Source organism: Drosophila sulfurigaster, chromosome 3 (genome assembly GCF_023558435.1).
Source record: "Drosophila sulfurigaster albostrigata strain 15112-1811.04 chromosome 3, ASM2355843v2, whole genome shotgun sequence".
Taxonomy (NCBI): Eukaryota; Metazoa; Arthropoda; class Insecta; order Diptera; family Drosophilidae; genus Drosophila; species Drosophila sulfurigaster.
This window is the reverse complement of record NC_084883.1, coordinates 34,192,375-34,262,848: the sequence shown is the minus strand read 5'-3', so window position 1 is coordinate 34,262,848 and position 70,474 is coordinate 34,192,375. Positions and strand designations below refer to the sequence as shown.

At 36.5% G+C, this 70,474-nt stretch overlaps 8 protein-coding genes and 1 long non-coding RNA gene across 15 annotated transcripts; 8 read left to right on the top strand and 1 right to left on the bottom strand.

Moving 5' to 3' along the window:
* Positions 1-3,151: 3,151 nt before the first annotated feature.
* LOC133842646 (somatostatin receptor type 5) lies at positions 3,152-22,428 on the top strand. Its single transcript, XM_062275839.1, has 2 exons — positions 3,152-3,748; positions 19,388-22,428. The coding sequence occupies exon 2, from the start codon at positions 19,671-19,673 to the stop codon at positions 21,372-21,374; it is 1,704 nt and encodes a 567-aa protein (XP_062131823.1). The 5' UTR covers positions 3,152-3,748; positions 19,388-19,670; the 3' UTR covers positions 21,375-22,428.
* On the bottom strand, positions 7,000-11,749 carry LOC133842647 (uncharacterized). Of its 3 annotated transcripts, none has more exons than XR_009894417.1 (3): positions 11,400-11,749; positions 7,925-8,767; positions 7,000-7,561 (listed from the first exon to the last, which is right to left on the bottom strand). It is a non-coding gene; the product is annotated as an uncharacterized LOC133842647 (long non-coding RNA). The 3 variants fall into 3 exon arrangements; XR_009894418.1 differs by lacking the exons at positions 7,000-7,561; positions 7,925-8,767 and adding exons at positions 9,870-10,253; positions 10,341-10,904; XR_009894416.1 differs by lacking the exons at positions 7,000-7,561; positions 7,925-8,767 and adding an exon at positions 9,870-10,904.
* A 3,567-nt stretch (positions 22,429-25,995) lies between the features above and the next one.
* LOC133845171 (fibrinogen-like protein A) lies at positions 25,996-27,724 on the top strand. Its single transcript, XM_062279539.1, has 3 exons — positions 25,996-26,179; positions 26,235-27,082; positions 27,495-27,724. Exons 1-3 carry the CDS (start codon positions 26,090-26,092, stop codon positions 27,622-27,624), a joined length of 1,068 nt encoding a protein of 355 aa, XP_062135523.1. The 5' UTR covers positions 25,996-26,089; the 3' UTR covers positions 27,625-27,724.
* An 11,558-nt stretch (positions 27,725-39,282) lies between these two features.
* LOC133842753 (fibrinogen-like protein 1) lies at positions 39,283-46,867 on the top strand. 3 transcript variants are annotated; one of them, XM_062275968.1, is made up of 3 exons: positions 39,283-39,448; positions 45,310-46,132; positions 46,193-46,867. In XM_062275968.1, the coding sequence occupies exons 2-3, from the start codon at positions 45,858-45,860 to the stop codon at positions 46,320-46,322; spliced, it is 405 nt and encodes a 134-aa protein (XP_062131952.1). In that variant the 5' UTR covers positions 39,283-39,448; positions 45,310-45,857; the 3' UTR covers positions 46,323-46,867. The 3 variants fall into 3 exon arrangements, with proteins under 3 accessions (XP_062131952.1, XP_062131951.1, XP_062131950.1); XM_062275967.1 differs by lacking the exon at positions 45,310-46,132 and adding an exon at positions 39,517-40,346 and having other exon boundaries at positions 39,302-39,448; positions 46,193-46,337; XM_062275966.1 differs by lacking the exons at positions 45,310-46,132; positions 46,193-46,867 and adding exons at positions 39,517-40,346; positions 40,405-40,683 and having other exon boundaries at positions 39,304-39,448.
* LOC133844377 (microfibril-associated glycoprotein 4-like) lies at positions 41,665-43,630 on the top strand. The gene is made up of 3 exons (XM_062278329.1): positions 41,665-41,679; positions 42,417-43,330; positions 43,390-43,630. Exons 1-3 carry the CDS (start codon positions 41,665-41,667, stop codon positions 43,511-43,513), a joined length of 1,053 nt encoding a protein of 350 aa, XP_062134313.1. The 3' UTR covers positions 43,514-43,630.
* A 6,400-nt stretch (positions 46,868-53,267) lies between the features above and the next one.
* LOC133842437 (gamma-glutamylcyclotransferase-like) lies at positions 53,268-54,087 on the top strand. Its single transcript, XM_062275518.1, has 2 exons — positions 53,268-53,652; positions 53,712-54,087. The coding sequence occupies exons 1-2, from the start codon at positions 53,333-53,335 to the stop codon at positions 54,022-54,024; spliced, it is 633 nt and encodes a 210-aa protein (XP_062131502.1). The 5' UTR covers positions 53,268-53,332; the 3' UTR covers positions 54,025-54,087.
* Positions 54,088-54,291: 204 nt separating this feature from the next.
* On the top strand, positions 54,292-55,049 carry LOC133842436 (gamma-glutamylcyclotransferase-like). The gene is made up of 2 exons (XM_062275517.1): positions 54,292-54,617; positions 54,677-55,049. Exons 1-2 carry the CDS (start codon positions 54,292-54,294, stop codon positions 54,987-54,989), a joined length of 639 nt encoding a protein of 212 aa, XP_062131501.1. The 3' UTR covers positions 54,990-55,049.
* A 59-nt stretch (positions 55,050-55,108) lies between these two features.
* Positions 55,109-56,027, top strand: LOC133842434 (gamma-glutamylcyclotransferase-like). The gene is made up of 2 exons (XM_062275516.1): positions 55,109-55,540; positions 55,593-56,027. The coding sequence occupies exons 1-2, from the start codon at positions 55,206-55,208 to the stop codon at positions 55,903-55,905; spliced, it is 648 nt and encodes a 215-aa protein (XP_062131500.1). The 5' UTR covers positions 55,109-55,205; the 3' UTR covers positions 55,906-56,027.
* Positions 56,028-56,223: 196 nt separating this feature from the next.
* On the top strand, positions 56,224-57,599 carry LOC133842433 (gamma-glutamylcyclotransferase-like). 3 transcript variants are annotated; one of them, XM_062275514.1, is made up of 4 exons: positions 56,224-56,353; positions 56,540-56,654; positions 56,712-56,845; positions 56,911-57,599. In XM_062275514.1, exons 2-4 carry the CDS (start codon positions 56,553-56,555, stop codon positions 57,281-57,283), a joined length of 609 nt encoding a protein of 202 aa, XP_062131498.1. In that variant the 5' UTR covers positions 56,224-56,353; positions 56,540-56,552; the 3' UTR covers positions 57,284-57,599. The 3 variants fall into 3 exon arrangements, with proteins under 3 accessions (XP_062131498.1, XP_062131499.1, XP_062131497.1); XM_062275515.1 differs by having other exon boundaries at positions 56,227-56,347; XM_062275513.1 differs by having other exon boundaries at positions 56,239-56,395.
* The last annotated feature ends 12,875 nt before the right edge of the window (positions 57,600-70,474 follow it).

The following is a 70,474-nucleotide window of genomic DNA, read 5'->3' as shown; positions in this document are numbered from 1 at the left end:
GTTAGTGGTCACTCGTTACTAGTCGCTTGTCAATAGTCACTCGATACTCGTTGCTTGTTACTCGTCACTTGTTTATGCTCTGGCGAACACAAACTATCTCAGCGCTCGCACGTGTTGGCATCATTTGCTGCTTATGCACCACTTGACAGCTCCTCCCCAGCTTTCTCCCCATAAATATGCAAATATATTACGTGATTTCTTTTAGAGATTTGCTCATAATGCAAACAACTAGTCGAATGCTCGAAGCGTTTGAATTGAGCTAACAAAAACTATACAAATGGGTTAAGCAGAGACTGAATACGCTCCACATTTCCACCCCTGTTGATTTATGATATTGCAACTTAATGTCACAGTATTAACCCCATGGGTCATGTGAGTGCTTTTTCCCTCCAGCGAGAAAAGAGATTCTCCGTCTCAATTGTGGGCCAAAATAAACAATTATGTTGCTGCATAAGGCATTTACTTAACCTGTTTTAATGTTTATGCCTCGCAATTAAATGTTAATTAGCACGTTGTTGCATTTTATGTTCGAATCATAATTAAAATTCATTTAATGAGGCCGCAAATTTGCATAGTTAATGGCAACGTCAATGCCACGCCCTCTGGCCACGACGCTGCTGATAAATGCTGAATCAAAGCCCAGCGCACAAAAAAAAAAAAACCTGAAAAAAGTGGGAAAAATCAACGACGGAAGTCATTTAAAACACATTTCATCGCCTGATTTTGCACAAAGTTGCTGTGTATTTTAAGTGTAGCGGGGAATGAAGTTGAAGGCGGGATTTTAGGGGTAAGGGGCAAGAGAAAGGCCAGTGGCATATGCGGCATGCAATTTGCATTAAGCGTACATGAAACAAAATGGCGTGTAATTTAAAATGAATTAATGAACCAAGCAATTTATAAAAGGAACAAAAAAAAAAAACGTATAACCTAAAGACGCCGTGTGCCGATGGCCGATTCGCGATAAGCGAACAGAAGTGAAGGCGGGTGGGAAATTGTAAATTTGACACGTAAATGAAAATGAAAATGACCAGCAAATGACAGGAAGGAAGGAAATTGCACTTAAGTCGCGATTTCATCGATTGAGGACAGCTGCTAATGAGCTCAAGAGTTAGACGACGAAGTTAACTCAACACAGAGTCACATATATACATCGACTATATGTGTTACTCGTATGTAGACTGACCTCGCTTTAAGAGCCAGTATTTTCTTTTTATTAGAAGCTAACTCCATTTTTATTGGCCTTAGGTCAGCATTTATGGCAGCACTCTGAAGTCGCCACGGTGCGTATGAGCAATCTGAAGCGGTGGCTTTAAAATTTGATGGCTGCACCATAAAATTTGCTGGCACTGTGATTCTGAACAGCCATTTCAGATGCTCTACTAAACTATTAATTTACGCATGGCAGCAAGTGAAGTGACAAAAAGAGAGTGGAAAAGGAACCGGGAAATGTTTGCTGAGGCTGCGGGTGCGGCTGCGGCTGGCTGCAACTTTTTAACGCATCAACTTAATGTGCTTCAGCTAATTTGGTTTTTATTAAGAGTCTTCGCCTCGTCACTCTCAACACATGCCACACGCACTTTGCCTCCTCTTAGAGGAAGACGAGCAGGCCTCAAGTGTCGTGTCTGAGCACTGACAGCAGCAGCAAGCAAGCAAGCAACAGCGGCGTACAGTTTATTATGCTGTAAATATTGTAAATAAAAAAAAAACACGAGACAAGAGAGAGCAGAGCACGACTTACAACATACTCTGTAGCCAGCCAAAGGCAGTGTTTCGAATTTAATTAAAAATATGTTTGATTCAATTAAGCATGGCAATTCCTGCTGAGATTACAGCTGCATTTCCTTCTTAACCCACAGATTAAACAGAGCATTAACAATTCGCCTTGCACTCCGCAGGATATGCAGTATGGCTGCCGCTGCTGCTGTTGTGGCATATCCTTACTGTCTGCCAGCCTGCTGCCTGCTGCCTGCTGTTTTTTAATGCAGTTTCCTTTTCCTGGCACCGTTCGCAATACGCTTAAAAATGTTAACAGCGCTTAAATAAAAAAGACAGCATGTTGATGGCGATGGGCGAAGCCAATGTGGCTTTAAAAATTAACAGCATTAATAAACAGTGAAATATTTGTGCGGCCGCAGAGGCAAAACCTTTATTTATATTTGCCACACTTTATTTATAGAAGAGCACAGAGAAAAAACAAAGCGAAGGAAAGAATGAGAAACACACACAAATTAAATAATTTAATGAAGACTAATTAGATTTCTCTACTGCGCCATCAAATTACGAGAGCCACTCATCATTGCATTTGCCAATAATAATATTAAGCATACGCCACCAAATTGGCTTATGGCTAATTATTTATTTACATAGACAGCACACACACACATACAGAGAGAGATATAGACACACCCACACACCTGTGGGCAATGGATAAAGGCAAAGAGCATTGCGTTTTGACGTCACAAATGTATTTAAGAATCCATTGACACATTCATAAATCGATGGCTGATTTATTATCAATAATTGCTTTTGATTGCTTTTCTTTTTCTATTCGCAGAAGATGCACCCATAAACAAAAAAGCAAACAAAGCACGCGAAACAACGCAAAGAACGTGAACAAGAGCGCATAATTTGTTTATAAACAAATGCGCAGCCGACATAAAAGCAAAAACTGCGGCCAACATCAGACAGACACACACCGTATCCACACAAAGCAATTGCTAATTGCTAATGGCTCGATTTGGCATTTAAAAAACAATTACAATAATATTAAATAATAAATATAGTACGCACGTTCAAACATACCATAGACAAAAGCACTTTCAACATGCATAACACTAACAGACGCCGGCCACCCACATGCCCAGCAACAAGAGCAACAACAACAACTGCTAACAGCCACTGTTAAGAGCGTGTTAACAGCGCTGGAAGCCGACTCCGAAAGGAGCAACGCGTTGCTGCTTCGGTTTCGTAACAGAGAGCCGACAGACAACGCAACCGTCTCGCTCTCGCGTGCCGAACAGCTGTTTGGCGTGGGCCTGGCAGAGCATCATCATTAACATTATCATCATTAACAGAGAAACAGCAACAGCAACAGCAGCAGCAGCAGCAGCGCGTGCACACGCAGATGATGTTAATATGCCAGCGGCTTCTTTAGCGGCTTCAGTTGTTGCCTGTCAACAAAGCGAGGCGCACGTGTGCACGAAAGCCAACGCTTGGCAAAAAACTTGCGTTACTCCAACACACCAAGAAAACAGAGTGAAGAACAGACGCGTAAAGTTCTTATTTGAATACCGAAAACAGAAACGCCAACGAATAACAATCAGTGGAAAAATTATGATTTTTGATGTGTGCGCGCATTCATAACAAATAAATAAATAATAGAAGATCAAATGATGTGGAAATTGTGGGGAAAATTTACTAAGGCAAGTGAAATTCCCCGAAACTGTCGAGTGACAACAAGATAAATGCTAATGCTCACAATTCACTTGAATAAAAAGAGGAAAAAAAACAGGCACATCATCGTCATCATTATTTGATTTAAGAAACAATATTTTAAATTCGAAGCAACAACTGTGTGTGTTTTTTGCTGCCCGGGGCTCATGACAAAAGTAAAACATAAAAATCTGAAATATTTATAAACGACAACAAAACGAATATCTTGTTAGATTCCCAGCAACGACAAACAAAGAACAAACAACAGTCAGACAGACGGCAGGATTGGAGTGTGGAAAGTGAAGGAAAGTTCGAGGTAAATATTTATTATATCCACAATACAATAAATCAGCTTTAACATGAACTCACAACTGCAGAGAGTGCGTAAAAAACACACACACTAAACTTATAACAAAAAAATAAATATAAAAAAAGTGTCAAATTTATGCGAAGCGGTAAAACGAAACTGCCGGAAATTTATATGGCTTATAAGGCGGAGAAACGGGGGAACAAAACTTACAGGACACAAAAACCTTAAGCACTCTCTGTTCTTCTTCAAGGATCTTTGTTTGCCTTTGTAATTCTATGCCAATTGTGTGCGTCTGCAAATAAACTCGATTTATTCATACTTTTTGCGAATTCGTTTTTAATTGCACAGTAAACAGGATATAGAACCCTTTTAAGCTAATTTGGTTGTTATGACAAGAAGATGAAGAAAACAGTTCTATTTATAGCGTCTGACAGTTTATGAATAGATTTTGATATTTATGAAACAAATAAGAAAATGAGTTTTCTATCAGTCTCCGTAGCAAAAATGTTACTAAATATTGGGAAAAGGGGAAATTTAAATACAATTTAAATTTAAAAACAAAAATCAAATTAAGGTTGAGTTTCTTTATTTTCTATTTAAAACCTGAAATTGGTTAAACCAATGAAAATTAACAAAATGAAATTAACTAAAATAAAAATCAAGAATCAAGAATGAATATAATGTTGTTCAAAGTGTATTATTTTTATTTACTGCAGCTTTGATTTTTATAACATTTTTGTATTCATTTAGCTTAAAGTCGGTTAATTGAATCATCATCATTTTTATCTATAAAGCGATTCATTTAAAAATCTTTGAAAACACATTATAATTTCGTTAATGTTGTACTAAAAAATTATCTTTATAGTTCCCATTTTCATGAGCTTTAAATTCGATTGGAAATAAAATGGGTCTCTTAATTGCGCCTAAAAACTATGTATTTTTCGGAGCAATAAATTGGACGATAAAGCATATCATTTAAATATCTTTCATAGCATACTAGTATTATTTAAATGTTACACTAAAAACTACTTTTATTGTTCCCAGATTAATGAGGTTTAAAGACTATTATTCAGATAAATAATTGCGCTGTAAAACCAATCATATAAATATTTCTGATAGCATGTGAATATTACTTTAATGTTACACGACCTTTATAGTTTCCAATTCCATGAGCTTTAAATTCAAATAAAAACATTAAGTATGCCACTAAATTATGATATTCGATTATTATATGTGAAGTGTGTAGTAAAGTGAAGCAAAAATATAAAAAACGCTTACGAAATAAGCTAAAGCACAAGGCAGCCAGCTCAAGGCCACACACAGTTTTCATTGTGAGGAAGCTCAAAGGTTGCGTTGTTCGCTGTGTGCCAAGACGTTGATTCAATGCATTTGTGTGTTCTCTGCCAGGAAACTCATATCCCCTATGACGTGAAAATTTTGACAGTTTACATATGGGGAAATTTGTCAAAAGTGCTGAAGCAAGGGATGAGAAAGCATTCTAAAAAAAACAAAAAACAAATGCCCCTTCCGTTTCCGTTGCCAGCTGTCAAATAAAAAGTGCTGCATACTTTTCGGGGCAGCCAAAGCAAAGTATTAAAGAGAGCGAAGCCACAAAAGGGCATTGAAACATGAAATAGCAGTTAAATTAATAAACAGATCTAGAGTATGAGGAACAGAGAGTAAAGGGAAGAACTCAACACGATGAGTTAAATAGTAAAATAGTAAATTAGAGAAATGGAGAAGTTGTTGCCTGGGGTTTGCCAGACACACAACCCTGCCGCAAACTCAATGCAGATAATTAAATGTAATTACATAATGTGTTTGTATTTGTATTTGTGGCTGTAGCTGTGGCCCATTGTCTGCCCCTCAATGGGTGTCTGTATGTGTGTGTGTGTGAACTTGGCTTTGGTTGTGTGCGCAATGGCGTGCTTATCACCCACAACAGCAAATTTCCAACATCAACTACATACAACGAAATTCATATTTCACAAAATGTGCGCAGCGAAATACTCTACAACAATAATTACAAGTGTTCACAGACTCATTGAGAATAAAATATAAAAAAAAAGCTGTTAACTACAATCATCGTAACTCTATATTCTGTGTCAGTTGATAGTTTATGCGTTTTGCATAATTATCAAATCGGTGCAAACTGAATGATTACTCTTTCCACTGTTTGACAAAGTAATTAAATTACAACAGCGCACAATCACACATTCTGTATCACAGTATGTGTGTGTGTGTGTGTGTGGATGAGGACATAATGTGGCCTAATGTCTGATAAAAGCTATAATGATGACGTGCCGTCGATGGCCCCCAAAAACCCCGATAGGCGGCATTCGCCTGGTAGCGGCAAAGTCAATAAAATGTAATTAAATCGACATTGTTATCAGCAACACACACACACACACATACACACAGTCACCCACTTATGTGTACACATGTTTAGTTTTAGCCAAAAACTATTATTGCATTATTTTCAATATAAAGTTTCTAGCATTTTTGGCAAAAAGACATTCCGTCAATCGCCTCATAATATGTTAGTTATTGATCTCCATCAACATATAGAATTTTGCAATATATTTCACAACAGCATAAAAAAGTTTACCATGCGAAAAGGCAAATAATGAGCTCAAAGCTGCGTATAACAAGAAACTTTTTAATAAAACTTGACAGGACGGCAACAAAATAAAAAACAAGCAAGCATCTCTCTTCTTCTTCTTCATCGTCAATACATATAAAGGTAATTCATGGCAAGAACGGAAAATCGACGAAACTAAAAAACTAATTTATGCGCACAATGCTCGCTATCCACCCACTTGAAGGCAGCACTGTAGCAACGTTCGATGAGGCTGGCTGGCCAACTTGGCGTGAAGCCCGGCTCGGGCCTGCCAACTAGTTTCGAGGATGGCGGTAAAGTTTGCAATTCAAACGAGAGCAGCTCATTTCCATTTACCTTCTTCTTCGCTTTTTGTTTTGCTCTTTTTGTTCGAATCTTTAGCCACACTTCAGCAACTGCTGCTCTTTTCTTTTTTTTGCTTTTGTTTTGTTGTGTGTATTTGATTAACAATTTTCCATTGCGGCCCTCGAAAGTTGGCTATTGACATTACCAAACGACTGACGAAGAAAATGGAAACCCTTCAATTTTCAGTCGAACCCAGCGGATTTTAATTGAAATTTCAAACCCAAAAAAAGGTGGTTAAAAAGGATTGGCTAAGTGCTTTGGCTAAGCACGTAAATTAAAACGCTTTTTCTTAAAGGTAATTTTATAATTTAGGTCAAATATCAATATCTTCTCAACTTAACTTGAATTACCATTATTTAAAGACAGAATCGAGAGCAATTGCAATTCAGCAAATTGCACAATTCGGTGTACAAATAAACCTTTTGCCCACAGTCATCCTCAGTTCATCAAGAGTCAGTCAGGCATCGACAGTCCAAACGTATCTTGCAGTTCACTCTTGTCTGGCCATGTGGAGTGCAGTTTTGTGGAAGTTTCATTACAAAATTGCCATCTGCATGAAAAGCAATACACTCGCATGTCCCCTCTAAATGGAAAAAATCAAATTTCTGGCTTTAACTTGACTATCTGAGAGTTACTCTCAGCTTCATTGGGTGAATATTGTAGCAGTTTTTGGGTAACCTGTTTTTGCCTAAAAAGGCCAACATTGAAAGCCATTCACTTAGCGGCAACCATCGATATTTCAATTATGTTTAGAGGCGAGCATTTTACGGTGGGTTTGTTTTTAGAACGTCACTCAATGCGTCTGTTGTGGCAAAAGCTGCCATGTCATGGACGTGATGCCTGTCATGCGGTTCCTAGGGAAATGAGCCTTAATTGTGGCCAAACAACGACTGCATAAAATTTAGTGCTAAAGTGAGCTTTAAGTTTGGGAAAGTACCTTGGATTTTGACTTAATTTAAATATACTATATGGACTAGTAAGAAATTAAAATAGTATTGTAATACTTATGTAGTATATACTAAGCGAAAATATAAAAATATGTCGTTCAAAATATACCATAGAATACAAAATATGCCTACGGGTATTGTAGTATTACAGTATGTACTAAACGAAAACATAATAATACTTAAGGCATTATGTTGTATATTTATGTGCGACTTCATTCAAAATATACCATTAAATATAAAAAATGCCGGGTATAAAAAAAAGAAACTCACTTTGATCTTAATTTTAGAATTCTTTCAAATATCAGGCATACAAAATCATTAGAAATTATAATTGAATGTGTTTAATTAGTCATCCAAAATTCAATAAAAATTTTTTTTTCATTTTCCGATTTTTAATTTCGCTAATTTTGACTGATTTTCTATGTCATCTCAGTCTGAGAACTTGTGCTAATATTTTTCTTTAATTGCTCGCAATTTTTTTGTTTAGAAAAGTCGTTGAACTTGTGAAAATATTTATCGATGTGTCGTACACATTTGCTTGAATCAACAAAAAAATTTGTTGAGCGATAAACAAAAGAAATTCGATTTGATGAAACATTTCGTATATCTTCAAACACAATCCGCTGATCCTTTATTGGCAAAGAAGTTAAAGTCTGGGACTTGTGAAACTGTTCATCGATGTGAATGGCGAGTGATTTACATTGACACTTTGCTTTGGGACAAAGTTGCGTCCAGTCAACTGCCTTCCCCAGCTCCCAAGCCCAAACTCCACGCCGCCCATCAAAAGTCCAGGCCGTATACGAGGCAAATGCAACAAGTGTTTGGCTCGTAGAAAATTTATCGATGGCAAAACTTGCCTTCAAAGTGAATTACGACAAGTTTGTCGTTGAGCTCGCCTCTTGGCACACGACGTTGTTGCAAGGTTTTACTTTTTATTGCCACAGCGTGGCAAGAACAAATAACCGTATGGCGAGTCATCGGCCCAGGCCGGACAAGGCAACATGCCCTGGGTTGTAACAAGTACAGGGAGAGGAGAGGATATTCGAGTAAGATAAATGTCTGGGGAAGTTGGCAAGCAGAAAGGAAGATGGGAATTCTTGGCGAAGCATGAACCTGAAAAACAAAAATGCTAAATGAAAGCAGCAAAAAGCGTAGTCTGAGTAAATTTAATTGCTCAGTCGTCTGACTAATTGAAAAGTTGCAAGTTTCAGCGCGACGCGAAAATAGAATAAACTTCGTCGCCAAAAGAAATTCAAGACGAAAGTTATTTGTCAACGAGTTGAGCGTGGGACAAGAGCATAAATAAAACGACCATGTATAACTAAGGAAATTATATTAAGTATATCGTACCGCAAGAAAAAACTAATAAGTAGCAACGATAAAGTCATCAAGAGCGGCGACAGGAAACACATAAAAACTGGCATATTGATTTCTAAGCCGGACTTAAGATGTTCTTTGCACGGCGGATGGTTTCATTGCCGATGTTTATGAGAGAGACAAGCCTATCAATTTTATTGGCATTCATAGTTCATGTTTCACTTATGCTTCATGTGGCAATCGGAGCTCGTAAATTGGCCAAGTTAGTTGAGCCGCAGTTAGGCACGTTTCGCAATGTTCGAAAAAGTTACAATGTTTCCATGTCACAATTTCAATGATCTGCATATCTGACAGCCGACTGACTACATTTTCCATTTCTAGTTCAAAATACTTTTTCAGCGCCATTTTTGCGTGGCTTTTACGATACTTTTGGCCTTCAGCTCGTGTAGTGATGCGATTTATGTGGACAACGTCCATTTATCGCGCCATCATCTGCTGCCATATACAATATATTCTGTTTTTTTTTTATGTGCAAGATGAAGTTACTGCCCCTCTGGCCAGTTGGCACTTGCCAAAGATGTCCTTTCAGCCATAACAATAAATATAAGTCAGATATACGAACATATATATTTTACTGCCCAGCGACGTAGAGTCGTATTTTGAGCAGTAAGTCGATGCGAAGGCCATCAACTTTATCACTCTTCAAGCATTTGCATTCGCGCACACATTTCATTTCATTTGAGTCCCATTTGCCCACGCAAAAAAGGGTGCAATAACTTTTTAAACGTGAGTTACGGCCACAGTACGAGGTATTTGAGATTTGATGTCGTGAAAGTACAGCTGACTTTATTTTATATAATTTCTTTGAAACACCATTTTATAGTAAACTAATGTAGTCATTAGAACTTGCATAATATATTTTGAGAAGTTATAGAATATCTTATTTGATAGAGTAATATTGTATGTTATCTAGAAATGAAATTTGTCACACAGGGTATTTTGCAGTCGTGTTCTCTCAAGCTTGTGACCCACTCTTTACACCTACGCTTTTTGCCATCATTTTTCCCAGCTTTGCATTCTGTTTTCCGATGAATTTGTGATTTGTCAATTAATAACCGTCGTAAGCTGAGCATTTTCCGGTATTCCAGCAATTATATTTTCGATTCGATGCCAACATTCGCCCAAAAATGTGTTCGGCATTGTATAATTTATGTATTTTCAGTCCATCATCCATAATTGATCCACGCTAAAATATGCGACCATGCGGACAATTGAGATGCCACTGCGAAGGGAGAGAAGAGTGCAGAGACATGGACTGTCTTCATGGTCAGGTCATGATTTATAAATAATTAAATATTTATTTTCGCACGTTGTAATGACGTTGGCAGCCTGGATGTCAGCGTTTGGCATTTGCCCAGCTCATATGCTCATTAATATTAATAAGACGCCATCGGAAAGAACCAACGAACGAACAAGCGACAGAACAACACATGGCCCGGTGGTTGTCTCCAGCTCTAGCTGTTGAATCTCAACAGGTGTTTGTGTTTATGTTGTGCCCAGCCACATGCCACATGCCACACGTGTCGACTGTGTGTGTCCTTGTGTGTGGTAATCAAGTCAAGTGCCACACACACAGAGTGCTTGAGCTTTGAAAGTTTCCTTTTACTTTATGTCTGGAGTTCTTAGCGATTGTTGTCGCTTTCGTTTAGCCTAGAATCCAATTTCCATTATCCAATTTTGATGCTGTCAGGCGCGCATAAATACGACGTCCCGATCCCTCATGCTTTGTTATGCAAATCTCGGCAGCAAAAAAAAAAAGATACAGTATCAATCTCCTACTTAGCCAAGCCAAAGTCCATTTACTTCCCCCGCTTCTTTTTCTTGTAGGGGACATCTTTTATGGCCCCAAGAGCGAGTGCCGTCGTTTTATGGCCTAAAACATTATAACTCATATACTTCTTGGAATTTTTAGCTGCTTTTCGAGAGCTGGTCCCCAAAGCAAAAAAGAACAAAAAGAATATCTTCACACACACAAAAAAAAAACACAAAGAAAATTTATCTCAACGCCCCTTTAAACTGTTTTAAATGCCCCATCAGCTATGCTCGCTAAAAATTATTTTGCACAAATTTGAAACACAAGATGAACCAGAACAAAGTGGCATAATTGCCCAGCCCAAGGACTCATGCATGAGTCCAACAAATGAGATGTATTATTCTTATGTAAAATGTGCACAAGCAACAACAAACAATCACTAAGATGGCCTGGCAAATGCTACAGGCCGCCCTCGAGACTTTTGCATTTTTCACTGGGCCACACACACTATACTATATACCATACATTTATCCATATCCATATCAAGTTCTGCGCTTACATTCACAAAAAAGCGCTTTGTTTACTTTAAATATTCCATACAACAAACATACATACACTTACTACCAAAAGTACGTGTATACTCGTACGTATATTTATTTCGCTCCCTTTGGCGCTTCTTGTGAATGTCTCACTCCGCAATTTTCTGTTATCACAGGTGAACGACGACCGCGAAGGTGACGGTAAAACATTTTCAGCGACAAAAAAAAAACTTTACAAAATAAAAATACAAAATAAAAACAAGAATAAAAACGAATTCACTTGTGTATAATTTGGAGCGACAAAAAATGAGCGCGATTTTAAAGTTCGACTACATCAAATACACTAACTACAAGGCAAGTGAAGTTGCCAATTTCATTTTATGAAAATATTTTTCTTAATTTGTCTTAGCATAATGTTCAAATAGATTTTTTTTCTCTTTGAAAACGCCTAACATTGACACTTTCTGTTGAACAAGTAACATTATACAACAGAGTATTTTTTATTATCAATAATTTGGTCACACTTAAGAGTGTTTTAATTAAGAATCTATCTTTTACGTTTTATTTTTGTTTTCCGACTGTGTACTTGAATAATTACAATATAATACGAGGGTTTACTAATTTATCAAAGGGCTTAATTTAAATAATTGTAGTTTCAGCTTTTTACCGATAATTGTTGTTCATATTGTAAACCATCACAACTATATTTAAAGAATTTAATAACTTATCTAGTTATACATAATTCAAAAAGATTTATAAAGAGACTTTGACAAAACTGGTAAAGGGCAAGAAAGCCTAAGGTTTAAGAGTAAATCTACTGTTCATAGCAATATTAAATATAAATGGTGTCATATCACTTTAAAAATCCCACCAACAATTTGGCAGAGAATTAAGAAAACCATTTCACACGATAACAGAGAACAAAATTTGTTGCACACCGTTTAAAAGTTGGCTTTTTGGTCTGAATTTTTATTTTTCTGCTTTCTGGCGCGTGTCTCTCGATGGTTGCAGAGGTGAGCGCACTTTTTTATCTATATAATTTGATTTATGACACTCGCAGCCACAGACAACGGCCACAGTGCAAAGGCAACAACAGTATCGAATCGCTATATATATTGTGGAGGCGTCAACGAGGGGCGTATACGCGGGTCGACTGCTCAGAGCTCAGAGTTCACTTTAAGTTATCTCTCTATGAATATCCATTAAAGATGATGAGCCACGCGCGCTTTCAACAGCGCTTAATGTTAGCGTCAACGACGTGTCACGCCCAGAACACACACACACACACACAGTCATAGACATAGACAGAGTCACGCCTCCCATCCAGCATTTAAACAATAAATTAATTTGGGCCACAGAGCCGCAACTGGAATCAGTGTCTAGACAAAGGCCTTGGCGAGGCCAACTAGAGAGCGAAAACGAGAGACGAGCTTTTGCCACAGGAGCACGCGCGTGTTGAGTTTAAAGAGCCAGCCAAGAGAATACTCTAACGCTCTCGAAACTCGTCTCAAGGTTCCCATCACAGGAGCAGGATTCATCCGCAAGGCGCAGCACTCGAGGCATATTTACTTTTGGGTTTCTGTGTGCTTTTTTTTTGTATTTTTTTGTTGAGGGGATTTTAATATTCATTTTCATTTGCATGTTGTTTTTTGGTCTCTGTAACGCAACGCTGCGCAGAATGTTTTATGTTGCATAAACAAAGGGAAATTATTCAAATGCCACAATATGTTGCACAGAGTGTGAACATGCGGAACACGCTTCAAAACGACCATGTCATAATTATGCTGAGATTAACTCATTGAATAATGCGACCTTATGCCGACGTATTCCTTGCACAATTTACCAGTTAAATTGCAAAAGTTAAACATTACAACAGCAGATTAGCAAGTAAATCAATATAATTATTGTTCAAATCAGTCCCAAGGGAGCGAGAGAGAAGAGTGGGAAATGGAAATATATGATGTATGCTGATAGCAGGCAAATCCCATTTGGCATTACGACAGTCTAAACGCCCATTGGGGACTCAGCGCTTCTGCTGTTGAACTGGAAGTGACTTTTGTCAGTTTACCAATTAAATTAGTTGACATAAGCCGCTTAGGGCATTGCTCTGCCCAACACACAAACAAACAAACTAACTAAAATCAAAAGCAAAGGCAAAACTCAAAACTAAAACTAAATTTTAATTAAACAGAGTGTGTGTGCAAAAACTTATTATGAAACCAAATCACGATGAATCACAGCAGACAATCAGTCGACTACTAGATGCACATGTTTGATATGAATAAAGTATTAAATCAATGCAAGCTTTAAACTCAAATTCCTGCACACTTAATTGGCATTCTGGAAGTTTTTGTCTTTATTTATTTATTTGTTTGATTTTGAGATTATGCGACGTAGTTTCGATCAATATTGAGCTTAGATTAAATACAATTTTATAGAGTCTCAAGATTCTTAAGCTATTGTATGGTCCATCTTATTGTTTAATACTTTAATTGTTATTCGGCTTTGATTAAATATTATTTTCTAAAGCAATGAGTGAAATTCTTGTCTTTTATTTATACTTTACACAAAAGTATCTATCAATATTGATATTCTATTCACAATTCCAACAATATAGTCATGTTATTCAAAACTTTATTCACTCCCCATAAGGTTAATCTAGAGCAGCATATGCAGTTAATGATACTTATTAAAATTATGAATGAATTATAAAGCTCCTGTATTCAAATTCAACTCGAATTGAAAGCTTGCCTCAAAAGTAGCCAAATATTAATGTAGGAGAGTAGCAAGATTTGTAAGCAGGAGACCAAGCAAGAGGTGTGCAGGACTTCAATTGCAAGTCAAACAGCTAACGACTTATTAAGGTGTGTGCTTACCCACACACACACACACGTTCACATGGACACACACGGAGTCTCACGCATACATGCACACATTACAATTAGAGGTCTGACAACACACATGCTGGTCAATATGTAGTCATTACCTTCTCTCAGCCTCTCTAATAACCATGTGGCCTTGTTGTTTCTCTCTCTCTCACTCACTCTCTCTCTGTCTCTCTTGCATCTTCTGTGTTGTCCCTTTCATTTGACTTGGCTTAGACGTCAGTGAAGCGTTTTATGGCCTTTGTGGCATGGCCCCGTCAATGGCAACATGTGTAGCAATTGATTGCTAACCCTGTTTACTGGCCACCACTCCGTACTCTGATAACTGGCAACTGGCAACTGACAACTGGCTGTGTCATGGTCAGGCCTTTTAGGTTTGTGCTTCGCTATCACCCCGGTCTTGATTATCTGTCCGGCTAATCAAGCTAGGTAGATAGCCAACCCAACAGTGGCTGACAGTGCTTTGTGTGCGGCAGTTATGATGCGGCTTTAACCATCCAGTAATTGCACAGCTAGTGATTAGAACGGGACTAATTGAGGGCAGCTTCCCGTGCCATTATTTCACTTTCCATTTCTCATTGCTCTTGTCCCAAAATGCCATTAATCGCAGCTGTCGACCCAGTTATGCCAAAAAGGCCACATTCTCTATAAAGCACAATATATAATTTCTGGCAACTCATGTTGTTTATCTAACCGGGGATTACAACAATTAATTCATTAGAGCTTAACTCACTCAGCGTGGAATACTCTGCACCTCCTCCTCTTTTCTCTTGCCTCTATGGGGGCAGAATTTTGTGCCTTGACCTACAAACTCTTGTGACCCTGGCGCGTGGCAAATAAGTCAATGTCCTGAAAACTATTACTTGTCTACAGAGTTTACAATCTTAATAAAGTTGAAAGATTTTGGTTTTGGTTTCAATCATTTTATTTTGAAGTACAAACAAGCTTAATTTTAATTTCAATTTATTATAATTTTAAGACAAGTTTCGTTGATCATATTATTCTTACAATTATTATTTAATTAACAAAACAATTTTCTAAACTAAACTAAATGAATTAATTATTTTGATTTTCAACGGTTGCAAAATTATGTTTTAGCGTGTGACGCAGCAGATCGTAATGTCTGGTAAATTTCAAAGGGCAATATGCACACTGAAGTTGAAGTTCTCCTGAGTGAACACGTAGATGATTCTGAAAGCTTTTGTCATATATAAAATACTTTAAGCAATATGGACATTTAAGTCGTTGTTCATTAATATTGTGGTTACTTATGTGCTTAGTCAGTTCACGTTTGCTATTGAAGGCATCTTTACAAATTTTACATTTATGCGATGTCGATGCCTCTGCGTTTAACTTTCTGAGACTTGGCATAATGAGATCATTGCTGACTCGTTCAAGTGCAGTTTGTGGATTCTTTTTCTTCTTCTTGGCTTCAGGTGCAATTTCACTGTCATTCGCTCTTTTCAGGCTTGATTTGCTTTGAGATTTGCTGTCTTTCGTTTGTGCTGCAGTTTCGGTCTCTTTCACCTTTGTCGTGCTCAAATTTGGTTCGCTTTCTTTGGTGCTTTCGTTTACTTTGGGTTCGCTATCATTCATTACGGTTTTATCTTTGGTTTGTGATTTAATCTGATTCGTATTTATATTTGCTGTGCCTTGGGATGCGATCTCCTTCGTTCCAATATTCGGTTCGCTCTCCTTCGCACTCATATTTGCAATGCTTTGGGGTGAGATCTTCGCACTTACATTTGGTTTACTTTCTTTGGGGGTTCCGTTTGCTTCGGTTTTTGATCCTCTCTCATATACTGCACTCATATTTGCAATGCTTTGGGGTGAGATCTTCGCACCTACATTTGGTTTGCTTTCTTTGGGGGTTCCGTTTGCTTCGGTTTTTGATTCTCTCTCATTTACTGTTGCTTTTTGTTTGCTTTGTGATTTACGCTTTTTCGTATTTATATTTGATTTGCTATTGGGTACGATCTTCTTCGCAGTGACCTTTGGTGCGTTCTTCTCTACGCCTATATCTGACGTGCTTTGGAGCTCGATCAACTTCGCACCAATATTTGGTTCGTTTTTCTCCGCACTTATATTGGTTGCGCTTTGGGGCAAGATCTTCTTCGCGCTGATATTTGGTTCGCTATCCCTCGGGCTCTCATTTGTTTGAATTTTAGGGGTGATCTTTTCTGCACCAAAATTTGGTTCGCACTCCTTCCCACTTGTATTTGTTGTGCTTTCGGGAGCTAACTTTTTGGCACACATATTTGGTTCGCTCTCCTTCCCACTTATATTTGTTGTGATTTGTGGTGCGATGTTCTTCTCACTGACATTTAGTTCGCTCTCCTTTGCGCTTATACCTTTTTTGGTTTGGGGTGAGATCTTCTTCACACTGATATTTGGTTCGCTCTCCTTCGTACTCAAATTTGCTTGACTTTTGGGTGCAACCTTCTTCGAACAGACATTTGGTTCCATCTCCATCGAGCCTGTATTTGATGTGCTGTGTGGTGCGATCTTTTTCGTACAGACTTTTGATTCCCTCTTCTTAGCGCTTACATTTTTTTTACTTGGGAGTGAGATTTTCTTCGCACTTACATTTGGTTCGATCTCTTTCGTACTCACATTTGTTTGGCTTTTGGGTGCGATCTTTTCCGCACCAATATTTGGTTCGTTTTCCTCTGCACTCATATTTGTTGCGCTTTGGGGCAAGATTTTCGCATTTGCTTTGCTATCCTTTGTACTCATATTTGTTTGGATTTTAGGTGCGATCTTTTCCACACCAACATTTGGTTCGATATCATTTGCACTTATATGTGTTGTGCTTTTGGGTGCGTTCTTCTTCAGATTGAGATTTGGTTCGTTCTCCTTCGAAGTTATATTTGCTTGGCCTTTGGGTGCAACCTTCTTCGAACTGACATTTGGTTCCATCTCCTTCGTGATTGTATTTGATGTGCTGTGGGGTACGACCTTTTTCGTACAGACATTTGATTCGCTCTTCTTTCCATTTACATTTGCTTTACTTGGGGGTGAGATTTTCTTCGCACTTGCATTTGGTTCGCTCTCCTTCGAAATTTTGGGTGCGATCTTCTTCACACCAACATTTGGTTGGCTTTTTTCCGCACTTATATTTGTTGTGATATGTGGTGCGATGTTATTGTGACTCACATTTGGTTCGCTCTCCTTCATACGCATATTTATTTGGTTTTTGGGTGTGATCATCCTCACATTAATATTTGATTCGCTCTCCTTCGCACTTATATTTGTTGTTGTTTGGGGTACGAAATTCTTTCCAGTGACATTTATTTCGCTATCCTTCATACTCATATTTAGTTGGCTTTTGAGTATGATCTTCTTCGCATGATTTGGTTGGTTCTCATTCGCACTTGTATTAGTTGTTTTTTGGGGTGCTATTTTCATAGCACAGACTGTGGGTTCACTCACAATCGCACTTATATTTGATGTGCATTGGGTTGCGATGTTCTTCGCACTAACGCTTGGTTCGCACTCTTTCGATTTTACGTTAGTTTTGCTTTTTTCTGCACTCTCTTGTACGCTCTGATCTTCGCACAAAAGATCTCTTCTCTCTTGCTTTACAATACTTGTGATTAGATCCCAATCTTCTGTGGCAAGGCTATTAATAATGTCGTCAATATCTTTTCCCTTTTTCTCCACATTCTTCTCGAAGTTTCTTTTAAATCGATGGGCAGCTCGGACATCTGAAATGCAATTTATGCACATATTTTGCAACCAGTTTTTATTTTCTGCCTTAAAGTTGAAGCACTGTCTAATTATATTTTGCAGAGACGGTTGCTCTTTGAAAACATTTACTAAGTCGGCCGAATAGCTCTTGCAAATACTACAAACTTCATCCATTGCGCTCGTTGTGTAATCACGTCAAAGACTGAATTTAGAATGTTGTGCAACCACCTATTTATACTTCAATTCTTGATCCTCTCCGAGAAGAGAGTGCGATTTTGCTCATGCAGGTAATAAATTTGGGTTGTCTTTAGTGACCATCTGTTTTCTAAAAGGTTCGCAGGTACTCCTTTGCGGTACTTTATATTGGGATAACCAGGTCAGCTCCGAATTAAGTCATTATATCTGTCCTTTAGTTTATTGCCTGCTTTCCAATCCCACGTTTACCTTGGTCATAATTTTTGTAAAATTTGGAAAAAAATCGAATTGGTCAAAAAGGTTTTTTAAAAAATTTCAAGATAATATTCTTTAAAAATATTGTTAAATTAAAGTAAGTCCTAATAAGAGATTATACTAAAATTATATATTATTATATTTCACTCTCATAAACTGCTTCAATGATCATTTTAATTTAAGAGCTTTAATTATTTTATATTTACATTGCTGTCGCTCGTAGAATAATGTGTAAACATGATTGCCAACTTTTGTTTCCCTTGCAACAAAAAGCTTAGACATTTTTCAATTTGTAGTTTCAACAATGAAAATCCTATTTATTTACTGCCGGAAAACAAGCAGCAATTTATTCGCTTCAAACTAAATATAATATCAACTCATATATACTACAAGTTGATTGCATTGTTTTCTAGCAAGTCTGCTTATTGGGTGCGTTTACAGTGGCATTGATGGCAAAGATGGAAACTATCAAGAGTTGCAGTAAATAATGCTCTTTTGTGCTTAAGTTAAGAAATAATGCAGAAAAAGTGATAGAAAACTGTACTCGAAAGTATTTGGTGGAAATATTTATGTTGTATTGAAATGAAGTAAAAATTCTAAAAGGTGCCTTAAATATTTCTACAGCGTAAAAGAATATTTTCCGTAGCTTTAAATACTCGTTATTAAATTCAAAACCAAGCTGAATCGATTGCTGAAATAATGTTTTGAAAGCTGCATAATAAATTGAAAATCACAATTTTCAACAACTATTCTAGCATAAAAGTAAATATGAGCTTATAATAAACGATGCCCAGAGGCAATTTTAAAAGCTAGAATGAGCTCGCTGGCCATATAAATCTCAGTGGAAAATCCACTGAATATTGAATAACAATTTTCGGCTAAGGCTCAGAGAGAGAGAGAGAGAGAGAGAGAGAGAGGGCGAGGCTAAACTAACGCAGTTGTGTAATAGAATAAGTACTAAGCATTATGCGGTTACATGGTAATAATCATAATAATAATGTCCTTTTTTCCTATTTCGTCTGCTTTTATATAATTTTAGAGGCTGGAATTATGTGATGGCGGCAGGCAGCTGTGTCATCATCAACGGGCCCACGCATCAAGTATGGAAAGCATATCAAAATATTTGAATTTGAACAGAAGGCAGCTGAACTGATGGGCGTTGCCCGGGATTGAAAATTAGTCAAGCGAGCGAGCATAGCGACAGCAATAGCAACAACAACAACTGGGAGAGAGAGAGAGAGTAAAGCAGAGGGAAGCAACAGCGAGAAGAACAACGAACAGGAGCAGCAGTAGTAGGAGCAACAACAAGCCGCACAACAAACATGAAAGGCTACTCGAAACCAAATGGTGCCGCTAACCGCAACTGCCACATGGACCATGTCCATGGCGGCTGTGGCATCCTGTTATTTGTGCTGACAGCCCTGACACTAACGAGCTTAATAACGCCCACAGAGCAGTTGACAGCGACGCCAGCAGCGACGCCAACAAATGCGACAGCAACAGAAATTGCAATGCAGCCGAGCAGCAAATCCAACAGCAGCAGCAGCAGCTCAATATTGGAGCACTCCGAGTACTATAAGCACATGAATGCGAATCTCTCGACTGCCGACAGCAACAACAACAACAACTACAACAATGGAGTTGGCTTCGTATTTCCGCCCGAGTTTAATGGCACGCTACCCGTGGGCTTTGGCGGTGAGCTGCCCAATGGCAGCGGACCCTACAATGGGTCGCGTGGGGATTGCGCCGATGATTGGAACTTTGGTGTACTGCTGGTCACCATGATACTCTATGCGCTCGTCTGCATTGTCGGACTGTTTGGCAACACGCTCGTCATCTATGTGGTGTTGCGCTTCTCCAAGATGCAGACGGTCACAAATATCTATATACTCAATCTGGCGATTGCCGATGAATGCTTTCTGATTGGCATTCCCTTTGTGATCTACACCATGCATGCGGGCAACTGGGCATTTGGCACTTATATGTGCAAGGCTTACTTAGTGAGCACTTCGGTGACACAGTTCACTTCATCGATCTTTCTGCTGATCATGTCTGCTGATCGTTATATTGCCGTCTGTCATCCAATTTCATCGCCACGCTATCGCACACCGTTTGTCTCAAAGCTGGTCTCTGCGGTGGCTTGGATGACGTCGGTGCTGCTGATGCTGCCCGTGATACTCTTTGCCAACTCCGTGGAGACGAAGCCCGGTCACATGTCGTGCAACATTGAGTGGCCGGAGTTGTTCAACATGCAGTCCGATTCGGCATTCATATTGTATTCCTTGATACTCGGCTTTGCCACGCCGCTGATCTTCATCCTGACGTTCTACTGTCTGGTTATACGTAAGCTGCACACAGTGGGACCGAAGCACAAGAGCAAGGAGAAGAAGCGTTCGCATCGCAAGGTTACGAAGTTAGTGCTCACTGTGATCACGGTGTACATATTGTGCTGGCTGCCACATTGGGTGCTGCAGGTGGCGTTGATTAACTCGACGCACAGTTGCGCCTCCAAGCTGCAGGTTGTTGTGTTTCTCGCCTGCGGCTGTTTGGCGTACTCCAATTCGGCCATGAATCCGATACTCTATGCCTTTCTCAGCGACAACTTCAAGAAGAGCTTCATGAAGGCGTGCACTTGTGCCGCTCGCAACGATGTCAATGCCCAGCTGCAGCTGGAGAACAGTTTCTTCCCGAAGTTCGGCAAGGGACGGCAATCGGAGCGACTAATTGGACCCAACAATGCTAATGGCAACAATGGCAATGGCAAGAACAACAAGAAGAAGACACTGGCTGGTGGTCGAAATAACAATGCCCCAATGACCACAACCACAACGACAACAACAACGGCTGGCACCGATGTCATTACCTCGATACAGCCAACAACACTTGCCACTTGCCCCTGCCCCACTCAAGTGGCGACACCGAATGCCGCAACCGCCGCCGCTGCCCTCATTGTCGTCAATGCCGAGGCAACAGCAGCAACAGCAGCCAACAACTGTAAGCCTCCTGTGCTGCACACGGATTTATAAGACCTGGCTGCTGCTCCTGGGGTGCCGCTCGAGACGGTTGTGTTTATAGCGAGGAGATGAGAGATGCGAGTGGAGGTCCAACTGGACTTTGAAACTGAGCTGATGAGGCCATCGGAATGCTTGTTATAAGTATGGCATTTGATATTTATTGATATGTATATGAGTGTGTGTTGTGTCTGTGTGTCGGTGTCTGCATCTGTTTCTCCTTTCCCTCCCCCACTCTTCATGTGTATAACGAATAGGTGAATGAAGCCAAAGATATAATCTTAGAGTATTGCGAAAGGAAGTTTGGCCAAAGATTTAAACCAAAGAAAGACTTTGACAGCACACTCAATTTCCCGAAAAGAAACAAAACAAAATAAACACAAGTCAATGAGAATTCAAAAATTCCAGCAGAAATATAAATATAATTCCACTGGAAGCAAAACAGAATAACCAAAAACAAAGAATATTGTAATTAAATGCATCACATTAACGAATTAAATTCCAATGTGATTATTGTATTAGAAAGGAAGGGAATTCACAACCAAATAACACACAAACATTTATACATAAAAATAGAAAAACAAAAACTCAACTATTCATTAACTTTGTTTATAATGTGTAAGCATTTAAATAGTATTGCATATTGCTAACGATAATATTCGAATAAAATTAATTACTAATTTAAATAAAGAAACAAACAAAGAACCACATTAAAATATCCAATACAAAACCAATGTTCGAAGCCAGTTTAAATGTCCCTCTACAACTTAAGAGTACTTACAACAATAAAACCAAACAAGAAATATGAAAACTAAGATACACTACAAACGATTTAATGTTGCCATTTGAATATTTATGTACGTGTGCTATTTGTATTTTTGAACGTAAACTAAGCTTATTAATATTCTCGTAGTTGTAAACATTTCAGAACATCTTAATAATAGTCCGAAAAAAAAAACAAGTTACAGGAATGCAGTAAAATATTTTCAAATATTTAAGTGTCATTTCGAGTGGCAGCAAAAGTTGTTTGCCTCTTAAAACTTAAAACTCTAATATAAGTGAAATCTAAGTTCGTATGAAAAATAAATAAAATACAAAACGTAAATTTTTCGTTTTATTCTAGATAAACAAATCAAAGCACATGAATTAGAAGTACAGAAATGTATTTATTATTACTTTACAGCAAATGGACCATTATGCTCTTAATCTTTATCTCTTCTCAATCTCCATCTTAATCGTGCTCACTCTGTTTGACTTGCAAATGTATCTTAAGACGTGCGTGACAGATACAGATACGGATACAGATACAGTTAGAGATAGAGATATAAAGAGTGAGCTTGCATTGAAAAGTGTGAAAATAAGCACAAATATAAAACCCAAAGTGTGACAGAGAGAAAAACAAAACAATAAACAACAAAGAGCAATGGCAAATGGCAAGAACAAAAACAACAGCAACAACAATGACAGCAAGAAGGAAAAATTGTCAACATGAAGAGCAATTTTCATGCTTGATGTAATGTCCATTTGGAAATTCACAAGATGCTAACAACCTACAACCCAAAGACAATTCCAAACACTTTGCACAGCAACAAAAAATAAGGCGAAGAAAAAGGGGGAAACACACACAAATACATACTCTAGCAAGTGGAAAACAAGTTACAAAAAAAAGCAAAGAGAGAAAGAGAGAAGAATATAATGAAAACTAAACAAAAACTCAACTCTGCTGGCAAATGACCGCTGGACACTGGACAGTGGACAGTGGACTTGGGACATTGGACAGTGGAGCGTGCAATATGAAATCTTGTCAGAGTCTTTCACAGTTGAATTGCAAAGAAATGTGGTCAAGAATTTTGGCAATTCGCATAAAGAATGCTGAATGCACTCACAAATTTTAGAAGAACAGTTAAAGAAATAAAGTTTAAGCAGATTTTATTTTAATAAGAATTGATTTTGATTCAAATATGAAAAGCTTTTATTAATATTTATTTTTCACTTTAAATGCAGATAGAAAGAGCTCATAAATTCTTGAATATTAACATACTAATGAACTTTTAACCTACACGTATAGCGTATAAAGAGTTTTGCCAGCATCAAAAGGAATCCAAATAGACTTCAATTTGTATCTAATGGAGTGAGGATGGACTGTGACTTTGCCATTGGCTGCTTGGCTCGTTGGTTGGCTGGGTTAGCACATCGTAAATCCTAGTGCTTGCCAAGTGTTGCAAAGTGTGGCAAAAAACAAAAGCAAAAGCAAATCAACAATTGCTATGGCAGTTTGTTATTCTCGCGCGAGTTTCTTTTTTCTTTTTTCTTTTTTTTTTTGTTTTGTTGCTGTTTTTGTGTTCTTTCTTTCGTTCACTTTGCCCCCAATGTGCGATGTGTGTAGATTGCCAGGGCCAAATGTTTTTCATATTGCCATCAACAAGCAGAAGCTGCAATGCAATGCAGCAGGAAGAGGGACTAAGAGGGGGGATAGAGGAAGAACTTGGGTGTTGTTGGCTATTTGTTAGCACATGCTCTGGCTCAGTCTGAAGGTCAGGCATACTCGCATATTGATTATTTGGAATTTCATTAGCAGGCAGCAAAGGAATTATGATGCTCCCGCCTGCATTCTGATGATGCACTTGTCCATATGCTTTGCTCTCTCTCCCGCTTCATCATCTTCCCCAATATAGACACCAACAGCCATCTGCTGCTTGCAAGGATGTCAAAAGTGGCCAGGGCGGCGAGTAGTAGCAGCTTTTCAGCGCTCTCTGGATTTTAATGGGCTTGTCTGGCTGCTTTGCTCCTCGCAAGGTTCATTGCAAATGCAACTATATATACACAGAACAGCTATAGCTATAGCTATAGTTGGCTGATGCAGATGCAAATCCCCCTGCCGTGCACAACCTGAAGCTATTGCTGAAGTTTAAGGTCAAGCACAAGCACAGAAACCACTTAAAAGTCGCTACGTGCGCCAAGATACGAGACAGCGACCGGACACAGTATGAAACACAAACACAAACACAGACACTAGCTCTGAGCATGGAAGGACACAGGATATGGCCAATTTATTGCCATATTGATGCAGAAAACTCAGCTGCTGTCAGTTGAATTATGAAAGCTGCTCGAGGCGCTTCACAAGCATTCACAATCTTCGTCTAACACAAGCGCTCTATACATAGTAGCACATTTTCAGCTAATTAAATTCCTTTAAAGCTGCTTCATCTTTCGTCCTTGCTTATTTACTTGTGGCGATTTTTCCACCATCAGGCATTTCCATGGGGGGCATTTTCAAAGTTGAATTCTGTGGCAAAATGTCTGCTCCGGTCAGTCGAGCTGCTGCGACTTCAAAGCGTAGTAAATTGTTCATATTTTGACCCAATTTATAGCTGGGCCGATTACGTATACGCCCCATATACATACTCACTCGCATGTTGTATATGGAAGAGAAATCAAATTAATGCTTCACACTTCATAAATCGGGCGTTGAAAATGAACAGATTAAAGGCAACGTCCAGCCCCTCCCATTTGATTTCATTTCATTTTCAGATTTTCAGATTTCCATTTTTTTCTATTTTCAAAACTAAAAATACAACAAAGTCGCTTTATAAATACATTAGCACCTCGATATGCTGCCAAATGGCTTACGATCGATATACGTTATGTACATATATATATGTTTGCAGCGTAAACATTGAAATCTATATACTCTAATTCCGTGTGTGTTGCACACAATATTAATTCAAATATATAAATGTGCAAAAGCGGACGCACGATCAGGTGAAAGACTCTCGAGCATATTGCAAAGTGAAACAATTTAAATAAACACTGAAATTCAATTCAAAATTAAATGTCTAGCAAATTGCCAATTGCTCTCCAAGGGCCACAGAATGGTTCAATTAAATTTCATTAGAATAAAGTGTTTTTCGGGTCTTGGCTATAAAGGAAAATTGCCATCCGTTGCTTATTGAAAATTTGCACAAAGTGCTCACTCTTTATTTACTAAACTGTTTATTTTATTGACTATTTAAGATGTTAGGGTTTTTTTTAAACAACTTTAAATAGTAAATAGTAAATGAAAGTGAATTTGGGTGTTGTTAGCGATGGAACAAAGAATTAATGAATAAATAAATACAAATAGGAAATTGCAATGTAGCTAAAACAAGATAAGTTAAATAGTCACATTGAAAAGCAAATTAAATATTTATGGTAAAACTTTATAATAAAATGCATTAGTTTTTAACACTTTCATCTTCAAAAGACTTAAATGTAGATTAAAACAAAACCCGTGAGCTCAGAAAATGTTTCGATAACAGTTACTCAGCAGCGGAAACTTTATTACCACAGTTTTATCATTCAAAATATTTAAAGTAACTAAAAATTTAAATCCATCCCCATAAAAAGTAGTGTAGGGTCCAATTAGGGCTGCTTAATAAAAGTAAAACTTATCTTTATAAGTTTCACTCATTATTGGTTCGACCTTGAACTTGACCAATATAATGTTCAACAAACTGCCAGAAAATGGGTATTCTATTCTCATTGAAATCGGCAAAAAAGAATACCTGATGATGACTCATGAACATGTGATGCAACTTTGTTTTTTTTTGTTTAGTCAGTAGCAGATGAATGAATATCTGATAAGACAGCGTTGATAAGTGGATAGGAGAACCGTAAAATTGTTTACAGTTTGCAGCTTCTGTTTAGTTCCCTTTTGATATTCAAACGCGATAAATGTAACTCATGAGAAGATGACTGCAAAGATGAAATTTTTCATATATATTCTGTTTCTGAAATGCTTTACTCTAAGTTTATCAACCGAAACTGAAGATAATAAAGTTGTGAGTGTAATCGAATAATTCCTTAAAATTATTTAATATAATAATTTATTTTTAGTTGAACAATTTACTTGAATCCAAGCTGATAAATATAATCGATCTTCAGGGTATTCTGGGTGCACTCGAATTGAATGCAACCTATAAGAATATTAAAACACTAAACATTGGCAGCAAAGCAAATGATAACTCAAATGTGTTGGGCTTATTGCAAAAGCCAAATTTCAATGTAGAAGAGCAGATGCAACGTCCAGATTACAAAGAAAAGAAACCGTTCCAAACCGAAAAAGCTCTTTCGACTGATGAAACAGCAATTGCAGTTAAGCAATTAAAAGCACAAGTTGATAATCTGCAACTTTCAGTGTTGCAATTGCAGAATCTAGTGAATTCGAATACGAATAACCCAAAAAGTTGCTTAACTGATAAAGGCAGAGAGAGTAATCAAGTGATAAGAGTTCCCGGCGTAGATGCATTTCGTGTAGTTTGCGATTCTTGTGCCGCTGGACCAGGTTGGATTGCGATACAAAGGCGATTGGATGGCAGCCTGGACTTCTATAGAGATTGGAATGCATTTCGCTTTGGCTTTGGTTACTTCGATGGCGAGTTTTTCTTAGGACTTGAATATATACATCATCTGACAATATCGCGACCGTATGAATTGTATATAGAACTAATTGACTCTGAGAATCAGCTGTATTTCGCGCGATACGATAACTTTCTCATTGGCAGCGCAGAGGAGAAATTTGCGCTGAAATCGTTAGGCACCTATAGTGGAAATGCTGGCGATGCTTTGAGTTATAATCTCTATGATAAATTCTCCACTTACGATAGTGATAATGATAATTGGCTCCATGGTAATTGTGCCAACTACTATGAAAGCGGTTGGTGGTTCGGTTCGGATACAAATAGGTGAGTAAAATGAGTAGAAAAGTCTCATGCGACACTATTTATTAAAAAAATATAAACTGAAACAATTTTGAAAATAAATAAACGTTATTCTAATAGCTTTGAATGAGTACTATAGCTAAAACTCCGATTAATTTAAGGAACTTTTTCTGTGTTACAGTAAAATATAATAATTCGTTAATTTTCTGTTTTTGTACGAAGTTGTTATTAAAATTATCTTAACTGGAAAAATATTTTCAAAATCATACTTAACTCTAATAAAAGTGCTAATCAAGAACTAAAATCTATTGAAAATAGAAAAATGTTTTGGTATATATTTTTCCTCTTTAGAGAGTGTCGCAAGCGATATTTTCGCCAGAGAATTACCCATATGATAATATTCTAAAATGTTGTTTTATATTATTTTGCTGTTTAGTAATCTTAATGGCCGATATTATAAATGGGGACAAAGAAATGCCAGAGGCATTTGGTGGTATACGCTTAGAGGATACAACTCTTTGAAGTCTGTTAAAATGTTAATCAGACCAAAGTATACTTTAGTCTAAGTAAAGGATAATATGATTGAAAAATCGACAAACTATTACAGGTATATTTTGTGTATCAATGCTATCAAGAATAAAAGTTCTTCTGACTTTGTGCAATTTATTTTAAACATTGTTCAAACAAATTGCATTCATTGTATAAGGAGTGAGTATATTATTATCATATAATAATACAAACAGTGAAAGTGCATGAAAAGAATATATTTTGATCTAATTGTGATAAGAGAAATGCATCTCATTTCAAATGCATTATGTATCACACTTTGGAAGCCATTGAGAGTTCTTTCGAGCTGTCGAAATATCATCAGCGCTTCGACAACTTTGCATAATCCATAATTTCCCCATTGTCACTTGCAATTTTGTGTATATTTTTTCGATTTGTTTCGCAGTCACATGGCGAATCCTCGCTTGATGTTTGCACAGCGTCAAAAATTCGCCATTGAGGAAATTGCGCAAATTTTGGTAGCCAAATTGAAAAGTTTCTTTTTCTATGATTTTTATTACTATTTTTTATATCGTTTTTGTTCTTTGTCTTGTGCTCTTGTTCTTGCGGTTGCGAACTCCATTGCAGCACTTATTGTGGTTTATGCTTTATTATATATTATTTTGCATTCACTTTGCTTGCCTGATTGCCACCCCATTTTCGATACTCCTACATGGCTGAGCAAATTGAAAGTTTTCTCACTGTTGCCGCAAATTCTGTGGTTAGTCGAGCGTTTGTTTTTTGTTCTGCACAATTTTTGTAGTTTAGTTCGTGCTTTTTCTCGCCTGTAATCCGCTTCAGCAGCAAAAATTGCATCAAAGTGCAAAGTTGTTTCCAAACTGGCAATAAATTCAGTGCAATTACACTCAACTGCACTTGACAGCAATATTTAAAATGCGTTAAAAATGGATATCGAGATGTCTATGTGCAGTTGGAAAGCTGCTTAATGAACGGATCCCTCAAATAGTAAACCGATTAACTAGCAAACAAACAAGCAAACATGAGCTGCATCATCATCGCCATCAGCGGCAAATGATTGATGACTGTTGTTTTGGGGGGCCACACACAACTAAAAGTCGTTTAGAACATGAAAATGAGTCCTGATTAGAGAGCCAACTCGATAGTTGGTTTTGTGATTTTGGGCATAAATCAGTCAATGTTGATTTAATATTGCATAACTTGCTGACAGAGGTAGCAAATATCAATATACTCGCTGTATTCCTGGTATATGTAGTAGATGATGCCTCTGACAGGGTCAAGCTTAAATCGATCAAAAAACTGACAGCCAAAACTGGCGCCAGTTGAATGAACCTTTTGACCATCAAGCAACTTCCGTAAACAAACCCAAACTGCTGCCAACTGTTATGTTTGTTTCCCTTTGACTTCCTCTTCGCTTGGCCCATTGTCTCTGCTACTTTTATACCCGTTACGCAAAGGGTAGAAGGGTATTATAACTTTTTGTCTCCAGCAAATGTAAATAACAGGCGGAGAGAATCATCTCCCACCTTATAGTTAGGACAATCTGCCACTGGTACTGAATTTTAAGTATAATAGTATATCAATCTCTGATAATCTTGGAAGGATCTGGTATATTCTTTACTCCATTTGAAATGTTAAGTATATCGATGTACCAAATATAGCCTTCGGTTTATATTTGTATTTTTCAGTATATTAATTCAGTATATTTTAAAAATAATACGGTAACAGGTATTTCAAAGTCGGTCCTACTTGACTGTAGCTTTCATTTTTGTTATTCGTTTCGTTTTGGTATCGCATAAACATGCTTAAAATATGTTGTCCATATAAATGGCGCACGTCAGGCTTTTAGGCAGCACCTAAAACTGAAGTCGAAACGCAGCCTTGGTGTCCATTGCAAGTAAATTACTTACTGCTGGGCATGACCAAGTGTCCCACGCCCCATTGTACTTGTACTTGTGGCACAGTGGTCATCAATTACATGGAAGTGCGTGAAGAGCGTTCCACAAATTGCCGGGCGTAAATTAGCCACACCCAAGTGACGGTCATAGCTCAGCGCTGGCGAGTTGTGTTCAGCAAGTGGCCGTCAATTGTGTTGATTGAAAAAAATTGGCAACGAAACCAAGCAAAAGTTGCGTCTGCTTAAAGTCGAGCCGAGAAATCCGTCAATCTTAAAGTTTTCCGTTGTTTGTTGTGGCGAAAAGCCTTGCAAAAGTCGCTGGGACTTTGCCTCCAATTTCCACGCATTGAGATAGCATCTTAATTACCCACATACGCACACGCACGCACAACACTCACACACACAAAGTCACCCACACATTTCAACATCTATATGTAGACATTTGTGTTCATGCCCAGCTCCACATCAGCAAGTCAATGACCCATTGGCACTGGCTACAAATTCGGTCAGCTCTTTAATATTCCACAAGCTCATGTTGACACTCACTTCAGACGCAGATGATACCCAAAGAAAAAAGTGAAAAGAGGGTGTGCAAGACCTACAGTATAAAAGAAGATAATTGACTTTAAAAATAAAATGAAAAATATTTTGCATATTCCCAACCTCTGTTTTTAATTTTATTTGTAGAGAGAATAAATTAGCTTTGACAGCACTTTTGACTTAAGTAATATAAATATTTCTTTACGTTTCCCGTTGTTTATAAGATAAACATTTAGGTCCATCCAATCCATATCATAATAAAATAAAGAAATTAAATTTATTTCAGGCATTGTTTTCGAGTTTACTGTACTATTTACTTGACCATTATTAAAAGACAAATTATTCAATAATAATTCAGTAATTAAACATTGTTAATTATTTTTAATGTATGTATGTAGTAATATATCTTACAATTTATCTGAATTAACTTTAGCAAACAATTTGGATATATGTATTTACTATATTCTTATTTATACAGTGATTAGTTACAAATCAGCTAAAAAAAAATTGTATAAAATTTGTTTTATTATAAAATTCCAAGGTATGTTTAAGTCACCCTATATTTCAGTTGTACGCAATATTGTGTTTTTTTTTTAAGGCGACAAAGCAATAACAATTTCCTGTTTGCGCAAACTTTACGCTCACACACTTTGGAAGTGGTCCAAGCAGCTAGCAAGTCGAAGCTGAAGCAGGACCGGGAGCACCAGCAGGATGAGAAGGAAAGCCCGGCAGAACCAGGGTTGGGCAACAGGAAAACATTAATTACATAGAGCACACAGACACATACAAACATACATACACCCAAACACATTCAATGTGTAGTTTGTAGTCGCACACCTAGGCGTATACGTAACAATGATACAAAAAAATTGCAGGCCGCATTGAGGAGTCGCCCTTGGCCGCAACAATTTTCCCAATGCTTCCACTCCCCCTCTACCTCTTCCTACTCCTCTTCTGTGTAATTTGAGTTTGTTTTGCTTTTTGTGCTGGGCCATTGTTTGTGTGGCATAGTTATTTATACTGGTCTCCAGATGTAGCAGCAACTCCTGCAGCAACAGCAGCAGCAGCTCTCTCCTTGGCCTGAGAGCCTTTTATGCCAGCTGATGAGCATTTTATTTGCTGACCATAATTGTGCCCCGACTACGACGGCATCCACAAAGATTTGTCATTTCGTTGGAACTGCGGCTGCAAAACGGGAAATGTGGCACGTGTTTTCAATGAGAGAATGGAGCCTTTTTTGGATAACAAATATATACACAGACACCGAGTCGTATACTCGCTATTCTGTCAGCTGTAATGAGCTTGGGTTTCCTGACACATTTCGGTGGTTTCTTTCTTTATGGGCCAGGTTCATTTATTTTCGGTCTTTTTATATATTTTTTCACTGTAACGAGGCGTATTTGTTTGTTATAAATTACTTATTGATCTGGAGTTCAGAGAAATGTTAACTATTTACTCTTAATGGAGATTGAAAAGCGATTTAAATCGCGTTGAAAGGATTTTTAAAATGCCTGTATAAAGCATCTTTCGCTAACAGTTTGTCGCATTTTGGTTGTAAATGAATTAAGCAACCTTAAATTAATTAAAAGTTCTACAATTTCCTGCCCATTCCCCATTCTCGGCGAGAGTGTCGAGTGTGCTTGAGTGTATGTGTGTGTGTGTGTTAAATAAGCCAAAACTTTTTCTTAATGTTTCCATTTGCCTACCTCATTTAAAATCCCCTGAAAGCACAAAGGCTGGCTAAAAAGTTTCCCCAGAATTTGAAATTAAAAGCGAAAACCAACTGGGACTCATCCATAAAAAAATAAAAACAGAATGCGAAGAAGGAAATAAAAAAGAGTAGGCCTCAATCATTTCAACATCATGAGTAGCAAAAAAAAAAAACGAATGCGAAAGCGAAGCTGAAGATATGCAAAAATAAATATAAATGGCGATACGCATAAGCCGACCAGCTACAAAAATGCCCCCAAACAATAAACGGATGGGCCTTGGACAACAAACGCACACTTTCGTCTTTCCGGCCTGGCCATTAGTCATTATTGACACATTCTTTCCGCCTTTTTCGAGCCACTTTCGACAGAAGCTGACTTCACTCCGACAAGCAGTCGACCATTCTGTCTGCCAGTCAGGGACAACAAACTCGTTTCTCGTTTCTCGAAAGAGATTTCTGTTGTTCGACGTCCAAAGTGATATTTCCGCTTGAACTGTCAAATATTGTTAACATTTTTCTTAGTTTTTCCACATATTTTCACATGCCAAAACGCAGGCATGCAGCAAAGAGGAACACATATTTGATTTTCTTTAAATGATATCAATCTAGGCGAAGTTCTTGACCCTTACTTTAAATTACTTAACTAGTGCTCTGTTTCCTAGAGTATTTTGTAGTCTTGGTAATATAAATATCTTACACGCTAAGCTGTCGGAAGTTTCAGTGAAATAGAAACTAGAAACATTGCCAAAAAAATATATATAAAGAAATGTTGGCGTTTGCTATCCTTCCTTCCTTCCCTATTTTGTTTGCCAGCTTACAGTTCAATGATGTATGCTGTTAATTTGCCAAACAACAAATCAGATGAGATGCGATGCGATGCGATGCGAAGCGATGCTTACGGTCAGGCAATTTAAGTTTTGCTTTGATCTTTAACTTAAGCAGGAAGTTGATGAGAAACTTGGGAGCGAGAGTGGGAATTGATGATAAGCAAAAACAAAGGTTGAGAAACGATTAACTTGGCCTTTGAAAGTGGTCGACTGCAATTGAGTTAATGCGGATAAGCGTCCACTTAATCAAGCAATGAAATCAATGGTAAAGATTAGGTTTAGTTAAAGAAATGAAAGCATGCAAACCGTTGGCTGGTTTCGTAATTGTTTGAATGTTAGTGAAGTGGGAATGTAATGGGAAAATAAAAACTCAATAAACTGAATATCTTAGAAATGATTCTCAGCTATAGAAAAGTATTAGGATAGGCTGTTTTAATTAATTTAAAGTAAGCGATACCAAAAAAAAGAGCTTAGGCCAAAAGAATAATACAATTTGTAATTAAGCTAGTAAAAACTTATAGTTTTCTTAATAAATATATCAATCTATTGTTAATTTCAATGCGGTCGTCAACTTTTCTAACGGTATTTGAAGCCAAAAAGGATTTAAACTTTTAGAAGAATACTTTTCTTAAAGAAAAAGGACTTCAAAACGTGACATTTGCGCTAAAAATAAAGTAAGGATCCGGATGCTGGTAAGACACTCAGGCTCAAGGCTTTTGAATTCTTCTGAAGTCGCTCCACTTAAGCTGAAGTATAAACTGTTAGAAGAACCTGTTCTGCCCACAACAATATTAGCATTAGCAATAAAAGCAAATAGCTAAAGTTTGCAGTTAGTAAACCATTTCAATATCAAGTTACCCGCAAACAAATGGAGTACTGCGTTACATAAATGGAGCGGTTGTTTAAACAGCAAATTTCGAAATAGTTACACACAATGGTTGGCTATGTGTGTGTGTGTGTGTATGTCCATTTAAATCGAGTGTAAATGTTTATTTAATCGTGCAGAGCAAAAGCGAAAACCAGCTACAAAGTTTATTGTGAACTCAATTAAAGCAACGCCTCGCTGGTTAGTTAGGGTTGGATTGCGTTGGATTGGGTTGCTAGAATTTAACAGGCGACGAAGTGAGGGGCGAGGGAATGGATTGTTGTTCTTGCTGGCTCAGTTGGTGGAAATGGGGGCGAGTTTCTGGTCAAAACAAACACACGAATGCCAAATAGCAGAGCAAAAGGCAATGGCTGCAAAAATGTTGCCGATTTCTGTTACAAAATCAACTAAAACAAGCAGCACAAAAGAAGCCGCTAAGTAAACACCGACACCAAACAACAACAATAACAGTGGCAAAAATAACAACAATGGCAAACAAAGTAAATAGAAAGAATTTGCCGGCAGTTGTTAGCCAGTTCTCTAGTTAGTTGACTTGTTTCAGATTGTTGTGTCCCTTGTAACTAAGTTGGGCAAGTCACAAAACTGCAAAACTATAGAACGACTTACAGCCACGTAACATAAGGCGGGGTAAGAAGGGAAGGAAATGCTCTGGGTCGTGTCCTGGCAACTAAGCAGGAGACAATAAGCAAACTTACACACACACACAGAAGAAAAAGGCAGCTAAGCTCAAATCACAGCGGCATAGGTACACAAAAGGATCCTTTTAAGATATCCACAACACGGCTTCTGTCACGCCTCTTTACCACCCGACCGCCCCCCTTCGTTGTCTCCTCCGCTCAAATGAGCAAAGGAAAATATTTTGCATAATTAAATGTAACTTGAAATGCCAAAATAATAATTAAGGTGACAGCATAATGAGTTTCCTTCCACCCAACCAGCCGCCTTTTCTTGTATCCTCCAGACTCCTTTCGCCTCGTCGCCAGCTGTCGGCAAATGGAAATTGATTGAAGCAAAAGTGCGAGAGAAAGAGACTGCGATTCTAATTGAATACATAAGAAGCCAGAGCAGAGGTGACAAGCTCAAGACGGAAATGAGATGCAGAACTAGTAGAAAACAATGTTAAAATTTACAACAGATGACCAGAGTTACAATTTAAAGATGTTTGGCACTTTAATCAGCGTTCAGACTTGACACATCAGTCGCAGAAGCTGGCTAACTAGGCCAACAGACTTGTCGATTTCTTTTAGACCATCTCAATAAATTTTATACTTTGCGCCAAGGCCTCAGGCTGTGCCAGACACATTTGAAGTGCCAACTTGAGTAGCAATTGGTCGAGGAGGCGAGGAGAAGGGAAAATGTCGAATGTCGAATATTGTTGGACAATGGCCAGAGAAATCAAAGTCAAATACGATACATATACTAGTGTAATGTTAAAATTGATAAAATGTCTGCAGCTGCCGTACAGAGTTGTATTGTTGCAACAATAAATATTTCATGGGTCCTTCGACTTTGAAGCAAGGGCATGGGATCACAATTTATTTGTTGTTTGTGGACTACAAACATCATTAGAATTTGAAATAATTTGCTTGTCAGTCAGTCAGTCAGTCAGCCAGCAGGAATGTGCTCTACACTGACTGCAATGTACAGTCTTTAGTTTGCTTTTGCCTTTGGCATTGGTAAATTCTCAGCTTAGATAAAGGGTAAATATTTTTGCATATGGAAAACAAAATGAAAATCCGAACAGCAAAAGCTTCTGACATTTTATTTAGCTACGCTCTGGGCGCTACTTTGTTGTTGAATGCGAAAACTCATTAACTTTATTAAACAGTCAAAAAAAAAAAACATACACACACTATTCGCTGGGCACACAATTGAGTGACTAAAAGATACCACAAAAAAAACATTAATTTTCAACTTTGAGTTTAACTCTTTATCTTTAAATAAATAATAATTTATAAACAAACATTAAAAGCTTGCTTTATATTCAAGCTACTTTACTGGAGGCTCAGCATACCCAGTATATCGACAATTTAATGGATATAAGCAAGTGAGAAAACTACAGTCGAGTGTGCTCAACTGTGAGATATCCGCTACCTATTTTCAATGAAAGCAGAAATATATTGATATAGTAATACCACATTTAAAATATACCAAAGAATGCAAAATATACCAGACTGACAGCCAAAGCAACTAAGACCTGTTAAGTAAGCGTGTTTGGTCATATAAATGTATTTCTTATATAACTTCTAAAATTTCTGACCGATTGGAAAGAGATTGTGAGGAATCATAAAAACTATAATTATGTACCAAAAATCAGTGTAAGATACCCACTACCGTATTAAAATATACCAAATGCAATATTTGGTTATCGATATACCAATTAATTTAAAAGAGAGAACAATGTAAGATTGTCATAACTATAGTGCCGAAGTTGTCTACTTTTGCCTAATACATAAATTATCTGGTGGCACAAAGTTGTTATACCCTTCTACACTAAGGGTAGCGGGTATAAAAACTATAAAATGCACTTACCTAAGCGATTTTAGCACTGAGCCTGCGGTGGCACCCCTGCAGTGGGTAGAGTGAGATGGATTTCGAACGTTCAACGTTCGTTTTGCAACTGAATGCTGCAAAATATAAATTGAAAATAAATAGTTGAATGGCAAACACAGGGAAATGCTTAATGGCCAAAGCAAACCAATTGAATTACGCAAACGGAGTCAAACACATTTCAAAATTTTTGCTTCTACTAGCTCAAACATTGAACTGCAAAACTTTTATGGCATACTACGGATGAAATCAAAACTCATTGCGCATTGGGAACAATTCTATTCACAGTTGTGCAATGAGTAGCCCGATATTGGAGAGAAGAGAGAGAGAGAGAGGGAGAGAGAGAATTTCCACAACACACACCCATTTAATTAACCCTCTCACTCTTTGTTTGCCGCTTGGCCTCTTTCACACCGCCAGCAACAAATATAAAGGCCAAACAGTTGGCAGACAAGCCAATTTGTGGTCTTGGCTTTGAAAACTCTGACATAGTCGGTCGACCGTCGACGGTCGGCGGTTGGCACTCGACCCCTCAAAATGCGGCAACAACTTCAACTCATTAAAATTGAAGAGGCTTACGAAAAAGTTGCGTCGTGTCGACCCGTTCATCATCTTCAACATCTCTCTGTCACCTCCGTCGACCGTTTTATGTCAGGTGAGTCGAGGCGAATCTATTCACAAAAATGTTGAAATGGGAAATGCAATTAAATGGCGCCTGAAAGTATGCCACAACCTTTTTTCGCATCTAATGCTAATGCATAAATTAGCTGCTAGCACAACAATTACAAAAGTTCCATACTAAAATTAAGCATTACATTTTATTGCTACCCATCTCCTCTCTACACCTTTTCGCATCGGCTCGGAGTAACTTTTTAATTGCTTGTGATATTCCAACCCGAAGCCAAGCACACCTCACATTCTAATCGTCATAATTTTGAAATGAAAGCAGAAAACGTGACAATAGAGCTATAAACAGCTTTATTTGAATGCCGCGTAGGGTTGTCAACCTCTGTTGCTCGCTTCGCAAATAGATATAAAATATGCATAAAAGCATTTAGGCTTTTCACTCCGATTTAATTATAAACTCAAGTTTTGTATTGCATTTAACAAGTAAAGAAATTAAAAATATTTTCTATATTTTCTACATATATTTTTGCAATTGTTTAAAGAATTTAAATTTGTGGCAAGCGTTTCCATTCGATTTCTTGACTTTCACAATACTTTTCTGTTAGCTCGTTGACACACTTCTGCGACATTCATTATGCAGTAGACTTTTCTACTTACCGAGCAAATGTGCGCTTGGCCGGGGGAAAACAAGACGGATTATTTGAGCAGGTCATTAAATTTATTTTTTCTCATTTTCCTCTCTCTCTCTCACTCTCTTTCGTGTTTGGCAGTGTCACACAGTTTTCTTCTGTTTTCGATGCGTTGCTTTTGACGGCTCATGGGAGCTTATGTGGGGCCCATAATTACCCCAGAAGAGCAGTTAATGACCGATTGTTGAGAGCTTTTGCATTCGGAAGCAGCGCTGATAAGTAGGTGGCATTAAGTGTAAGTTGATATTACGTATACGCTACGTGAGCTGGCGCTTCTCTTTGTGTTGCACATACACACTGACGCCGCGGCACTCTCGGGTATTTATAGCTTTAACTTTTCAAACAGTTTGGAAATGAAGTTTGCCATTTCTGGGTTTTGCTGAACTTTTAGGCGCTGCCATTTTCAAATTCAATTAATTACGCTACCTAGGCGGAACCTGACGCTTTATTTCGGCACGTGATAAATTCATTTAAGCCCTCCCCCTCACAAAAACGTTTCGTGTAATGTTTGCATATTGTGGCACGGCGTATCTGCCCCTGTTTTCTGGTTTTTACATAGGCAAAGTGGGCATGGTCATCATCGCAGTAGTAACAAAGTTTACTACTATGCCGTGCACGGCGACTAATTGAGTTGCGTTTAACCGACAGGCGAAATAAAATAATAATGGCAAACATTTTATGTGGTACACGCAATTCCTAAGTAATTGCCAGAATGCTATGCAAATACTACTAAAAAATAAATGGAACCCCTTTGTCCGCCCGACGAAATCAAACCAAAGAAACCTTGCTAGCTCTTACTTACTCAATCAACTAATCGCTAAGGCTATGTCTGAGCCCGGCTCAAGGGCTCATTCGCACACTTGACAGCTCAATTTACTTTGGCCCGCTAATTAAAACGCAGCACTGACTGCGCCTTAATCAGCGTATTAATCTCAGTTTGGGGCACAGACCGAACCCGAGACACACAAAGCTCTGCTTCACTTTTGAATTCCCTTTTGTTTGCGCTTCTTTTCCCTCTCGTTTTTTGTTGCTTACTTTTTTCTGTTTAAACATAAACCAAATGCCAGCGCATTTGTTTATTGTCATGGCGCTTTTCGGCGCTTTTGTCTAATATTCTACTTGACACGAAATATTATTAATTGGTCTAGACGCGACCAAAGGCAGGCAGACAAACAAGCGTTTCCAAAGCCAACTCATTACTTGTAAATGCAAAAGAAATACCTAAATCCAAATCATGTTAATAGACTGAGGATGAGCAAACTATTGTAATTTGTGCAGAGCATTTTAAACAAACATAAACATCAAAAACATTTTGAATTTAGTTTTCAATACTGAATGAGGATTGTCAACAAGAACTTTGTAAAAAATAATGCTAGATTTAATTTCGTTTTGTTGCGTAAACATTTTTTAAATTTTTGCGCATTAAATTCCTTGAATAATATTCAAGAAGACACTCAACATTAATTCATACATTGTTTGTCACAAGTACCTATTACCTTAAGTAATGTCAATTTCATTTAGTGGGCACAATGCTAAACTATAATTTGTGCTGATTTGCTTTTTAATTCTTAATAAATCGTGAGAGTTATGCTACAACACTCCCTGTTTAGCAATTTCAGAAATTTTTCTTAAATGTTTGATGTGAAAAATGATTTCCAAAATATTGAATTAACTAAATAAGTAAATTTATTATATTTTAAATATACTTTACGTGAATCAACATTTATACCCGCTCTTTTTTCTAACAAATGGGTATAAAAAGAAGAAGAAGATTACATAGGGACTGCATATTCATTTGCCTTTGTTCACATTAGCGAAATTTAGAATCGGGTTCTTCCCCGAGTTTTTCTGTGGCCAGATTGAGAGAATATCACGTTCGTGTATTGATTCAAATACGAGCGATCGAAGCTAAATTCCGCTGATGCATCAAAATCGTAGCAACATAATGTAAACAGTTTGCGATAAGAGAGTCCATTTCATTCGTTATAAGCAGCTGGTATTTGAGACTCAGCTTTAGTTTACTTTAAAACGCAGTCGAGAACGAGACGAAAATGCGAATTAAATACGTGATGATTTTAAAGTTGTTGTTGCTTTTCGGGTTTGTGACGGCAAAAAGCAATTCTAATAATATAAATTATGTGAGTGAGCATTGCGAAATCGTAGGAGATTAAACGATTTTAACCAAAATTCATTTATAATATTATAGAAAATTGTTGAAGCGAGTAATCAATGCGATGGTTATTGTTTCAAAATGCTGAAGCCTATTCTGGAGAACATTGCGGAAACAAAGACTAAACTTGACAACTATGAAAATCTTGTCAACTCTAAGGATGAGCAGATTTTCGAATTGCAGAATCAGTTAGCGGCTCTTAAGACTAATGAGAATTTGTGCAATGAGACGATCCAACAGAAGGATGATCTGATTCAGGAGCTGGAGCAAAAGACCTGTCCAGAAAACAATGTCGAAAAATCAGCTGCATTACTTCAGGTCCCAGCAAATGAGGATAGTGCTAATCAGACAAATGAATTGATTATACAAGAGTTGCCAACAAATTGTCTTATCTATGAGAATTCAACTGGTATTAATGATGTAGAAGTACCCAATGTTGGCAGACTTAAGGTGCTCTGCGATGAAGGTGGTTGGACAGTGGTTCAGAGACGATTCAATGGTAGTGAAAATTTTTATAGGAACTGGACTGATTATCGCAATGGTTTTGGTAAGCTGCAGGGAGAGTTCTTTATTGGATTGGAGGCATTGCATCAGATGACAACATCGGAGCCGTATGAGTTATATATTGAGCTTATGCATTTACCAACTCATGTTCGTTATGCTCGTTATGACCATTTTGTCATAGGCAGCGAAGAGGAAGAGTACAATCTGAAGTCGCTGGGATCCTATTCGGGTAATGCTGGAGATGCTTTGCGATACAACCTAAATGATAAATTTACAACATTCGATTGGGATAACGATGGCTGGAATGGTAATTGTGCCAACTATTATGCAAGTGGCGGATGGTTCAACTTGTATGCCAATAGGTAAATTAACAGCATAATCAACAAAAGAATGGAAATTTATTTTTAATGTTTTCCACAGTAATCTCTTTGGCAAATACTTAGACTCGCAAGCCTATAGTGTGGAGGGAATTTGGTGGTACAACTGGAAGGGCTACAAATCGTTAAGCTCTGTGAAAATGATGATCCGCCCAAGACAGTCAGAAAATTAAGTCAAATTCTCATTCACACATTTTCCTCATTGGCACAACATCACCATAAAATCTTCAGTTTGAGATGAATCTAAGATAATATAAATAATGTATTTCAAGATATATTAACCAAAAATAACAATGAAGTTTTGAAGAATTTGGCTAAGTCATATACTATCCTTTATAATAATCCAAATTAGGTTATATTCACATACATTGCAGTACAGTCTTTTAATCAGATTCAATAATATATTTTCTCCTTTTGAACAGATTACAAAGGTAGATTTTCATACTGCTTTATAAAAGAAAACTATTAAAACGAATAAGGACTGACACTAAAAAGTCGGGCTATATTTCGAGTGCCTTATCTTTAGTTTATTTTCAACTTATGATTATGAACAGAAAAAGCCTTGTGTCATTTATTTCAATTCTACATTGTTAGTGCTCAATGCACATTTGTTCACTTTCGTTGTTTCTAGGCGACGCGGTCTTCATGTCATCGATATCCCATCCGCTGTCGATCAATCGTGCCATTAGTATATCGATATTACATCGATATTCTGACTAAATATATTGATTCTCTACGAAAAACATATGTGCAATTTTATTTTCAGTTTTGCCAGGAGTATTATTTCTCATCAAATAGACAAAACATGCACTTGTAAGTTACATACGAGAAACAACAGTGTCAATATCATCATAACGAAAACCTATACATTGAACTATGTACTTATGCATGTACAAACATGCATATATTATAATAATGAATAAGTGCGATAGAGACGATCAAGGAAAGTTTACTTTGACAATCGATTAGCGCAATTACATAAGTATTCATTATTTTATATTTTCTTTATCTCTCAGTCGTAAATAAAAAAAATGTATTCATTTGTTTAATTAATTAATTCTGTTTGATATTAATTCAAGCACGATACTAAATTACAAAACAACACTATTTTTACCACTTGTTGAAAGAAAGGCAGCCAGTCAAGCCAAAATGTTTTGATAATTGTCGGTTGTCTGTGCAGTTATGTACATACATACATATGTATTTGTATTTCTGTTATTTTTAAATCCTAAAGCCGGGTTTATTTTCTTGTTCTCCGATGCATCTAAAAATAAAGTCTTATCACGAGTTCGTTGACCGTAAGATGATCACCAAAAATGTAGAGAATATTAAACTATAACAAAACAATTTAAAGACAAGGATCACCTCTCAAAACTAAATTGTGTTTTTGGCATTTAACAATTAAGTAAGAGTCCAAATTTTTATTTTAAACACTGTTCAATGGGACTTATCCGCCATTGAAATATTATTAATTTAAAATAAAATTAACTTTTTACGATTTTTGTATTGCCATCATTCGTAACTTATTTTTTATACAGTGTATTTCACTCATTTCTACTGAGATACATTTATAATAAGAACGTCTATAACTACAGTCATTTTAAAAATAAATGTACTTATATTTTGGTTGCTGGAATAGCTGAGAAATAACTAAGAGAGAGAATAAGCTATTTCCATATAAGTATGTATGTAAATATGTAGTATGTCTATTTTTCTATTGTGGCTTACGTCATTCGCCTTCTTAAATGGCACTAAATTAAATGAAAAATTATCACCCTACCAAATTCGTGTTTTTCGAGAGAGTTGAATTTGTGATAAGAACAGTCCATTTTATGCGTTAAATGATGCTGGCATATAAATCTTAGCTTCAGTCTGCTTTCGAACACACGACGGAAAATTTCAAAATGCGAATTAATTACGTTATTATTCTAACATTTTTGCTACTCTTTGGGTGTGTAACAGCACAGAACAGATCCAATTCAAGCGTTTATGTGAGATTTGTGAAAATCCAAAAGATTCAATACACTAAAATTAAATAAGTACTTTTAACTGCAGGAAGATGCCTCAAATGATCGATGCGATGCTTATTGTTTCAATACTCTGAAGAATTTACTGCCGACCATAGAGGAAACAAAGTTCAAACTCAACAACTATGAAGATCTGATTCAGTCCAAAAATGAACAGATTTTAGAATTGAAGAAGAAACTGGCTGATCTTGAAAGACATAATGTGAAGATCAAACAAAATAGAATTTGTTCCAACATCGAAGAATCAGGTGTTTCATTGTTTGAAGCCCAAATTAATAAGACAACTGATGATTTCAATCTACAAGACTTAAATTACAACACTTTGAATTGGCTTTCCAATGCTAGTCAGATAGAAGATGATTTATTTGAGGACTATGGGAATGACCCTATTGAGGCTTTCAAGGATTCTACTCTAAATAAGACGGACGATTTGCAAATTCAAGACTTACCTTTGAATTGCCTTAAATATGCAGAATCAACTTACATTTATGAGATATGGGTGCCCAATGTGGGCAATCATATGGTATTATGTGATGAATTTGGTTGGATAGTGATTCTCAATCGATTCAACGGTAGTGAAAATTTTTATAGAAAGTGGTACGAATATCGCAGTGGATTTGGTTACCTAGAGGACGAGTTCTTTATAGGTTTGGAGGTATTGCATCAGATGACATCATCTCAAGGCTATGACATACGCATCGAGCTTACGAGCTTCGACGATTATGTTTACCATGCGGATTATAGCAATTTTATTATAGGCAGTGAACAGGAGAAATATAGCTTGAAGTCTATAGGAGGCCATCATGGCAATCTTGAAAATGCCTTTGAGTCTAATATTGGACAGAAATTCACAACTTTTGATTCGGATAACGATAAATGGGTCGAGGGAAATTGTGCTGTGCATTATTCAAGTGCCGGATGGTTCGATAAGGTGGCCACTATGTAAGTTATGAACTGAAATTTACGAAACAATAGATTATAATTCTCATTGCTTTTCACAGGAATCTCTTTGGCAAATATTTACACTCTGAAGTGATGGATGAGCATGGCATATGGTGGAAGGACAATAAGACCTGGAAAGCTGTAAAAATTGCAATGCGCCCAGAAAAAAAGGAACGAAATTAGTATACTCATATGCAATACTATGACAAACATAACCAAAGAAAATCCGAGCTGTGTGACGCACTGCTAATAAATTGTAGATAATGTTTGTTGTGAAACAACAACGTTAGTTCGTTTTTAATATTACTACTGTACCGTTGTAAGTTGTTGCGAAAAATTAATATGTTGACATACACTTTTTATTCATCCATACACCCTTAACCAATGATTTTGTTAAAACGAGGAGTTTGCGCTTTTTGTAATCTAAAAGAGATAATTTACGTAATTCCACTAAAAAAAATCATCGACAGCTTTTGATCTTAAAAGTGTTTTGAACTATATAGTGCGAATTAGTTTGTAACTCAGCTTTATTTTGTGCATTTAACCAAAGAAAATAAAAGAAATTGCATTACATATCTGATTTATAACCATTTTGACTTCTCTAATTTAAAATATTTTTGAAATACTTGCCACAGTCTTCAGCTTTGAATCTAATACAATTTGAGTAAAAAGCTTGAGGCCACAGATAATGAAAAGGGTAATCTAAATATAGATTGCTTTGAAGCGAGCATAGAGAATTTTCAAAATGCAAAGCAACGACCAAATTTACTTGCACTCTTCTCTCTCTTCGAAATTTTGAATAGAACCCGAATTGAGAGTCAAGTGAACAAGAAATTGATAAGATTCAAAAGCTTTAATCAATTCAAATTGAATCGAAAACTCCCGATTATTCTCACTCAATATTAACGGCCGCCAGATGAAACTTCACAGAAAATAAATATCAAATGAAATACCACGAAAATTCTTAAATATACCAAAATGTATATTTGCTATATTTACATATAATACGATAGTAAAAATATACCAGAGACTCAAAAAATACCAGATATGCATTACATACATTTCCTGTTGGCCATGAGTTATATGCTTATACTTTTCTACCAAATGGGAAGCAGTTGTAAACATTAAATGAAAATATTTTTAAATAGGTATTGTGCATTTATTCATACAACTGTTAGATTTTTCCATTCATATATGTATATGTACATATGTATATTGTCAATGCTGGCAAGAAACTGACCTAGGCATAGCGTTTAGCGATAAGAATTCAACTGCGTCATTCTATAAATAAATCTAAAAAAAACTGACCTGCGTGTAGCAAGCATGTGATGCTATGCGTAGAGTATTCAAAATATGACATAAATCTACATAGCATGATTACTATTATTATTAGTTATATGAAACAATTTTTAAATCCACTAGAACTTTACTATTACAGTCTCTAGACTCTTAACATGGATAACTTAGATACTTAAACTAATGTAAATATGCTTTGAGTATTCGAATAGTTACAAACATATGTTAATACCTACTTTGTTCCACTTTAAAGGGGTTTATCACTTGTAGAAAATACAATTTTCGTTATCTGTTTCTGAATTACTTGGAATTTCGAATCGGCTTCTTCCTCGATCTTTGCTGCTGCCGGATGTTTTAAGACTGGGTTCAATTACTTTTACAGAATCAAATACGAGCTCAACAAAAAGAACTACATAATGTAAACAGTTTGCGATAAGAGAGTCCATTTATTTCGTTATATGCAGCTGGCATTTGAGACTCAGCTTTAGTTTACTTTCAAACGCAGTCGAGAACGAGACGAAAATGAGAATTAAATACGTGATGATTTTCAAGTTGTTGTTGCTTTTCGGGTTTGTGGCAGCAAAAAAGCAATTCCAATAATATAAATTATGTGAGTGAGCATTGCAAAATCGTAGGAGATTAAACGATTTAAACTAAAATTCATTTATAATATTATATTATAGAAAATTGTTAAAGTGAGTAATCAATGCGATGGTTATTGTTTCAAAATGTTATTGTTTCTGGAGAACATTGCGGAAACAAAGACTAAACTTGACAACTGTGAAAATCTTGTCAACTCTAAGGATGAGCAGATTTTCGAATTGGAGAATCAGTTAGCGGCTCTTAAGACTAATGAAAATTTGTTCAATGAGGCGATCCAACAAAAGGATGATCTCATTAAGGAGCTGGAGCAAAAGACATGTCCCGAAAACAACGAACAATCTGATGAATTACTTCAGTTTTCAGCGGACGAGGCTCATGCTAATCAGACGATGGAATTGATTATACAAGAGTTGCCAACAAATTGTCTTCTCTCTATAAGAAATCAATTCATAAGGTAAAGGTTCCCAATGTGGGCAGACTTGAAGTGCTATGCGATGAAGGTGGTTGGACAGTGGTGCAAACACGATTCAATGGCAGTGAAAATTTTTATAGGAACTGGTCTGACTATCGCAATGGTTTTGGTAAGCTGCAGGGAGAGTTCTTCATTGGATTGGAGGCATTGCATCAGATGACAACATCGGAGCGCTTTGAGTTGCGTATTGAGCTTATGGATTTCCATAATCACGTTCGCTATGCTCACTATGATAATTTTATCATAGACAGCGATGAAGATGAATATAGACTGAATTCTCTGGGATCCTATTCGGGTAATGCTGGAGATGCGTTGCGATATAATCTTCGAGATAAATTTACAACCTTCGACTGGGATAACGATAATTGGTCATATGGAAATTGTGCGAAATACTATTCAAGTGGCGGTTGGTTCAATTTGTATGCCAATAGGTAAAGGTAACACATTAGTCATTGAAAGAATGGAATATAACTTTGATTTGTTATTCACAGTAATCTTTTTGGCAAATACTTTGATTCGCAAGTGGAAAATATGGAAAGCATCTGGTGGTACAACTGGAAGGGCTACAAATCTTTAAGCTCCGTCAAAATGATGATTCGCCCAAGAGACTCCGAGATTTAAGTTCAGACTCCAATTTGTTTAACTACGTCATTATATTTTATTTTTATATTTTGCAGCTGTTAACACTTAGCACATGTGTATACAAAGCCAAGATATGTTATGATATTTGGTTTTGCTGCTTGTAAATTTTATGTAACACATGTAATAATTTATTAATTAACTTATTCACACGGAACACAGTTTTGTTTGCCTGCCTTACACTTAAGTGCTAAAACGTAATATTAAGAACTTATTGAAATTAAGGAGTCAGAGATGCTATAGCTGAAGTAATCATAAGATTTGAACAAGTTGTTACTTATATAAAAATTAGTAATAGTGAATCTTTATAGTTATTGGAGTTAAAGAAAATAATACTTAAGATACAAATATTATAATCGTTAAATCAGGTAACGTCAGTCACAAGTTTCTGCTTGTGACTCTCCAACATTTTGATTAACAGCAATAACAACAGGAGTCTAAAGTTGAACAAACTTTGAAGCAACCTCAAGATGAATCAGGAACAACCAGCAGAATTGCTTTTTCCTCTATTGAATTTGAATTTTATTGAAATAAAATCATAACATGTTTTGTCAGCTCGTAAATCTATTTGAAGCATTAATGAAAATCTGAACTGGAAACAAATAAAGGCTTGAAATTTGTAAAAAGTATGATGATTTAAGTTCAATACTTATCTTTTATTTGTTTTAATATTTATAAATTTTCTGATTAACATTTCAAATCAGTCGATGATGACCAATTAGGTGCTGATTTTAATAAGTCATTTTATTATACTCAGTTGATATTGATGAGGAATATATAAATATAACTATATACATATGAATCTGCCTTGATTGCCTCTTTTTACTCTCTTCCTGGATAATAAAATGGTGTATATTTAAGGAAATCTAATTCTAATTAGTCTGCTTAATGCAAGTTAAGAAGTATGCGCCCCATCAAGCTATAAACTGACTTGCGGTAAAATGGTTTATAACACTTTAACAAAAGTTTGTCGACCGCATAAGTTGAGGCTAAATAGGACAGCTGTCAGTTGGACTTGTCAGGAGTGCAGATTTCAAGCACTTGGTGCTTGGTGCTCCACAGACTGAGCTGCGCTTATCCTTTGCTATGTGTCCATCAATCCAAGCAAAACTAAAGGAACCAAGTTGGCAGACATGCGCGAGAAGCAGCTAAACAGTTGAACAAGTTAATGGAGATAAGTAGAGAAAAATGCTAGTGAGAAAAGGGTTCATCATTTAATGTTTGGCTTTCATTTAATGGCACAGCGTCATGCCCCTTAAGGAGAGCTAGTTTTTTAATTAATTAACCGTCGCATGGTTTTGCAGCTGACTTATTAATATTGCAGCAGACAACCACAATGTTTGCTCGCCAAACAGACAGCTTCGCACAACATTATAAGCTTCTTCCCTGGGTCATATGCAGTTACCATTATGCTGAGTACTTTAAGGCTGTTCTCAGAGTTGTTTTGCATCGCTGGAGGCAAGTATAACGAAAGAAATGATGACAATGTTCACACTATGAATATAGAACGAAAAGATGGTAGAGTTTGACAAGCTATTATTCTATCTTATGGGATACACAAACTTCTCACCTGTCAATTGCCTGTTAATTGCTCGAATTTACACACTTGCTACACATCCATTCGATACCCAATTAAATGCAATTTAAACCGGCTTTACTCGCATCATTGCAAAGCCCTCAGCTCTGGGTTTCAGTCTCCGTCTCTGCAAATTCCGCAATCATTCAGGCAAGCTGAATATTCACATGAATATTCAAATATGCCTAGGCCTAAAGTTGTTGGTCTTACTGTTTCGGTTGCCATCATTCTCATCGACATAGACATGGGATACAATAATTTGCCAGCTATAGCATATACATACATATGTATGGTATAGTATATACTTGTGACTCCTCCATCTACAAAATAGCTCCATTCTCATGTCATTGTTGTGTGTCGTACGGTGTGTCGTATCTTGGCAGGGTTTCACGCACACATGAGCACACAAATGATCACAGTCATCGGCAGTCAATGCAAACAATGCGGGCAACGAAGCATCCACAAAATACATCCTTAAACATACGTTAACACACAAGTCTTTGTGTGTCTGTGTGCAAAGTAAGGTCACAGCGGGAAATTATGTCAAACACATGTGAATAGAGCGTCTCATATATAGGTGGGAGTATTGCCTTCAATGTGAAGCAAAATCGAACTGAAGTTCGCTAAAAAGTTTCATTCAACAATTTATCTAACAATCTTTTTTAGAAAAGTGCTTAGGATTTTTCTATGGATCCCATCATTCATATTTTAAATATATACAATTTGAGAAGAATGTAACATGTCTTGTGTAGAATACTGGACTTAAGTGTGATGTGAAATAGAACAGAGGCTCGTTTTATCTAACAATCAGTTCAGTGGATACAATCTTTATATTTGAAATATATACAATTTAACAAGATTATATTGTTACTCATCATGTAGAAAGTCATGCAATTTTGGTGCCTTCCATTACTACTGAGCTATTGGCAGTCATCTCTCGTGTGTCCTGTGAAATCGAACTGAAGTTCGTTTAATCTATCTATCTATTTAATCTATCTTCTTCAGAAATGATCGAAGATTTATTCTATTGATTCAATATTTCACATTTTAAATACATGCAATGAAAAGTGCGTAGGATTTTTTTCTCGATACAATCTTTACATTTGAAATATATACAATTTAACAAGATTATATTGTTACTCATCATGTAGAAAGTTATACGCTTTTCATGCCTTCCATTACTACTGGGCTCTCGTGTGTGCCGTGAAGTTCGTTTAATCTATCAGTCTTCTTCAGAAATGATCGAAGATTTAGTCTATTGATTCAATATTTCACATTTTAAATACATTAAATATATAGCGAGATGTGGAAAGTACGGCACTTTTCATGCCTCCCACTCCTGCTGGGCTATTCACATTCATCTTTCGCCTTGACACTGGAATAATATCGCGTCTTCTGTCCCTTTTCACAACTGACTACTTGCATATTTGTTACGCGCTAGTTTTTTTCGGGTTTGCAAATATTATCGACTGCCTTTCGCCTGTCACACACACCAACACACACTGTGGACACACAACAAATGATAAATGGATTTTCCACTTCCGCGCGTTTCATTCCCATGCGAAAACTCTTTATCTTTAGCTGATGCATGTCTGAAAATATCTACAAGTTGGCATGTTTGTTTTATATATTTTTTTTTATTATTATTTTAAAGTTTTGCATATCACTTTGCAATTGGTTTTACATAAGGATATCGAATTTCTAAAAATATATATACATAGCTATTTTTAGAGGTGTTTACTCGACTGAAAGAGGAAACAGTATTTCTCAAATATTACCACCTATCCTTATATCAATATTATTCGAAATTTGTATTGTCATAAATGTTGAAAGTTTTGAGCACAAACAAAGTTCTCTTTGAGCAATTTTATGCGATTTATGTGATTACACAGATATGAAAGAATTACCACAACAGCATGGCTGACAATTTTATAATTGAGTTAAGCGCATGATTTTATAAATATTTTAACATTTTAATCGCGCTTTTTGAGCAATTAAGGCATTTATACAATAAGCGAGTATTTACATAAATTAAAATTATACAATTTATATTTGCATTTACTTTTGCGTTATTTCAACCAACATAATGTGGGCGCAAGTGAATAAAATATTTAACAAAGCGTAAACCAATCATTTTACCTAAATGAACAAGTACACAAAAGCGCAACAAAAAAAAAAACCGAGTAACCAAATAATGGAAATAAATAATGCACATAAATACAAATATTTGCTTTTTTGCACAATTTTTAATACAATTTTAAATTCATTGATGGTGCAAGCAGACCAATTTCACATCTTTAAATCAGATTTGCGTTAGTGAACGCAAAAGCTTTTTTTATATGTGTATATGTCTCTCTCTCTCTCTTTCTCTCGCTGCATGTGTGTGTGTGTGTATCTACGTTTTTGTATCTAGGAGATACATTTTCGACAAGGCCTAACATGATACTGCCATTAAAATGATTGAGCCACAAAACCAAAAATCCACAATCCACGAGCACAAAATTTCCCCAAGTAAACGGATTAAATTTCTGCACTTAAGCATATCTCTGGCAAAAAAATATAACAAAAACTTGATACACTTTCGATGAGTCGAAGAGCTGATGCGAAGCAGTGATGGAGAAATGGTTCAAAATAAAAATTTAATCATTAAAAGAATGTTTATCTTATAATCAAGTTAAGGAACATACAATTATTTGCAAAGTCAATTAATTAATTAATGTTAAATTTAATGTAAAAGTGCATATACTCCACTTTTGGGGCAGTGTATAATTATAAACTCTTGAGAGAATATCGTAATCAATTTAAGCATAGCAAATATAAACAAAGTTCTCAGCTGGCTCGGCAAAGTCGGGATGTTTGATTTGTGCTGACAGCGCGCCCACCAGGGGAAGGGAAAGTGTCTAGGGGCATGACGTTCCCCTCCCGCACATGTGAGTGAGTGTGTGTGTGTGCGTGAGTGAGTGAGTGAGTGTACAAACTTTGGCAATTCAACTGCCAACTTTGCGTCTGTAGAAAAGTTCGTCAGGTTGACGCGTGTCTGTCTCGCAAATATTTGCGTGCAAAAATTATGTGCACCGGTAAAATATGTTTTGCAGGCTTAACGAAAAAATAAAAAACCGAATGGAATAAAAAAAAATATGCCATAAGTTATGCTACAGAGGGACTCAGCCAGTTGTGTGCGGAGAATACAAGACGAGAGTTGTCCTGATGCCGTCTGACAGCAATCAACGCCACTTTCCACATGAAATTATTTAATATTATTCTCGGCATGATTTGCCCGCTTTTAACACCTTTTGCATAATCAAAGTGTGCGTTCTCGCTTCAATGCAAATAATTTAATTAAAATGAGGGGCCACACACACACTACAAATACTGCTGCCATTCCCATTTCTCCTCTTCGAATGTGCGTTGTAATTAATAATTAATTACAAGATGCAAATTTTGGGGTAAATACAATTGAATGAATGCATTAGGTCAGCTTGAAAATGTGTAATGCATGATGCATTTATGAATTTCGATTGCAATTGCAATTATTATTATTATTATTGGAGCACTCACCCGCACACACAACTGTGCAGTCAAGTCAAAAATAATTACGCATTCGCCATGTGGTTGCCACAGACTGTTGTCGCTTGGCAGCTGAATTGATGGATGAATGCTCGGCACCCCGTTTAACGAGCGACAACATCATTGTTAGCCAGTCAAGTTAGTCAGCTGCATGTCGCTATCATTATGGCTATCACTGACAACCCGGTGATAAACTGCAAGACGGCAAAACATCATGAAGTCAATTATATAATGACGTCGTTGGTATTTAACGTCGCCATCGTCGTCGTCGATGGTTGACAAGCTCGTTACAATTTATGTTTTGTTTGTATTGGTGGGTCGCTCGCTTATTGCCCACACACACAAACATAAAGCGTGCTGTGTGTTGTGGCAAGTGGCAAGTGACTAGTGGCGCCCCAGCCAATTGATGGCCAATACTAATGCCAATAGCAAAATAGCAAATACATGGCTGACAGTCATCGAGCTGAACCCGAATAGCTGTCAAAATAATTGTCGGTCGGTGAGACAACATTGTCGCTCCATAAAACAAAAGTCTCAATATTGAATGGGTGAAGCATAACTTTCGCTTAATTATAGTTATGCGAGGGTTGCTTTGCTAATAATAACGACAGCGCTGTAATTTATCATTCAGAATAAGTTGCTTGCCTTAATTTAAACATCTTCTTAAGCACTCTAGAAGTCTTTATTATTTAAAGGAATTTCTAATATTTTCTTGTCATCTTCTTTTAGTCTACTTCATCGAGTTCAAAATATTCAGACATTGCTAATTAATTCAATACAAATTGTACGCTATCAAATACCAATTAAAAAGATTGCTAAAAATTGAATTTTGAAAAAATATGTAAAAATCTCAAAGCAAAAAGAAAATACAAACAGCAAATTTCACAATCAATTGCAAAGCAAAAAAAATGAACAACAACAAACATAAAAGCCTATAAATTATAATTGAAATATAATTGAAAATAAATAAGGCCAATCGATGGCCATAGAAACGATAATAAGAAAAACATGAAAATAAAATACAAATCATATCGAGATACAAACGATTCTAAAAGGAATGGAAAAAACAAGTGTGTGACTTGTCATAAATAATTGAACATTGATTTTCATAAAGCGCATCAGTTTTATACCCTGTGTCATAAAAGATATAAAAGCTAGATACAAAAGATTAGTGAACAAGCATATATTTTTAATATTAATTTATCATAAATTAAAATGCTTTTAATTTGGAATTTGGAAGTTATTCAGAACTCATTATGTAACATTATGTATTAAAACATATATATATTTGTTAATCCATTTTTACATAAAATCAATTATATTTGAACTATGATTCCAATCTAATGTTCACAGGGTATCTCGTAGTCGAGCACTCTCTTGTAGAGATTTTTTACTTGCCTTTGTCATGAATATTAAACCACCTAATGCAAATAGCCATACATTTGCAAATATGCATTTATATAGAAAGTCTAGATTATCTGATAAACTAAATTGTTTTTAAAAGTAGACTGCGGAATACCCTACAAACAATAAACAATAAACAATGACAAGCAAATTTAAGCTACCGAACAATAGAATGATAAAAATCAAAGTTTATCAATAATAAATAAAAAGTTATTCATATTCAAACTTTAGTTTTTAAACATTTTTCTTTATTTGAATTCCCCGCATTTCAAACGTGTATTGCGTTCCCTTTCTAAGAAAGCGTTGAATATAATAGAATGCTAATTAATAAAAATATATGTCAATTTGCTGATATGAAGCGTAAGCTGAAAGTCAGCAAGCTTAGCACAGTCGCACTTTGCAAATGTTCTTGAAACGTTGAAGTTCATCTAAACAAAATTTAAAAATGAATCAAAATATTCCGCTGCTCTTAGCAATCATCGCATTGACTGGAGTCAATTCGGATGTTCAGCAACTCCCAGAAGTTCACGGCGATAAGTTTTATTATTATGGATTTGGGAGCAACATGTTAGCCAAGCGAATTCACATACAGAATCCGACAGCTAAGATTATCGGTCCCGCACTCTTGGAGGATTATCGCGTCGACTTCAGCTTGGTCAGTAAGTTCTGGCAGGGAGCAGTGGCCACCATAGTTCCGTCACCTGGTTCTAAGACTTGGGGCACCTTATGGGAGATCGATCTTACCAACTTACCGGACATTGATAAGTGAGTTCAACACACATATTTGATAACAATACATATTAAATATTCGATTGCCTTCTTAGCCAAGAACGTGTCCATCTTGGCTGGTATAAACCTGTTAGCGTGCAAGTGAAACTGCAAAACAATGCCACAGAGATCCCAGCACGTCTTTATGTAATAACGAATGAACCCAAAGGCAATGTTCACGATTTGCCACCAAGTGAAGTTCCTGAGGATCGACAACCTTCGAAGACTTACCTCCAAGTGCTTGTGAAAGGTGCTATTGATAGCGGTCTTCCTGAGGAATATGTTACTTGGCTAAAAGGATTTAAACACAACAATCAAACGGTGCAACATTTGGAGGAACTTCTCGAGCTGCAATCGGTTCAGTTGTAAATGTGTAGTGTAAAAATAGAAATACTCACACGATGTTAATGACGATTAAAATAGCTCACAAAATGTGTGCGACATTGCATCTTAGCTTATCATCACTTTGTTCTGTATTACTAAAAATAGGTCAGACATAATTTCGATGACTTCAATGTTGTTGATCAAATTTGAATCTGCGCAGTTTACGTTTGGTTGAACGTTGAGAAGGTTGTGTCAAAGCAGAAGCATATTTTTGTTTACCTAACATAAAACCTGATTTGTAAAGTGAGCGATATGAAGTCTCTCATTGCTTGTGTCATCATTCTCTTCGGAGTGAGTCAGATATATGGATTAGACCCTGTGCAACAATTGCCTGAGGTGAATGGCGATAAGTTCTTCTATTTTGGTTTTGGCAGCAACATGTTGGCCAAGCGAATTCACATACAGAATCCGACAGCTGAGATTATCGGTCCTGCACTCTTAGAGGATTATCGCGTCGACTTCAGCTTGGTCAGTGAGTTCTGGAAAGGAGCAGTGGCCACCATAGTTCCATCACCTGGTTCTAAGACTTGGGGCACCTTATGGGTGATAGATCTTACCAACTTAGCGGACTTAGATAAGTGAGTTCCACACACATATTTGATGATAATACGTATTAAATATTCGATTGCCTTCTTAGCCAAGAACGTGTTCATCTTGGCTGGTATAAACCTGTCAGCGTGCAAGTGAAGCTGCAAAACAATGTCACAGAGATCCCAGCACGTCTTTATGTAATAACGAATGAACCCAAAGGCAATGTTCACGATTTGCCACCAAGTGAAGTTCCTGAGGATCGACAACCTTCGAAGACTTACCTCCAAGTGCTTGTGAAAGGTGCTATTGATAGCGGTCTTCCTGAGGAATATGTTACTTGGCTAAAAGGATTTAAACACAATAATCAAACTGTGCAACATTTGGAAGAGCTTCTTGAGCTGCAATCGGTGGCATTGTAAAATTGAAAATGAGGAACTGTAGTACAAATACTTTTGTGAAAATAGTTCGCAATCCAATTTATCGCAAGTTAAGATGTCATTAAACATCTTTGAAAACAATGTCAGAGACTATTTCGATATTTAAAATGTTGCAGAATAAATGATTGAGACTATTTAAATTGTATTTTTAAGCTTGTCATACTTTACCTAATCTAACTGTTATCCAAATTGACCGATATGAGAGCACTAAGCGCTTTAAATGTTTTGGTTATGGCTTTGTGCGGCGTGAGTCAGATACGAGGACTGAGCCTTCTGCAACAACTGCCTGAGGTGCACGGCGATAAGTTCTTTTATTTCGGCTTTGGCAGCAACATGTTGGCCAAGCGCATTCACATCAAAAACCCATCTGCGAAATTTCTGGGTGCCGCCTTATTAAAGAATTATCGTGTCGACTTCAGTTTGCCCAGCAAGTTCTGGAAGGGAGCAGTGGCCACTGCTGTGCCCACACTTGGAATGCAAACTTGGGGCACACTTTGGGAGATTGATCTGGCTAACCTCTCGGACCTGGACAAGTTAGTTCGCTTTTGGTATCAATGTATAGTAAGTTAATTCCTGAATTTCTAGCCAAGAAGGTGTGCATCTCGGCAGATATAAACCTGTCAGTGTCAAGGTAAAACTGCGCAGTAATGACAAAGAGATTCCAGCTCGACTTTATGTGATAACAAAGAAGCCAAAGGGAAACGTACACGATTTGCCGTCTCACGAAGTGCCCTTAAATCGGCAGCCATCGAAGACTTATTTACGGGTTATGGTGAAGGGCGCCATGGAGAGCGGAATTCCTGAGAAATATATAACGTGGCTTAAGGGTTTTAAACACAACAATCAAACTGTGCAAGAATTGGAAGATCTTTTTGAACTGGATTCCGTTGAATTATAGTCCAGTCGCTCTAAAATTGTGAAGGGTTGCAGTCCTTGCTAGTGGTTTGTTGTGAATTTGTATTTAACTGTTCTCACCATATCAGCGTGGTTCCAAACCACGTGAGGAGCAGTTCATAAGGGTGATTTGAACAGTATTTTTAATCATAAGTATTTATGTACTTATGTTATTTAACAAGAAAAGGTGAAAATTATTTTCACTTGTATTTATAATAAAAACCGAAATGTACAATAAATTTAGTTTTGGCAGCTATTCTTATTAATCCAAATAGTGCTGTCGGTATATTTACTTAAAATAGTACATTATGAAATTGAACTGACGGTCACACTGATTAATTGCCAGCTGTTGCAAGTTGTTTTCATATTATTCTCAATGATTGTAAATAAAGTGTGATTTTATTTAATCAAGTGACTTGCCACTTTGTGGTTAACTAATTTAATCTGTTAGTGTGAGTTTACTACTGTATGAACAAGACTAGATTGTTGCACAAGTTCTCTATCATTTTGTATAAATTATTCTTATCAGATTTGTATTTTTGTCGAAGTTCTCCAAAATCTGGAATAAACGCTTGTACAATAATTTATTACCCTACTCAATTATATTATTAAAATATTATTAAATTGTGTTGTTGCAGGTTATCTGTAGTTATGAATAAATTCTTTTACTTCGGTTATGGGAGCAATATGTTGGCTGCCCGAATGCATATTCAGAATCCCTCTGCGAGACGAATTGGAGTTGGCAAACTGAAAGTAACTATTTCCAAATAAATGCTCCTTATCGCAGTTACTTAGATGCATTTGTTGCAGGATTACAGACTTGACTTTCACGGGAAAAGTAATACCTGGAATGGCGCACCGGCTACTATTGTACCCATGAAAGGAGCTCAGGTCCTTGGCACAATTTGGGAGGTTGACCAGTGTCACCTGGAGTCTTTGGATGAGTATGTAATATGCTATTGACTTGTTTCAGATCTTTTACTATCTCTTTGTCCCCCTCGACTTTTAGCCAGGAAGGTGTATCCTATGGCATCTATGCACCAATAAATGTTTCTGTGGATTCTCTTAATGACAAGCGCGAAATTCAATGCCGAGTTTACCATTTATGTGATCAACCAAAGACGGATGTTCATGGATTGAATTGCAATGAGGAGGCAACTTATTGTCGATTGCCATCGACCACATATCTCAAGGTATTAGTCAAGGGCGCCAAAGAAACTGGTCTGCCCAGTGAATACATCAAATGGCTTACACAAATCAGGCACAATGAAAACCATGTGCACGAAATGGAGACAAAATTGGAACTGGCCGAAGTGAAACTTGCTGAAGCGATAAGCAAAGTATCTTGTGATAGATTAACATTCAATTCAGTTAAAGGTTAACCCCTTTATTTACTGATAAATACATTCAGCTTCTATTATTGGAACTACAATTGTTTTGGTAACCATTCTATATAAAGAATTTCCCGCCTACTAGAATCACTCCTAACACTCAACCTCAAAAAGCGTTTAGAAGTACAATTTATGAACACCTCTTCTGCAACTTTGAACCAATGAACCCATAAATATTCAAACCTAAGAATATAACACAACTACATTCAATTATAAATAATTGAGAGATGAAATAATGTACATAATGTCAATAGTAAATATAGGCCAATTATCTAAAATATAATATATTTTATACAATGCACATAAACAATAAAATATGTGTAAAATCTAAATATCTATTGAATATTGAAATTTTTGTTAACAAAGCTGTATTTAAGCTGTTTTACATATCGCAGCTTATTAATGTTTTATTCGTATGCTTGTCGAAGTGCAAAGCGGATGTTGCATCTTTACTTCACACAATTTCGTAATTATTTTTCATTTAGAGTGTAACTGCTTTTCTCTTTATATTTTTTGTTTCTTTTCAAATGAGTGCCTAACTTTGTCACAAAAATGACTTTAATTAATTTTAATCACTTATTTATGATGATTACCAATTTCCTGTCTCGCAGCATTGTGTTTCACAACTGAAAACTTGGAACACTGAGACACGGACACAAAAGTTTAGCAGCTTTTTGGCTGCGACTCCTAAAGTGCAATTAAAGTGCAATTTACTGTGAGCCAAAGAAGATGATGCTGCCAAAACTGTTTTTGTTCTTTTTCGGTTGTTAGTTGGCTAAGAGACTCATCCTACTCTTTCTCATTCGAGTTGCAGACGCTTAACGAGACTCATCGAGTCGCCGTTTGTGCGTTTGGACCATGGCTTATTAATTTAAATTTTCAAAGCAGCCACTTGGAACTCCATGGAGTGCGACTCTAGTTTAGAGTCGAAGGTGTTGGTTGCACTTGCAAAACTTGGAGCTGGCAGCCCAAATTGCGTGCCAAAGTAATAATAAACATAATTTGCTGTGCACTTTCGGTCTGCAGCTAATTTGAGTTGGGGCTGACGCTAAGGCAAAGGCAACTGTAAAAGGCTGACCTACGATTACAACGGTTACAACCTTCAGACGCCATCAACAGCTCCAAAAGGGAAGAAGCTATGGCATTAGGAAGATTTTCAGGTGTCCAAGTGCAAAAGTTCGAGCACAATTCCGAGTTGGACTTTAACAAAGTAAAAAGTTTTGCCCAAAGTGCTGTGGCACTTGTTACACTTGTTGTGCGGCAGAATACCCTAGGAAAGTAAACACGAATGGGGTATATTAGAAGTAAATTTTTAAGTGAAATGTAAATTTCACTTTTGAAGGAAATATGTTTTTATTAATTAGTATGCCAAGTGCTATATGTTTATACATATGTGTGATCTTTATTTAATTTATAATTTTAAATGTTTGTTTTGTAATAATCACAAAATTACTATGGGCCACAAATTAGAGAAAATATAATAAAAGAGATTTTTATATAAGCAAGTTTTATTAGATATATTTATATATTGAAATTTTTACACAAAACAAAATCTGTAAACTACAATTTCGGATTAAAAAATTCTTAAAACAAGGGTTTGTTATTTAATCACCGTTTTTAAATTTATAATATTTTTAAAGCTACAGTTTTTTGAATGTCATTTGTTTTAAGAAGGGATTTTTAATGAACACCACTAAAGAATATTTCAAGTGCATTAAGTTTTACCTAGTTTTGTAATATAATATTTTAATAATTTTCTTTCATTTGTAGATGGTATTTGTCAGCCTTTCATTTTTCGTTTAAAGTTATTGTGGTGGTTTTAGTCTTTGTGTTAGTTGTAAATTAAATTTGCAAACGGTCTGGCAACTCGTCGTCGTAGTTTATAATCGTTTGGGAATTGAAATGCAGTCGATATCAAAGCGTCTGCAAGTTTTCCCCATTCGTAAGTTCTTGCTACTTTTTTGCCTGGTCAGTTAACTTTTTGGCTGAACATTTTTATTACATTTGTGGCGCCCTTTAGAGTTGTCAGCCACAGAGAGCAAACGGAAATGTTGTGGGCACAACGAAGAAGGCAAGGACAACTGCAAAACTGCGGCGACTTCGCTTAAACTCGATCATTAATTATTTAAAATGCACGGCGCCATAACCATTTAGATGGCTTGTAACATGTGCCACAAGCAGCCACAAAGTGGCATGCCACCCCGCAGCACCTCGACAACGAGCAGCGTTTGTAATCATAAAAGTTTACGAGTTAAAAAACCAAATCAAAACGAGAACGAGAATGAGAATGAGAACGACAAGTGATGAAACCGACTTCTCGATGGTAACTCGACTTAGCTCAGCTGCGTCCGGGAATTTAATTAAAATCAAGCCAACTTCCCATCTCAACAAACCTCGTTCCCAGGCCGTCGTTTAGTTTCAATCAAAGTAGCGTCAAAAAATTTACCCAAATTGACAACAGAAGCGACAACGATGTCGTCGGCCGTCAATAAAAAACGTTTAGAGCGAATGTTTGCCTCAACTCCCCGCCACACCCCCGCTCTGATTTACCACTCAGTACAGTTCCAACGTAATTGAAACTCATTAGCGTGCATTTTAGTGGCCATTTTGTGCCTGGGCAAAAGCCTTTAGGACAACCCTTTGGGTGCCATTTCATACCCTTCCTGCTCAGTTTCTTCCTTCCCTTTTAGTTTGTTGTGGGTTGTTACAGTGTGTGTGTATGTGTGTGTGTGTGTGCGTGTGGTTTATGTGGCAAGTGTGTCATCATTATGAGTGTTATGGGTTTTTTTTTGTTTTTGTGTTTTTTTTTGACGGGTTTTGCCAAGCTTTTATCAAAGTTAAAAAGCAACAACATACCGTGATAAAACTGAATATACATTTATTCCCTTTGGTGTGAAACTGTCACAAAGCTTTGACTCGAGTATAGTGATGAGAAATGGATATCATACTTTTATTTCCATTCCTATGAAACTGTCCTTAAGCTAAGCTTAAGTAAAAGTTTTTAATATTAATATATCATATTACATTTTTTTTTAAGGAAATATACATTTTGCGTATCAATCTAAAAATATTAACCTGATGTTTAATAGAAAAGGATTTTCTAAGCAAGTAATATTGAAAAACAAATTAAATTGAGTAAAGTAAGTAACTAGTTGAATATTTAACCTTTTTTTGGAATTAAAATAACAGTCCCTTTCAACAGTAATTCACACATATCTTATCCTTTAGTGGTGGTATATTATCAACAGCTTCAATCAAGCTGTCCATCACTCAGTTAACACAAAGAGTTTAGAGCATAAAGACTTCTTCTAAGACTTGTCAATCGCACAGACCACAGCAAGTGAAATATTCGATGGGACAACATGAAAGCTAAGAACTAAAAGTGTCAGACTTTAATTGACTTTTCGTAAACTATAGATGAAGTTGGAGATCCCGACACGCTTGTAATTATGCCACATGTGGCGAATAGAACCACACTTGGCTAGCTCGCTATTCGAAGTGGCTGCCAAGTGGAACAAATTCAATTTGATTTGGGGTCTAAGTAAGCGGCGAGAAATGTAAAGAAAACTTGATGGAAATTTGCATATAGTTTCTGGCAGTTCAAAGTGAAAAACTTTCCTCCGAAACCTTAACTATTAATTAGTAAAATAATCACTCAAGATGCGGAGTTGAGGAAAGGGAAATGGAAACTCTCTAGAGAGCTTTGGATTGAAATTGTTTTTGAAGGCGAAAAGGTCTCCGCTGTGAAGTAAGTAAGAATTATTTGTTTGCCATTTTGGAATCCCCCCAAAAATAATGAAGCAGACGCAGATATGATAACTGCAATGCCGGCGGCATTTATGGGTTGCATTTGCAACGCGCCACGCGCTAATCAAATTAAGCGCAATATTTGCTTTTGTATAGCCAAAAATGCTGGACAGGAAGTGCGTCGTTGGCGTTGCAACTTCCGACTGGCCACGGGCATTAATTACACTTAAATGTTGACCACATGCCAGCATTTGACAGGCTCCTCTCTTCCTCGCAAGTCAATAATTTCGTTTTTAATACAAAATGCAAAGACGCCCTGTGGACAAAAGTTCGGATAGGAGTTTGGGTTATGGAATTCCACTTGGTTATTTCCCTTGAGCCACTTGCACTTTTTTTTTGGTTTTGATAAATTCTCTTGTCACGCATGCAGTGTCAACAAGGCGTGGCACTTGCAACTGTGCCCCAGGGCTGCTTGTGATTAAATCATTAAATTCATACGCTCCACAAGCTTGCACTTTTTATTATGCAAAATCCTTGGCTTTGTTTCCATTTGTCCCGGGCTTGACCGTTGCGCCATTGATCCCCGCCAGAGATTGTCACCATCTCCGCTCAGCCTGATTATTTGCTTTCCGTTTTCATTAAAAATGCACACACTCAGTCTCATTGTCAACGCTGCTGCTGCATCGATGAGTCCATTGCAAGCCATTCAATTGGGTATGAGCTAAATGCTTTTGGGGCATTTTTAATTAAACAACATGCAACAGCAATAGCAGCGACAGCAGCAGGCGGCATCGTCCAGATTTAATGTCACCACACTCGGTGGGTGTTGCACTGTGGCCGACGCTGACACGTGCATTATGACAAATATTTTAGACGCACTCACATACTTTAGGTCCAGCTGCACTCCAAGTGGGTAGAGAGTCCATGGGGACAACGAGCCACATGCAATTCGCAAACAAATGTGACCAGCTGATGCACAGCTTTTAGATTGCATATTTCTCAGCATTTCTTGTCGACTTTTTCAGGACTTTACTCTTCTTTAATTTGTTATATATATTTGTGCTGTATTTCTTATTAGATATGATTTTTTTTATAATATAATATATTATTGTATACATTAATTTTAACATTTTTAAATAAATAAAGAATTATTCAATACAATAACTAAATTAAATACAAGTTATGTTATATTTATAGCTATCTGACCCGACGTTTTACACAAAATAATGATTTTTCAAATTAGTTTTTCATTTATGAAAACTTTATCACATAATAATAGTAGGCTTTTAAGTTTTCAGTTCAAAAACACTGCAGACAATTATTTAAATAATCCCTAATATAATATAACTTTAACCTACAAATGTATAGTATACTATAGTTATGCTAAAATTTAATATTCTTGTAGAAAATCAGAATGCAATTTTAAGTTCAAACAATAAATATTTCTTTACTAAAATGACTTTTTTACCATTAAATACTTTTCTTGCAATTTTAAAAATTTGAATATGAACATGTTCAATAATTAAAAATATATTTCACAGCCAAATACAACTAGCATCTGATTTCAATTTAAAGCTCAAGCTTGGATCCTGTAAAATAAGTTATGTATGTATATTATAGTTTTTCGTGTTTGCTATTTTCGCTTAAAAGCTTTCTGCAAACGGGTCTGAGTTCCTCTCACAGCTCGCTTTTTGTGCGAGTGCCGACTACTGAGTGCCTCGCCCCTGAAACCTACTAAATAACCTTGTTAGCGCTTTTAATTAAAGGTGTAAATATTGATATTTACTCATGCGCTGGCAACCTGCAACGAGCTGCGAACAGCGAGCAACATGTAATCTGCAATGCCGCCGGGTCTCGTGCAACGGAAATGCATTTTCAAAAGTCAAATAAACTAAATGGAAATATGAGCTGAACATTAATATGGTTACATGACATGGTCGCTGGGCTGCTACATATGTACTGCGAATTTGTATCAGATCAAACACAGCAAAGGCTGATATGATAGGTAAGGAAATATGGGAAATATATAATGATAAACATGGGGAAATTATACTATATTCAAACGAGGATATTTATATTATTTTAACAATTTAATTTTATACTGATTGAAAAATTTAATGATTGAAATGATTTAAAAATCAATTTTAGTTCTGACAGTTAATGTGTTATACGGTAGTATTAGCTTAGATATGATATTTATCAGCTTTCTCATACCGAATTACCATATTAATACAGATATACAGTTAAGCCACAATTTAGATATTGGACTTGGTCTTAAATAGAATTACGTATATTCTACACTATATATATTTGGGAGTGACATTATTTAATAAATATTAATGGAAGGTTAATTTTATGAATTTATTTTAAGTACTATAATACAATATAGTAAATATTTATTTAAATAAATGAATAAATTTCTATTCATTGGAAAATAGAAAGGGGGAAACAAACCCAAACTGATTTGTCAAGACATTCGTTTTTTTTTTAATATTAATATTATCTTTGCTGATTACATTTATAGATAAATATATATACTAAATACAAAAATAATTCTCATCTTTATTTCAGATCATCTCTATCTTCTATCTTGTCCCTCTTTAAAACTTGCAAAACAACTCTCGCTGCTGGAAAGCACTCTAAGCCGCATCAATAACGCCCACTTGACGCTTCAAATTAAATAACCATCATCAGAATCAATCGAAGTATGCGAGTATGTGGCAAAGGGCCACAGAGGGCAAAAAGAGGTCTCCACTTTTGGCCCTGTTGAGCCAACAAATTGAGTTAACTCTGGCCTAAAATCAAGCGCACAGCACAAGCTGACAATGTAAGGGATTTCGGATGAGGATGTGATACCTGAGAGTGTTCTGATCTCTCTCTGGTCTGGCAGTTGTTAAGTTTTGTGCAAAAAATGTTAATTTTAATTAAGGCTGCTATCGACACCCGACAGGCGGCATCCGGCATGCGGCAGTCCAATGCATTTACCAAGGGAATGAAGGGAACGAAAAGAGGGGGAGAAGCACTCGAAAGTGCAACGCAGCGCAACTGATGCACTTTGTGCAGTGAATGGCAGCATGTAAGCTGAAGCGGATGCCAGGCAGGATATTTGCAAGAGGATATACTCGTTTGTTGTCTGCTTTTGGCAAATCAACGAGCCGTGCGACGTTGACTCCCATTGCTGTTGTGGTTGTGTCATATGCATACTCTACTTTCAAACTCTCTCTCTCTCGCTGCTTGTGTAAACATTAACACAACACAACACACAACATTGTTGTTGTGCACGGCATTAGTTTGAAAAGCGTTTGGCCATGCAACAATTTGTTGCATACCACACACACGCATACAAGGCGGGGGAGCAGTTGCGCATTTATTGTGTGTGTGGCGATGGCTACTCAAAAATTTAAATTAGCGCGGTCCGAAGCGAATTGCATTAGCCAGCAATTTTTAATTCACTTCGTGAATATTTTAGCCCGTACACGAGAAAAATGTTTCAACATTTTAACACGTTGCCAACGCGATTATCCTGCGGCACAGTCGCGAATGGAGGAAGGGAGGCAAAGGATACACGCGGTCGTGTTATTGAAAAGCAATTAAAAAAAGCCAAACGCCAGTGCATTTCACTTTATTGAATTATAATGTCAGCTCGGTGAACTCGCCCGGAACTGGTTCAACTGCGGATCAGCTGCAGCTCATAAATATAAATAGCTGTATGCATGGCAAAGTGATTCGCTAGAGAGAGAGAGAGAGAGAGAGATAGAGAGAGAGGGAGAGAGGAGTTGACAGCTCAACCTCATTGTGGAAGGTGTAAATCTAATTACAATTGCCAGCCAGCCATCGAAATATTCTTTTCCGTATTGAATATGCTGCGATTTTTGACAGCTATTGCCTTATTAATGAGTCAATTTTCATAAATAAATTAAACACAATGGCAGCTTCATTTCGAGAGCATCTTTCACTCGAAAAGAGAAAAACGCGTTTTTGTATAAAGGCTGTTTTCTGTTAATCTTCAAATTTTATTTCTGTCATTTAAAAGGTTTAACAATTTTATACCCACTAGGATAATGTAGTCATCAAATTAAAAATTTGGATTTCTTTTATTTCAATAAATTTTTAACATTTTTTTTGGTGATCAGTAATCATTAAACTTATTACAAACAGAAGTTGATGCATATTAAGTTCAAACATGTTAATTTGTTGCATATTTGTGTATATTCATAATTCGCTTAACCATGCAACAAGCTGCCGTATAATCATATGTCTGGTAATCAGCTTACTGCTGATGCCAAGTCTCTCTTCCCTTTATGATTGGATTCTCCAGCACTTGCTAATTGCGGCTATCGGATTACCAACGCCAAAAAGCCATTTCCAATGGCAACGCGGCAGGGAAAAGTGCAAAAACTCAATTTTATAATTGGCTTTCAATATAAAAAAATTGAGAATTGAGGAAAATACAAAAATAATTAGCATAAAATAAAACAAACACAAGGCGGGAAAAATAAAAATATTAAATTTCAAGCAATTAAAAAATGCGAACGCTGCAAAGTGCACAATGCTTATTATTATAATCCTGTCGAAAAGGGTTGAACCAAAAGAGAGATAGAGAAGAAGAAGCGTTGGCAGTACCTATCAAATTACCTTTTTGTGCCATGTTTTTACGAGGCTAATGCAAACAAAATATAAATTGCAGATTTCTGGAAGATGCCAAAATCAAAGCCATTTCAATGGGCTCTGCAAACAGTCGTAAAGGTCATAAAAATTGTCTTTAGCAAAATGAGGCGAATGCCTTAAAGTGGGAGAGAAGGAAACTCACCCCCAAGTAATAGAGGACCAACTTTTTTTTTTTTTGTTACGTAAACTGTGAACAGAACGATAAAAATGTTGCCCTCGACACCTGTGACCACAATTAAGCCGCGTTAAGCGTTGCCAGCATTTTTAATGCCTCAGCCGGGGCACTCGATGGGAGTTGGCAAAAGTTTTCACAGTTAAATTGAGTTAAACCCGCACGGCCAACAACTTTTACTCACTCCAATGTTTTGCTTTTTTTTTCTACATTTTTTTGTTCTCTATTTTTTGTATTTTTCCATTTTTTTTTGTTGTTGCATTCGTAATTAAATGTCCGCCCAACGGTGGCTGCAAGTTGATAATTTAATTGAAGTTGTTAACAATTTTTTGCAGTAGCATAAATGTGGTGCGAGCGCCCCCTTAAGGTTGCCTTATTAAAATTTGTTAAAATATAATTAAAAGCGACGCTGAATTTAATTGCATGACTGAAAGGCAATTTAATTGCGTTAAATTGGACAGCATCTAAGAAAAGGGTCAAATTAATCTAAGCGATTAGCAGCTGCTCCTTAAAAAGGAAGGATGAAGAAATGTTGAAAATAAGAGAGAAAAATGGCATTGAATGTGGAATTTAATTTTATATAAAACAAAACTATTTTTAATATATTTTTATAAGTTCACCTTATAAGATTTTGATTACAGAATCAAATGCATTTGTAATAAATCATCTTTCAGTTAATGAATTGTTTCTAAGAAGTTCACTTAATGCTTTTAAAGCTCATTTGAATTCATATGATTGCAGCATTTCTTCCATTTACTTTAAAATAAACTACTTGGAATATTAATTAATGTTCTATTCTTAAGAATCTCATTAGCAGATGCTCCTAAAAAATTTTAAAAACATGCTGAAAATAAAAAATTAAAACTGTATTGAATATTTGCATAACTTACTTCTGTTTATATAAAATGAAACTACTTCAACTAAATATATAATTTAAATGATTGATTTAAATTTAAATTATACAGAATACTTTTTATAAGTTCATTTTAACTTAAAGTGGCTAATGAATTAAAAACAATGAAGCAATAAATAAAGCAACTTAAATTTATATATTTTTCACAAAAAGTAAACCCCATTCATTGAAAGTGCATTCAAATACTTGAATTATCATATATCTATAAAAAAGTAGAGCCATTTCTTTTAAGTTATGATTTTAACAATTTCATTGTTCTAGCTTCCCACTTCGATTCACTCTAACAAATGACAAAATAATTCCAAAAAAGCATTCCTCTAGCAGTTCAATATCAAGTTCGCTTTCAATAAGTTGTTCCCTTGCAATTTGCCAACAATTTGCTGTAACATTAGACTCAATCAAGAGTCAAATGCTAATAACAGACACAGGCTCAAATATAAAAAAACGAAAATAAAAGAAAATTACCATAACCAAAGCGAGACATAGCAGACACACATGCCAAGGGGGAAAAGTTGGGGGAATTGCAATTATTTGAGGAATGCAATGTGATCCATGCAAACTTTATTGAATTGAAAGGAGCATAAGGAAATAGCAAAAAAAAAAAGAAATCGCCAGAAAGCGCAAATTGAAACAAAATGAACAAATCAGGCAACAAATTTGCATGCGCTACATTTATGGGCCATATCCAGGGGACTGTCGCTAGCAATTTCAGTAGTCCGAATCGGGGTTGCATTTGACATTTGGGAGCAGACAGAGAAGAGGTGGAGTGGCTTGCTTGTGCCAATTTATGTTTATTGCGGCAAGAATTTGGTGTTGTCATAAGAATCGAAAAAGAAAACCAAATAAACACGTTTTCTTTGTTATAGGCGACAAACAGATGCGCTTTTTAGTTGAAGGAAGAAAACAAGGAAGAAGAATAACTTAACTGGGCTTAACTGTGAAATACCCGCTACCCATTGTAAATAAAAGCAAAGCAGTGCGGTATTTTTTTGAAAATATACCAAATTGGTACCACAAGAATACTGAATGGATACCGAATTATATCTTTGGAATATTGATATAGTACTTCATTCGAAATATAATGCAAAGTATACTAAATATACTAAATAGTAATAAGTATGCGTTTTTCCCGTACAAAAGTATTTCTTAAATAACTTTTTTTCTAATCTCTAAGTTATATGGTAATACCTTTCTACCCTATGGGTAAAGGTTATAAAAAGGTTTGTATAGCAGATATGTCCCATCAGATTTAGAGTATTTGAAGTAATAATATCACGGCATACTTATTTGGGTAATATGCAAATTTTCAACTCTCCCCGTGTGTATGCAAATTTTTGATTTTGAAAAATATTTCACTTGTCCGCTTGTCGCCTGTTCAAATTTGCGAATTTATTTTTCTTATTTATTGCAACTAATTTTGTTTGCTAGGAGGCGTGGCCACTCATCCACAAATCAATTCCACTACATTGAAGCAGGAATCAATTGAAGAATGGACAACAAAAAAAAATAATGAAAGCAGACTTCAACTACATGTCCGGGCAATTAAGTGGAGAGTCGAGCTGGAAAACAAAGTTTATCTTTTCCGACTTCGAGTTCGAGTTGAGGTTCGAGTTGGAGTTGGGTTTGTGGCACTAGACATGGATTGGATCGTCTCGTTTCGAGTGGTTTGCTCGGCACGGCAACTCAATTAAAATGAGCTCAGGTGTAAATTTTATTGAAAATGTTTAATTGCCGAGTCTGGTAGCATCGTCTGGCTTGCTCATCATTATCATCATCATCATCATTATGCGCCATTATCCTGCCAGCGATTTTTACTTGTAATTATTTGTTTTTGTGTGTCTGCGCATGAAGCGAACGACAACGCTTCGAGTGCTCTGTTGCGCAATGTCCTTTGTACTGTCTACTATATTATGTGTCTCCTCCCTCCCCAACCCCAATTAAATGTTCGGGGCATGTGTTTAGCACAAGGATTTATATTTGTTTAAGCTGCTCGTGACATTGTCATGATGATGCTGAATTTATGTAAGCTGCCTCAAACACAATTTACACATGCGAATTCGTTTGACTTAACACGAGGGCAGTAACATTAAATGCACCTGAAGAATTAGATTATTGTATTAAAACACTATTCAAGTACTAGCAAGTGCAATTTTACGAAAGTGATTTACATAAAAAAAAAATATTATACTCTCTTATTTAACCATTTCTACCAATTATCATTTTTGATTATCTTAACTTATTCGGTTATAGTAAAAAAAATGTTTGTAGTGAACAATAATATAAGAATTTGAATAGGAATAAAATACGTTAAGCGTTACATTTACCTAATGAAAAAGCTGAAGTCTATGTTTCAAATTCAAAATTACTTTACTAAATTACTTCTCTATAGTTAATGAAGGGTTTAATGGAAAACGTTGGCTCCTTATACATTTTGTAATTGTATAGTCTATAGACTTACTTCTATTTTAAACTTTTATTGTAAAATATAAGTGAATAAATATAGTATTTATATTATAAATGACTTCTTTGGCACATACTTTATTTTGTCTCTACTTCTGATTATATGTATAAAACTAATTAGACAGTCAAGCAGATATATTAATAAAATATCTTAGAATTTTCAAATTTAGCGGAACATCACCTATATTTTGTAGAATTTTTTACTTCTTATCAAATTTATTATATTTTAATAACAATATCTACCACGGCAACTCTCACAACTAATGCCTTGTTTCCACTGTCTAACTTAGCAACTTTTCTTGCAGCCCTTGCTTTGTTTTTCCCGTCTGGGATCTGGGATATCTCCCGCGGCGTTTAGTGTATATTGAAAATTACACAATTAACTAAATTGCTAATAGTAGTTTTTGCTTTGCGGCTATAAAGTATTTCGTTGTTGTGGCAACAAAACGCTCATTCACACTTTTTTGTAGTCAGAGCAACCCCAAAAGGCGAGATGTGAACTCATCTTGCTATTTTAATTTAAGCAATTAATAAACCTTTACGTCAAACATTATCTAACTGAGTCACGTGACCGCACGAACCCAAAACAGATTCCCGTGATGAATTTATGACTGACATTGATGGCCAACCGAAAAACTCAAGCGAGAGACTGAGTGAAGAGACACTTCAAAACAGCAGTTGGCAAGTGGGTGAATCCTTTTTAGTCCCTCCTGGTACTTGTATGTGTTGTGGTTGTTGCGCTTTTTTCACGCCCGCGTCAAACGATTGTTAACCCTTTCTCGCTCGATCTGCATTTAAAGGGTTTCCCCATTCAACATTTTACAATATATTTTCATAATTTATGCAAGTCGCTCGAGATTCGTTACGCCTGCATGTCGGAAATTGGTTTAAACTTTTTTCTCTCGACAACAGCGTAACAAATCGAAAGCGAATCGTGGAAAGGGGGAACTTATCAATCTCCTGACTATCCCACGCATTGGGTTTTAGTTTGTTCTCACATTACCACGAAAACTGTCACAACAGACTGGAAATCAAAACAGAAATCAACTGGACAGCGACTGATAGTAACGCCCACAACCAAACAAACAACAAATAAATAATGCCGAAGCAGACAATTAATAACAAATTAACATGATGGTCACACGCCGGAAACGCAAGGACCCTCTTGAAAGGATCCTCGAAGCCGAAACCGAAACCGACACCCGATGTTCGACATTCGATA

Excerpts from the sequence above, each read along its gene's own strand:
- LOC133845171 (XM_062279539.1), top strand. The coding sequence starts at position 26,090 with ATGACTGCAAAGATGAAATTTTTCATATATATTCTGTTTCTGAAATGC. Across the intron at positions 26,180-26,234 it reads AAACTGAAGATAATAAAGTT|TTGAACAATTTACTTGAATC; the intron begins GTGAGTGTAATC and ends ATTTATTTTTAG. Across the intron at positions 27,083-27,494 it reads TTCGGTTCGGATACAAATAG|TAATCTTAATGGCCGATATT; the intron begins GTGAGTAAAATG and ends TTTGCTGTTTAG.
- LOC133842433 (XM_062275513.1), top strand. The coding sequence starts at position 56,370 with ATGAACAAGACTAGATTGTTGCACAA. Across the intron at positions 56,655-56,711 it reads TTGGAGTTGGCAAACTGAAA|GATTACAGACTTGACTTTCA; the intron begins GTAACTATTTCC and ends CATTTGTTGCAG. Across the intron at positions 56,846-56,910 it reads CACCTGGAGTCTTTGGATGA|CCAGGAAGGTGTATCCTATG; the intron begins GTATGTAATATG and ends CTCGACTTTTAG.
- LOC133842436 (XM_062275517.1), top strand. The coding sequence starts at position 54,292 with ATGAAGTCTCTCATTGCTTGTGTCATCATTCTCTTCGGAGTGAGTCAG. Across the intron at positions 54,618-54,676 it reads AACTTAGCGGACTTAGATAA|CCAAGAACGTGTTCATCTTG; the intron begins GTGAGTTCCACA and ends TTGCCTTCTTAG.
- LOC133842753 (XM_062275967.1), top strand. The coding sequence starts at position 39,362 with ATGCGAATTAAATACGTGATGATTTTAAAGTTGTTGTTGCTTTTCGGG. Across the intron at positions 39,449-39,516 it reads ATTCTAATAATATAAATTAT|AAAATTGTTGAAGCGAGTAA; the intron begins GTGAGTGAGCAT and ends ATAATATTATAG. Across the intron at positions 40,347-46,192 it reads TTCAACTTGTATGCCAATAG|TAATCTTTTTGGCAAATACT; the intron begins GTAAATTAACAG and ends TGTTATTCACAG.
- LOC133842646 (XM_062275839.1), top strand. The coding sequence starts at position 19,671 with ATGAAAGGCTACTCGAAACCAAATGGTGCCGCTAACCGCAACTGCCAC.
- LOC133844377 (XM_062278329.1), top strand. Across the intron at positions 43,331-43,389 it reads TTCGATAAGGTGGCCACTAT|GAATCTCTTTGGCAAATATT; the intron begins GTAAGTTATGAA and ends TGCTTTTCACAG.
- LOC133842434 (XM_062275516.1), top strand. The coding sequence starts at position 55,206 with ATGAGAGCACTAAGCGCTTTAAATGTTTTGGTTATGGCTTTGTGCGGC. Across the intron at positions 55,541-55,592 it reads AACCTCTCGGACCTGGACAA|CCAAGAAGGTGTGCATCTCG; the intron begins GTTAGTTCGCTT and ends CTGAATTTCTAG.
- LOC133842437 (XM_062275518.1), top strand. The coding sequence starts at position 53,333 with ATGAATCAAAATATTCCGCTGCTCTTAGCAATCATCGCATTGACTGGA. Across the intron at positions 53,653-53,711 it reads AACTTACCGGACATTGATAA|CCAAGAACGTGTCCATCTTG; the intron begins GTGAGTTCAACA and ends TTGCCTTCTTAG.